At 44.3% G+C, this 72,089-nt stretch overlaps 1 protein-coding gene across 2 annotated transcripts; it reads left to right on the top strand.

The window, feature by feature from the left end:
• Window positions 1–42,613: 42,613 nt before the first annotated feature.
• LOC139829771 (F-box/FBD/LRR-repeat protein At3g26920-like) lies at window positions 42,614–47,319 on the top strand. 2 transcript variants are annotated; one of them, XM_051357981.2, is made up of 6 exons: window positions 42,614–42,932; window positions 43,979–44,179; window positions 44,291–44,397; window positions 45,164–45,985; window positions 46,071–46,223; window positions 46,770–47,319. In XM_051357981.2, the coding sequence occupies exons 2-6, from the start codon at window positions 44,083–44,085 to the stop codon at window positions 47,151–47,153; spliced, it is 1,563 nt and encodes a 520-aa protein (XP_051213941.1). In that variant the 5' UTR covers window positions 42,614–42,932; window positions 43,979–44,082; the 3' UTR covers window positions 47,154–47,319. The 2 variants fall into 2 exon arrangements, with proteins under 2 accessions (XP_051213941.1, XP_071682070.1); XM_071825969.1 differs by having other exon boundaries at window positions 42,616–42,932; window positions 44,326–44,397.
• Window positions 47,320–72,089: the final 24,770 nt, after the last annotated feature.

Below are 72,089 nucleotides of genomic sequence, written 5' to 3'. Positions count from 1 at the left end.
GAGAGCAATTTTCTGGTGTTAGTTCTGATGATGCTGCTGCCCATCTCAATAATTTTGTTGAACTTTGTGAAATGCAAAAGTATAAAGATGTAGATGGTGACATTATAAAATTAAAATTGTTCCCTTTCTCATTAAGAGGAAGAGCTAAAGATTGGTTGCTATCTCTGCCTAAGAATAGTATTGATTCATGGACTAAATGCAAGGATGCTTTTATTGGTAGATATTATCCCCCTGCTAAAATTATATCTTTGAGGAGTAGCATAATGAATTTTAAACAATTGGATACTGAGCATGTTGCACAAGCATGGGAAAGAATGAAATCTTTGGTTAAAAATTGCCCAACCCATGGACTGACTACTTGGATGATCATCCAAACCTTTTATGCAGGACTGAACTTTTCTTCGCGGAACCTATTGGATTCAGCTGCTGGAGGTACCTTTATGTCCATCACTCTTGGTGAAGCAACAAAGCTTCTTGATAATATGATGATTAATTACTCTGAATGGCACACGGAAAGAGCTCCACAAGGTAAGAAGGTAAATTCTGTCGAAGAAACCTCTTCCTTGAGTGATAAGATTGATGCTATTATGTCTATGCTTGTGAATGATAGGACTAATGTTGATCCTAATAATGTTCCGTTAGCTTCATTGGTTGCTCAAGAAGAACATGTTGATGTAAACTACATTAAAAATAATAATTTCAACAACAATGCTTACCGGAACAATTCTAGTAACAACTATAGGCCATATCCTTATAATAATGGCAACGGCTATGATAATTCTTATGGGAATTCTTACAACAATAATAGGAACACACCCCCTGGACTTGAAGCCATGCTTAAAGAATTTATTAGTACACAAACTGCTTTCAACAAATCTGTTGAAGAAAAGCTTGGGAAAATTGATATACTTGCTTCTAAAGTCGATAGTCTTGCTGCTGATGTTGATCTTTTGAAATCGAAAGTTATGCCTAATGAAAATCATAATAATAAAATTGTTACTACAGCAAATGCCATCCAAGTTAGAATTAATGAGAATATAAGATTGATGGCCGAATTGCGTGCTAGGTGGGAAAGAGAAGAAAATAAAAAAGAAGATAATATAGCTAAAGTTTGGACTATTACCACCACTAGCAATGCTAATGCTCCACAAGTTGCTGCACCTCCTACTAATAATAATAAAAAAATTGGTGTTAGCAATGTTTCCACTTCAAATGCAAAGCGCGAAAAACTGCCTGAAACTGCTAAAACTGCTGAAACTGCCTGTGATAAAACTGCTGAAATTTTTTTCAACATTGGGGATGATGATCCCATTGCTTTAGATTATAATGGTTTAGATTTTGATGATTGCCACATCTCTGAAGTTATAAAGTTCTTACAAAAACTTGCTAAAAGTCCTAATGCTAGTGCTATAAATTTGGCTTTCACGAAACATATTACAAATGCTCTCATAAAAGCTAGAGAAGAGAAACTAGAACGCGAAGCTTCTATTCCTAGGAAGCTCGAGGATGGTTGGGAGCCCATCATTAATATGAAGGTCAATGACTTTGATTGTAATGCTTTATGTGATCTTGGTGCAACTATTTCTGTTATGCCTAAGAAAATCTATAATATGCTTGACTTGCCACCATTGAAAAATTGTTATTTGGATGTTAATCTTGCTGATCATTCTACAAAGAAACCTTTGGGGAAAGTTGATAATGTTCACATTACCGTCAACAATAACCTTGTCCCCGTTGATTTTGTTGTCTTGGATATTGAATGCAATGCATCTTGTCCCATTATATTGGGAAGACCTTTTCTTCGAACTGTTGGTGCTATCATTGATATGAAGGAAGGTAATATTAAATATCAGTTTCCTCTCAAGAAAGGTATGGAACACTTCCCTAGAAAGAGAATGAATTTACCTTTTGATTCTATTATTAGAACAAATTATGATGTTGACACTTCGTCTCTTGATAACACTTGATATACACTTTCTGCGCCTAGCTGAAAGGCGTTAAAGAAAAGCGCTTATGGGAGACAACCCATGTTTTTACTACAGTACTTTTATTTTTATTTTGTGTCTTGGAAGTTGTTTACTACTGTAGCAACCTCTCCTTATCTTAGTTTTGTGTTTTGTTGTGCCAAGTAAAGTCGTTGATAGTAAGGTTCATACTAGATTTGGATTACTGCGCAGAAACAGATTTCTTTGCTGTCACGAATCTGGGCCTAATTCTCTGTAGGTAACTCAGAAAATTAAGCCAATTTACATGAGTGATCCTCAGATATGTACGCAACTTTCATTCAATTTGAGAATTTTCATTTGAGCAAGTCTGGTGCCTCAATAAAATTCGTCTTTATGAACTGTTCTGTTTTGACAGATTCTGCCTTTTATTTCGCATTGCCTGTTTTGATATGCTCGATGGATATTTCGATTCCATTGACTTTCAGTAGCTTTGTGCAATGTCCAGAAGTGTTAAGAATGATTATGTCACCTCTGAACATGTATATTTTAATTGTGCACTAACTCTCTAATGAGTTGTTTCGAGTTTGGTGTGGAGGAAGTTTTCAAGGATCAAGAGAGGGAGATGATACAACATGATCAAGGAGAGTGAAAGCTCTAAGCTTGGGGATGCCCCGGTGGTTCACCCCTGCATATATCAAGAAGACTCAAGCGTCTAAGCTTGGGGATGCCCAAGGCATCCCCTTCTTCATCGACAACATTATCAGGTTCCTCCCCTGAAACTATATTTTTATTCCGTCACATCTTATGTGCTTTGCTTGGAGCGTCGGTTTGTTTTCGTTTTTGTTTTGTTTGAATAAAATGGATCCTAGCATTCAACGTGTGGGAGAGAGACACGCTCCGCTGTTGCATATGGACAAATATGTCCTTAGGCTTTACTCATAATATTCATGGCGAAGTTTCTTCTTCGTTAAATTGTTATATGGTTGGAATTGGAAAATGCTACATGTAGTAATTGCTATAATGTCTTGGATAATGTGATACTTGGCAATTGTTGTGCTCATGTTTAAGCTCTTGCATCATATACTTTGCACCCATTAATGAAGAAATACATAGAGCATGCTAAAATTTGGTTTGCATATTTGGTCTCTCTAAGGTCTAGATAATTTCTAGTATTGAGTTTGAACAACAAGGAAGACGGTGTAGAGTCTTATAATGTTTACAATATGTCTTTTATGTGAGTTTTGCTGCACCACTTCATCCTTGTGTTTGTTTCAAATAGCCTTGCTAGCCTAAACCTTGTATCGAGAGGGAATACTTCTCATGCATCCAAAATCCTTGAGCCAACCACTATGCCATTTGTGTCCACCATACCTACCTACTACATGGTATTTCTCCGCCATTCCAAAGTAAATTGCTTGAGTGCTACCTTTAAATTTATATCCTCTACCTTTACAATATATAGCTCATGAGACAAATAGCCTAAAAACTATTGTGGTATTGAATATGTACTTATGCACTTTACCTCTTATTAAGTTGCATCTTGTGCGATAACCATGTTCCTGGGGACGCCATCAACTACTCTTTGTTGAATATCATGTGAGTTGCTATGCATGTTCGTCTTGTCTGAAGTAAGGGAGATTTATCACCTTTAATGGTTAGAGCATGCATGTTGTTAGAGAAGAACATTGGGCCGCTAACTAAAGCCATGAATCATGGTGGAAATTTCAGTTTTCGACATATATCCTCAATCTCATATGAGAAAATTAATTGTTGCTACATGCTTATGCATAAAAGAGGAGTCCATTATCTGTTGTCTATGTTGTCCCGGTATGGATGTCTAAGTTGAGAATAATCAATAGCGAGAAATCCAATGCGAGCTTTCTCCTTAGACCCTTGTACAGGCGGCATAGAGGTACCCCTTTGTGACACTTGGTTAAAACATGTGCATTGCGATAATCCCGGTAATCCAAGCTAATTAGGACAAGGTGCGGGCACTATTAGTATACTATGCATGAGGCTTGCAACTTGTAAGATATAATTTACATAACACATATGCTTTATTACTACCGTTGACAAAATTGTTTCTTGTTTTCAAAATCAAAGCTCTAGCACAAATATAGCAATCGATGCTTTCCTCTTTAAAGGACCTTTCTTTTACTTTTATTGTTGAGTCAGTTCACCTATCTCTCTCCACCTCAAGAAGCAAACACTTGTGTGAACTGTGCATTGATTCCTACATACTTGCATATTGCACTTGTTATATTATTTTACATTGACAATATCATTGAGATATACATGTTATAAGTTGAAAGCAACCGCTGAAACTTAATCTTCCTTTGTGTTGCTTCAATGCCTCTACTATGAATTTATTGCTTTATGAGTTAACTCTTATGCAAGACTTATTGATGCTTGTCTTGAAGTACTATTCATGAAAAGTCTTTGCTTTATGATTCATTTGTTTACTCATGTCATATACATTGTTTTGATCGCTGCATTCATTACATATGCTTACAATAGTATGATCAAGGTTATGATGGCATGTCACTCCAGAAATTATCTTTGTTTATCGTTTACCTGCTCGGGACGAGCAGAAACTAAGCTTGGGGATGCTGATACGTCTCCGACGTATCGATAATTTCTTATGTTCCATGCCACATTATTGATGATATCTACATGTTTTATGCATACTTTATGTCATATTTATGCATTTTCTGGAACTAACCTATTAACAAGATGCCGAAGAGCCGATTCTTTGTTACTGCTGTTTTTGGTTTCAGAAATCCTAGTAAGGAAATATTCTCGGAATTGGACGAAATCAACGCCTAGGGGCCTATTTTCACACGAAGCTTCCAGAAGACCGAAGAGTCAACGAAGTGGGGCCACGAGGCGGCCAGAGGGTAGGGCGGCGCGGCCCAAGCCCTGGCCGCGCCGACCTGTCTCCTGGGCCCCTCGTGACGCCCCCTGACCTGCCCTTCCGCCTACAAATAGCCTTCGTCGCGAAACCCCCAGTACCGAGAGCCACGATACGGAAAACCTTCCAGAGACGCCGCCGCCGCCTATCCCATCTCGGGGGATTCAGGAGATCGCCTCCGGCACCCTGCCGGAGAGGGGAATTGATGACGCGTAAAGCACACGCTCGTTGGGAACCCCAAGTGGAAGGTGTGATGCGTACAGCAGCAAGTTTCCCTCAGTAAGAAACCAAGGTTTATCGAACCAGTAGGAGTCAAGAAGCACGTTGAAGGTTGATGGCGGCGAGATGTAGTGCGGCGCAACACCAGGGATTCCGGCGCCAACGTGGAACCTGCATAACACAACCAAAGTACTTTGCCCCAACGAAACAGTGAGGTTGTCAATCTCACCGGCTTGCTGTAACAAAGGATTAACCGTATTGTGTGGAAGATGATTGTTTGCGTAAAAACAAGAGAACAAGATTGCAGAGATTGTATTTCAGTAAAGAGAATTGGACCGGGGTCCACAGTTCACTAGAGGTGTCTCTCCCATAAGACGAACAGCATGTTGGGTGAACAAATTACAGTTGGGCAATTGACAAATAAAGAGAGCATGACCATGCACATACATATCATGATGAGTATAGTGAGATTTAATTGGGCATTACGACAAAGTACATAGACCGCCATCCAACTGCATCTATGCCTAAAAAGTCCACCTTCAGGTTATCATCCGAACCCCCTCCAGTATTAAGTTGCTAACAACAGACAATTGCATTAAGTATTGCGCGTAATGTAACTAGTGACTACATCCTTGAACATAGCACTAATGTTTTATCCCTAGTGGCAACAGCACATCCAGAACCTTAGAGGTTCTTGTCACCCCTCCAGATTCACGGAGACATGAACCCACTATCGAGCATAAATACTCCCTCTTGGAGTTACTAGCATCAACTTGGCCAGAGCATCTACTAATAACGGAGAGCATGCAAGATCATAAACAACACATAGATATAACTTTGATAATCAACATAACAAGTATTCTCTATTCATCGGATCCCAACAAACGCAACATCTAGAACTACAGATAGATGATCTTGATCATGTTAGGCAGCTCACAAGATCCGACAATGATAGCACCCTGGGGAGAAGACAACCATCTAGCTACGGCTATGGACCCATAGTCCAGGGGTAGACTACTCACACATCACACCGGAGGCGACCATGGCGGCGTAGAGTCCTCCGGAGATGATTCCCCTCTCCGGCAGGGTGCGGAGGCGATCTCCTGGATCCCCGAGATGGGATCGGCGTTGGCGGCGTCTCTCGGAAGGTTTTCCGTATCGTGGCTCTCAGTGCTGGGGTTTCGTCACGGAGGCTTTAAGTAGGCGGAAGGGCAAGTCAAGAGGCAGCACGGGGGCCCACACCATAGGCCGGCGCGGCCGGGGGTGGGGCCGCGCCGCCTAGGGTTTGGCCACCCCGTGGCCCCTCTTCGTTTCATCTTCGGACTTCTGGAAGCTTCGTGGAAAAATAGGCCCACGGGCTTTGATTTCGTCCAATTCCGAGAATATTTCCTTACTAGGATTTCTGAAACCAAAAACAGCAGAAAACAAGAATCGGCACTTCGGCATCTTGTTAATAGGTTAGTTCCGGAAAATGCACGAATATGACATAAAGTGTGCATAAAACATGTAGATAACATCAATAATGTGGCATGGAACATAAGAAATTATCGATACGTTGGAGACGTATCAGCATCCCCAAGCTTAGTTACGCACGTCCCGAGCGGGTAAAACGATAACACAGATAATTTACGGAGTGACATGCCATCAAAATCTTGATCATACTATTTGTAAAGCATATGTAGTGAATGCAGCGATCAAAACAATGTATATGACATGAGTAAACAAGTGAATCATAAAGCAAAGACTTTTCATGAATAGCACTTCAAGACAAGCATCAATAAGTCTTGCATAAGAGTTAACTCATAAAGCAATAATTCAAAGTAAAGGCATTGAAGCAACACAAAAGAAGATTAAGTTTCAGCGGTTGCTTTCAACTTGTAACATGTATATCTCATGGATATTGTCAACATAGAGTAATATAATAAGTGCAATAAGCAAGTATGTAGGAATCAATGCACAGTTCACACAAGTGTTTGCTTCTTGAGGTGGAGAGAAATAGGTGAACTGACTCAACATTGAAAGTAAAAGAATGGTCCTCCATAGAGGAAAAGCATCGATTGCTATATTTGTGCTTGAGCTTTGATTTTGAAAACATGAAACAATTTTGTCAACGGTAGTAATAAAGCATATGCATCATGTAAATTATATCTTATAAGTTGCAAGCCTCATGCATAGTGTACTAATAGTGCCCGCACCTTGTCCTAATTAGCTTGGACTACCGGATCATCACAATGCAACTGTTTTAACCAAGTGTCACAAAGGGGTACCTCTATGCCGCACTTTGTACAAAGGTCTAAGGAGAAAGCTCGCATTGGATTTCTCGCTATTGATTATTCTTCAACTTAGACATCCATACCGGGACAACATAGACAACAGATAATGGACTCCTCTTTTATGCATAAGCATGTAACAACAATTAATAATTTTCTCATTTGAGATTGAGGATATATGTCCAAAACTGAAACTTCCACCATGGATCATGGCTTTAGTTAGCGGCCCAATGTTCTTCTCTAACAATATGCATGCTTAACCATAGGGTGGTAGATCTCTCTTACTTCAGACAAGACGGACATGCATAGCAACTCACATGAAATTCAACAATGAATAGTTGATGGCGTCCCCAGTGAACATGGTTATCGCACAACAAGCAACTTAATAAGAGATAAAGTGCATAATTACATATTCAATACCACAATAGTTTTTAAGCTATTTGTCCCATGAGCTATATATTGCAAAGGTGAATGATGGAATTTTAAAGGTAGCACTCAAGCAATTTACTTTGGAATGGCGGAAAATACCATGTAGTAGGTAGGTATAGTGGACACAAATGGCATAGTGGTTGGCTCAAGTATTTTGGATGCATGAGAAGTATTCCCTCTCGATACAAGGTGTAGGCTAGCAAGGCTTATTTGAAACAAACACAAGGATGAACCGGTGCAGCAAAACTCACATAAAAGACATATTGAAAACATTATAAGACTCTACACCGTCTTCCTTGTTGTTCAAACTCAATACTAGAAATTATCTAGACCTTAGAGAAACCAAATATGCAAACCAAATTTTAGCATGCTCTATGTATTTCTTCATTAATGGGTACAAAGCATATGATGCAAGAGCTTAATCATGAGCACAACAATTGCCAAGTATCACATTACCCAAGACATTTATAGCAATTACTACATGTATCATTTTCCAATTCCAACCATATAACAATTTAACGAAGGAGAAACTTCGCCATGAATACTATGAGTAGAAACCAAGGACATACTTGTCCATATGCTACAGCGGAGCGTGTCTCTCTCCCATAAAGTGAATGCTAGGATCCATTTTATTCAAACAAAACAAAAAACAAAAACAAACCGACGCTCCAAGAAAAAGCACATAAGATGTGATGGAATAAAAATATAGTTTCAGGGGAGGAACCTGATAATGTTGTCGATGAAGAAGGGGATGCCTTGGGCATCCCCAAGCTTAGACGCTTGAGTCTTCTTGATATATGCAGGGGTGAACCACCGGGGCATCCCCAAGCTTAGAGCTTTCACTCTCCTTGATCATGTTGTATCATCTCCCTCTCTTGATCCTTGAAAACTTCCTCCACACCAAACTCAAAACAACTCATTAGAGAGTTAGTGCACAATCAAAATATACATGTTCAGAGGTGACATAATCATTCTTAACACTTCTGTACATTGCACAAAGCTACTGAAAGTCAATGGAATCGAAATATCCATCGAGCATATCAAAACAGGCAATGCGAAATAAAAGGCAGAATCTGTCAAAACAGAACAGTTCGTAAAGACGAATTTTATTGAGGAACCAGACTTGCTCAAATGAAAATGCTCAAATTTAATGAAAGTTGCGTACATATCTGAGGATCATGCACGTAAATTGGCTTAATTTTCTGAGCTACCTACAGGGAGGTGGACCCAGATTCGTGACAGCAAAGAAATCTGGAACTGCGCAGTAATCCAAATCTAGTACTTACTTTTCTATCAACGGCTTAACTTGGCACAACAAAACACAAAACTAAGATAAGGAGAGGTTGCTACAGTAGTAAACAACTTCCAAGACACAAAATAAAAACAAAGTACTGTAGGTAAAAACATGGGTTGTCTCCCATAAGCGCTTTTCTTTAACGCCTTTCAGCTAGGCGCAGAAAGTGTGCATCAAGTATTATCAAAGGATGATGCATTCTCAGCGGGGTGCGGAGTTTTCTCAACCAGGCATAATATATTAGATACATAAGTTTTAGCATCTCCTTTTTCATTAGCCTTAGGCATGCTACTCTCATCAAACAAATTTTCAGGAACAAGCCAAGCATAGTTATTTTCTAATGCATCATTCATAGCTAGGAGTTTACATGGTATTGGTGCTTTGATCTCCCCACCATCATCAATATTATTAGTGTATCTTATTCTATCCATGTCCATCTTTTCAAGGAGGCTAACAAAATTAGTATGAGAACCAAGCATATTAAATTTAGCAAAGACCTTTCTAGCTTCTCTTGCTAGACCACCAAATTCTCTAAGAAGGGTTTCTAAAACAAAATCTTTCTTTTCCCCTTCTTCCATATCACCAAGTGTGAGAAACATGTGTTGGATTATAGGATTAAGATTAACAAATTTAGTTTCCAACAGGCGAACTAAATGCGCAGCAGCAACTTCATAAGTAGGCGCAAGGTCTACCAAGTGTCTATCTTCAAAATTTTCAATGGTACTAACATGATTGAAAAATTCTTCTATATTATTTCTCCCAACTATAGACCCACGTCCTACCGGTATATCTTTTGTGGTAAAATTAAAAAGAAACATGATGAAATAAGTAAAGTAAATGCAAGTAACTAATTTTTTTGTGTTTTTGATATAGCAAACAAGATAGCAAGTAAAGTAAAACTAGCAACTAATTTTTTTGTATTTTGATTTAGTGCAGCAAACAAAGTAGTAAATAAAACTAAGCAAGACAAAAACAAAGTAAAGAGATTGAGAAGTGGAGACTCCCCTTGCAGCGTGTCTTGATCTCCCCGGCAACGGCGCCTGAAATTTAGCTTGATGACGCGTAAAGCACACGCTCGTTGGGAACCCCAAGTGGAAGGTGTGATGCGTACAGCAGCAAGTTTCCCTCAGTAAGAAACCAAGGTTTATCGAACCAGTAGGAGTCAAGAAGCACGTTGAAGGTTGATGGCGGCGAGATGTAGTGCGGCGCAACACCAGGGATTCCGGCGCCAACGTGGAACCTGCATAACACAACCAAAGTACTTTGCCCCAACGAAACAGTGAGGTTGTCAATCTCACCGGCTTGCTGTAACAAAGGATTAACCGTATTGTGTGGAAGATGATTGTTTGCAGAAAACAGTAGAACAGTATTGCAAGATGATTGTATTTCAGTAAAGAGAATTGGACCGGGGTCCACAGTTCACTAGAGGTGTCTCTCCCATAAGACGAACAGCATGTTGGGTGAACAAATTACAGTTGGGCAATTGACAAATAAAGAGAGCATGACCATGCACATACATATCATGATGAGTATAGTGAGATTTAATTGGGCATTACGACAAAGTACATAGACCGCCATCCAACTGCATCTATGCCTAAAAAGTCCACCTTCAGGTTATCATCCGAACCCCCTCCAGTATTAAGTTGCTAACAACAGACAATTGCATTAAGTATTGCGCGTAATGTAACTAGTGACTACATCCTTGAACATAGCACTAATGTTTTATCCCTAGTGGCAACAGCACATCCATAACCTTAGAGGTTCTTGTCACCCCTCCAGATTCACGGAGACATGAACCCACTATCGAGCATAAATACTCCCTCTTGGAGTTACTAGCATCAACTTGGCCAGAGCATCTACTAATAACGGAGAGCATGCAAGATCATAAACAACACATAGATATAACTTTGATAATCAACATAACAAGTATTCTCTATTCATCGGATCCCAACAAACGCAACATATAGAATTACAGATAGATGATCTTGATCATGTTAGGCAGCTCACAAGATCCGACAATGATAGCACAATGGGGAGAAGACAACCATCTAGCTACTGCTATGGACCCATAGTCCAGGGGTAGACTACTCACACATCACACCGGAGGCGACCATGGCGGCGTAGAGTCCTCCGGGAGATGATTCCCCTCTCCCGGCAGGTGCCGGAGAGGCGATCTCCTGGATCCCCCGAGATGGGATCGGCGTTGGCGGCGTCTCTGGAAGGTTTTCCGTATCGTGGCTCTCGGTACTGGGGGTTTCGTCATGGAGGCTTTAAGTAGGCGGAAGGGCAAGTCAAGAGGCGGCACGGGGGGCCCACACCATAGGCCGGCGCGGCCAGGGGTGGGGCCGCGCCGCCCTAGGGTTTGGCCACCCCGTGGCCCCTCTTCGTTTCATCTTCGGACTTCTGGAAGCTTCGTGGAAAAATAGGCCCCTGGGCTTTGATTTCGTCCAATTCCGAGAATATTTCCTTACTAGGATTTCTGAAACCAAAAACAGCAGAAACAAAGAACTGGCACTTCGGCATCTTGTTAATAGGTTAGTTCCAGAAAATGCACGAATATGACATAAAGTGTGCATAAAACATGTAGATAACATCAATAATGTGGCATGGAACATAAGAAATTATCGATACGTTGGAGACGTATCAGGAATCATCTCCCGGAGGACTCTACGCCGCCATGGTCGCCTCCGGGGTGATGTGTGAGTAGTCTACCCCTGGACTATGGGTCCATAGCAGTAGCTAGATGGTTGTCTTCTCCTCATTGTGCTTAATTGTCGGGTCTTGTGAGCTGCCGAACATGATCAAGATCATCTATCTGTAATGCTATATGTTGTGTTTGTTGGGATCCGATGAATAGAGAATACCATGTTATGTTGATTATCAATTTATATCTATGTGTTGTTTATGATCTTGCATGCTCTCCGTTATTAGTAGATGCTCTGGCCAAGTTGATGCTAGTAACTCCAAGAGGGAGTATTTATGCTCGATAGTGGGTTCATGTCTCCGTGAATCTGGGGGAGTGACAAGAACCCCTAAGGTTATGGATGTGTTGTTGCCACTAGGGATAAAACATTGATGCTATGTCCGAGGATGTAGTTATTGATTACATTACGCACAATACTTAATGCAATTGTCTGTTGTTAGCAACTTAATACTGGAAGGGGTTCAGATGATAACCTGAAGGTGGACTTTTTATGCATAGATGCATGCTGGATAGCGGTCTATGTACTTTGTCGTAATGCCCAATTAAATCTCACTATACTCATCATAATATGTATGTGCATGGTCATGCCCTCTCTATTTGTCAATTGCCCAACTGTAATTTGTTCACCCAACATGCTGTTTATCTTATGGGAGAGACACCTCTAGTGAACTGTGGACCCCGGTCCAATTCTCTATACTGAAATACAATCTACTGCAACTGTTCTACTGTTCTCTGCAAACAATCATCATCCACACTATACATCTAATCCTTTGTTACAGCAAGCCGGTGAGATTGACAACCTCGCTGTTTCGTTGGGGCAACGTACTTGGTTTGTGTTGTGCAGGTTCCACGTTGGCGCCGGAATCCCTGGTGTTGCGCCGCACTACATCTCGCCGCCATCAACCTTCAACGTGCTTCTTGGCTCCTACTGGTTCGATAAACCTTAGTTTCATACTGAGGGAAAACTTGCCGCTGTACGCATCACACCTTCCTCTTGGGGTTCCCAACGGACGCGTGCTGTACGCGTATCATCTATATTATATTAAGACACGGCTAAATCGCAGGTTACCAGCTGGGCTACAAAGTCAGGCACCTCCGTCGTCCAGGTGACATGGGTGACCATAGACAACGGCCAGCCCCTAGCGATGCGAGAGTGTAAGCAGGCTTATTACATAAACGTGGACGGTGAACAATCTCTGTCTCAATAAAGCTAAGAGCATCTCCAGCCGCGTCTCCCAAAGCGTCCCCCAAACCGCGCCGGATTGAGCGTTTGGGGGACGTGTTTTGTTTGTGCCGTCTTTGGGGGACGTCTCTCCCCAGCCGCGTCCCCCAAACATTTAAATTACTTTTTTTTAACACAGAATCATTTATCAAATATAGCATATGAATAAAAATGTTTGCGAGGATTGTTTTCAAATTAAATTACAACAAATAATAAAACAAGTAAACAAATATAATAAATAGGGGTAGATGCTACATCAAGGTGCCACGGTATTTCCTTTGATCCTCCACAAATGCTCAACGAGATCAGCTTGAAGTTGCTCATGCACATTGCTGTCACGGATCTCTGCGTGCATGGCGAGAAAATCAGCAAAATCTGCAGGCAACTCATGATCAACCTCCGCAAGAGGGCCTTGACACTCATAGGGACTGATACGTCTCCGACGTATCGATAATTTCTTATATTCTATGCCACATTATTGATGATACCTACATGTTTTATGCATACTTTATGTCATATTTATGCATTTTATGGAACTAACCTATTAACAAGATGCCGAAGAGCCAGTTGCTGTTTTCAGCTGTTTTTGGCTTCAGAAATCCTAGTAAGGAAATATTCTCGGAATTGGACGAAATCAACGCCTAGGGGCCTATTTTCACACGAAGCTTCCAGAAGACCGAAGAGTCAACGAAGTGGGGCCACGAGGCGGCCAGATGGTAGGGCGGCGCGGCCCAGCCCTTGGCCGCGCCGACCTATCATGTGGGCCCCTCGTGACGCCCCCTGACCTGCCCTTCCGCCTACAAATAGCCTTCGTCGCGAAACCCCCAGTACCGAGAGCCACGATACGGAAAACCTTCAAGAGACGCCGCCGCCGCCAATCCCATCTCGGGGGATTCAGGAGATCGCCTCCGGCACCCTGCCGGAGAGGGGATTCATCTCCCGGAGGACTCTACGCCGCCATGGTCGCCTCCGGAGTGATGAGTGAGTAGTCTACCCCTGGACTATGGGTCCATAGCAGTAGCTAGATGGTTGTCTTCTCCTCATTGTGCTTAATTGTCGGGTCTTGTGAGCTGCCGAACATGATCAAGATCATCTATCTGTAATGCTATATGTTGTGTTTGTTGGGATCAGATGAATAGAGAATACTATGTTATATTGATTATCAATTTATATCTATGTGTTGTTTATGATCTTGCATGCTCTCCGTTATTAGTAGAGGCTCTGGCCAAGTTTTTGCTAGTAACTCCAAGAGGGTGTATTTATGCTCGATAGTGGGTTCATGTCTCCGTGAATCTGGGGGAGTGACAGAAACCTCTAAGGTTATGGATGTGTTGTTGCCACTAGGGATAAAACATTGATGCTATGTCCGAGGATGTAGTTATTAGTTACATTACGCGCAATACTTAATGCAATTGTCTGTTGTTAGCAACTTAATACTGGAAGGGGTTCGGATGATAACCTGAAGGTGGACTTTTTAGGCATAGATGCATGCTGGATAGCGGTCTATGTACTTTGTCGTAATGCCCAATTAAATCTCACTATACTCATCATAATATGTATGTGCATGGTCATGCCCTCTTTATTTGTCAATTTCCCAACTGTAATTTGTTCACCCAACATGCTATTTATCTTATGGGAGAGACACCTCTAGTGAACTGTGGACCCCGGTCCATTCTTTTACATCGAATACAATCTACTGCAATACTCGTTCTACTGTTCTCTGCAAACAATCACCATCCACACTATACATCTAATCCTTTGTTACAGCAAGCCGGTGAGATTGACAACCTCACTGTTTCGTTGGGGCAAAGTACTTGGTTTGTGTTGTGCAGGTTCCACGTTGGCGCCGGAATCCCTGGTGTTGCGCCGCACTACATCTCGCCGCCATCAACCTTCAACGTGCTTCTTGGCTCCTACTGGTTCGATAAACCTTGGTTTCATACTGAGGGAAAACTTGCCGCTGTACGCATCACACCTTCCTCTTGGGGTTCCCAACGGACGCGTGCTGTACGCGTATCAAGCTCTTTTTCTGGCGCCGTTGCCGGGGAGATCAAGACACGCTGCAAGGGGAGTCTCCACATCCCAATCTCTTTACTTTGTTTTTGTCTTGCTTTATTTTATTTACTACTTTGTTTGCTGCACTAAATCAAAATACAAAAAAATTAGTTGTTAGTTTTACTTTACTTGCTATCTTGTTTGCTATATCAAAAACACAAAAAAATTAGTTACTTGCATTTACTTTATCTAGTTTGCTTTATTTACTACTGCTAAAATGGGTACTCCTGAAAATACTAAGTTGTGTGACTTCACAACCACAAATAATAATGATTTCTTATGCACACCTATTGCTCCACCTGCTACTACAGCAGAATTCTTTGAAATTAAACCTGCTTTACTGAATCTTGTTATGCAAGAGCAATTTTCTGGTGTTAGTTCTGATGATGCTGCTGCCCATCTCAATAACTTTGTTGAATTGTGTGAAATGCAAAAGTATAAAGATGTAGATGGTGACATTATAAAATTAAAATTGTTCCCTTTCTCATTAAGAGGAAGAGCTAAAGATTAGTTGCTATCTCTGCCTAAGAATAGTATTGATTCATGGACTAAATGCAAGGATGCTTTTATTGGTAGATATTATCCCCCTGCTAAAATTATATCTTTGAGGAGTAGCATAATGAATTTTAAACAATTGGATACTGAGCATGTTGCACAAGCATGGGAAAGAATGAAATCTTTGGTTAAAAATTGCCCAACCCATGGACTGACTACTTGGATGATCATCCAAACCTTTTATGCAGGACTGAATTTTTCTTCGCGGAACCTATTGGATTCAGCTGCTGGAGGTACCTTTATGTCCATCACTGTTGGTGAAGCAACAAAGCTACTTGATAATATGATGATCAATTACTCTGAATGGCACACGGAAAGAGCTCCACAAGGTAAGAAGGTAAATTCTGTCGAAGAAACCTCTTCCTTGAGTGATAAGATTGATGCTATTATGTCTATGCTTGTGAATGATAGGACAAATGTTGATCCTAATAATGTTCCGTTAGCTTCATTGGTTGCTCAAGAAGAACATGTTGATGTAAACTACATTAAAAATAATAATTTCAACAACAATGCTTACCGGAACAATTCTAGTAACAACTATAGGCCATATCCTTATAATAATGGCAACGGCTATGGTAATTCTTATGGGAATTCTTACAACAATAATAGGAACACACCCCCTGGACTTGAAGCCATGCTTAAAGAATTTATTAGTACACAAACTGCTTTTAACAAATCTGTTGAAGAAAAGCTTGGGAAAATTGATATACTTGCTTCTAAAGTCGATAGTCTTGCTGCTGATGTTGATCTTTTGAAATCGAAAGTTATGCCTAATGAAAATCATAATAATAAAATTGTTACTACAGCAAATGCCATCCAAGTTAGAATTAATGAGAATATAAGATTGATGGCCGAATTGCGTGCTAGGTGGGAAAGAGAAGAAAATGAAAAAGAAGATAATATAGCTAAAGTTTGGACTATTACCACCACTTGCAATGCTAATGCTCCACAAGCTGCTGCACCTCCTACTAATAATAATAAAAGAATTGGTGTTAGCAATGTTTCCACTTCAAATGCAAAGCGCGAAAAACTGCCTGAAACTGCTAAAACTGCTGAAACTTCCTGTGATAAAACTGCTGAAATTTTTTCCAACGTTGGGGATGATGATCCCATTGCTTTAGATTACAATGGTTTGAATTTTGATGATTGCCACATCTCTGAAGTTATAAAGTTCTTACAAAAACTTGCTAAGAGTCCTAATGCTAGTGCTATAAACTTGGCTTTCACGAAACATATTACAAATGCTCTCATAAAAGCTAGAGAAGAGAAACTAGAACGCGAAGCTTCTATTCCTAGGAAGCTAGAGGATGGTTGGGAGCCCATCATTAAGATGAAGGTCAATGACTTTGATTGTAATGCTTTATGTGATCTTGGTGCAAGTATTTCTGTTATGCCTAAGAAAATTTATAATATGCTTGACTTGCCACCATTGAAAAATTGTTATTTGGATGTTAATCTTGCTGATCATTCTACAAAGAAACCTTTGGGGAAAGTTGATAATGTTTGTATTACCATTAACAATAACCTTGTCCCCGTTGATTTTGTTGTCTTGGATATTGAATGCAATGCATCTTGTCCCATTATATTGGGAAGACCTTTTCTTCGAACTGTTGGTGCTATCATTGATATGAAGGAAGGTAATATTAAATATCAATTTCCTCTCAAGAAAGGTATGGAACACTTCCCTAGAAAGAGAATGAAGTTACCTTTTGATTCTATCATTAGAACAAATTATGATGTTGACACTTCGTCTCTTGATAACACTTGATATACACTTTCTGCGCCTAGCTGAAAGGCGTTAAAGAAAAGCGCTTATGGGAGACAACCCATGTTTTTACTACAGTACTTTTATTTTATATTTGTGTCTTGAAAGTTGTTTACTACTGTAGCAACCTCTCCTTATCTTAGTTTTGTGCATTGTTGTGCCAAGTAAAGTCTTTGATAGTAAGGTTCATACTAGATTTGGATTACTGCGTAGAAACAGATTTCTTTTCTGTCACGAATCTGGGCAAAATTCTCTGTAGGTAACTCAGAAAATTATGCCAATTTACGTGAGTGATCCTCAGATATGTACGCAACTTTCATTCAATTTGAGCATTTTCATTTGAGCAAGTCTGTTTCCTCAATAAAATTCATCTTTACGAACTGTTCTGTTTTGACAGATTCTGCCTTTTATTTCGCATTGCCTGTTTTGATATGCTCGATGGATATTTCGATTCCATTGACTTTCAGTAGCTTTGTGCAATGTACAGAAGTGTTAAGAATGATTATGTCACCTCTGAACATGTATATTTTGATTGTGCACTAACTCTCTAATGAGTTGTTTTGAGTTTGGTGTGGAGGAAGTTTTCAAGGATCAAGAGAGGGAGATGATACAACATGATCAAGGAGAGTGAAAGCTCTAAGCTTGGGGATGCCCCGGTGGTTCACCCCTGCATATATCAAGAAGACTCAAGCGTCTAAGCTTGGGGATGCCCAAGGCATCCCCTTCTTCATCGACAACATTATCAGGTTCCTCCCCTGAAACTATATTTTTATTCCGTCACATCTTATGTGCTTTGCTTGGACACGATTTCTTCATCCAACGGCGCACTGCTTCACCCGATTCTTATATAAACCTTTCTTCAACCTCCGTTCATCCCCTCGCTTGCGCCGCTCATCTGTTCCTCTTCGCAAAAGCTTCCCCTGCGCCCAACTCTCTCTGATCATCCGCACTCACGAGCATTGCTCTGCCCATTGCCGTTGATGCCACCGCGCACGCGACTCACTCGCCACAGTACTCCGGAATCCAAGATGGCCGCCGAGGATCTTGAGTGGGAGAGATCTAAAATCTCCAACCAGGACATCAACACGCTGAAGAGGCTTGGCCTCATGAAGAAGGAAGACGCCATCCGCTTTCCCAGCGAAGAAAGCTACCCCAAGCCTCCAATGGAGTACCGGGTTAGTTTTGTTGATCACCTTATCCGTGGTCTTTCGACCCCAATTCACGATTTTCTCCGCGGCCTTCTCTTTGTTTATGGGATTCAACTGCACCAGTTGACCCCCAATTCCATCCTTCACATTTCTATTTTCATCACACTTTGCGAATGCTTCCTCGGAATCCCTCCCAATTGGGCTCTGTGGAAACGCATTTTCTGCCTCCGCCGCAATGGCTCCCACAACGTCACTTATAACATAGGTGGCGTTGTTATCTGTGTTCGTACTGATGTCGATTATTTCGACGTCAAATTCCCTGATTCTGTCCAAGGATGGCGCAAAAAGTGGCTCTACATTCACGAAGAAAGCGTCAACTCCGTTGAACACAACATAGTTCCTTTCGACGGAAATGCCAGAATTCAGCGCCGCCGCTCCTGGGATGCCGAAGCTTCTGAGGAAGAGAAAAAGGCGACAGAGGCACTCATGTCTCGTATTCATCAGCTTCAAAACACTCGAGGCAAAGAGCTGTCTGGTGTTCAAATCACTGCCTACTTCCTTAGGATTAGAGTGCAGCCTCTTCAGGCTCGCAAAAATCCCCTTTGGACGTACTCTGGCAAAAACGACGCCAACAGAATCTCCAACGATCTTTCTGTAAAGGACTTGGAGAAATTGGTTCGAAGAGTTTCTCGACTAGCCAAGAAGGATCCTATTCCCTCCTCTTGTCGAGTAGAACCATACAGTGCTTCCAATCCTCTTCCCGAGGTATTTTGTCTTCTCGAGTTTCTGTCTTGCTCCAAACTTTTCCTTGCATCTCATTGTATTGGTATCTCGCTAATTTTCTTTTGTCGCTATTTTCTTGCAGAACCATCCTACTATGGCTTCCCTTCCTCCTCTTCCTGAGGATGGAGAAGTCGAAGAACAGGCCATCATTGCCGAAGATACTCAAGGTTCTTCTATTCCTGAAAGTGAAGTCGCGGGTTCTCACAAATCTGCGGCTTCTCACGAAAAAGAAGTTGAGTCTGAAGCCAGTGAATCGACGCAATCCCTTCCTCCTGCTGTTTCTCCAAGGAACAAAAGGAAAAGGACTGATGCCGAGGATTCCGGCACTTCTAAGGCTGAAGAAGTTGTTCCTTCTCATCCGAAGGCAGCTTACGATCCTTATGTTGAATCCCTCGTCAGCTCGTAAGTCGTCTTTATTTCTCCCCTTTTTTTTTTTTTTTTTTACTCGAAATATTTATCTTGTCTTGCTTTTTATGCTGCCTCATGGCGTAGAACCGCCTGAGTTGCGCCACGTTCCAGGGGTTTGGCTCCTCCACCCCTGTCTTCTTGTCCTTTATCCTGTATGCTCCTCCTCCGATTACTTCCGTGACAATGTAAGGGCCAAGCCATGGTGACTCGAGTTTTTCATGACTTTTTTGCGTGAGCCGAAGAACTAGGTCTCCCACCTGAAAAAGATCTTGGCCGCAAACGTCGACTGTGGTAATTCTTCAAGTCCTGTTGGTATTTGGTTACCCGAGACAATACTTCGTCTCGGGCTTCATCAAGTGCGTCCACGTCGTCTTCTAGCGCTTTTCTCGACACTTCTTCGTCATATTCGACGACACGTGGAGAGTTGTGCTCTATCTCGATTGGTAGTACTGCTTCTGCTCCATGAACTAAGAAAAACGGCGTTTCCTGTGTTGCTGTGTTTGGTGTTGTTCGGATGCTCCACAACACACTTGGTAGTTCTTCTGGCCAGGTATGCCGAGCTTTTTCCAGTGGTCCTAACAAGCGTTTCTTGATGCCATTGCAGATGATGCCATTGGCTTTCTCGACTTGCCCATTGGTTTGAGGATGTGCAACTGACGCAAAGTGCAACTTGATGCCCACCTCTTCGCAATAATCTTTGAATTCGTGGGATGTGAAGTTACTGCCGTTATGCGTGACGATGCTTTGTGGGGCACTCCAAATCTGAAGACGAGGCCTTTTATAAATTTTATCATGCGGATGCTCCGTGCGGTGAATTTATCGGCTTCGCTTCTATCCACTTTGTAAATTTGTCGACGACTACTAGCATATACTCCTTTCCTCCTGGCCAGGATTTGTGTAACTTGCCCACCATATCAAGTCCCCATTGAGCAAAGGGCCATGACAATGGTATTGGTGCTAGCTCTGCTGCTGGAGAGTGAGGTTTTGCGGCAAACCTTTGACACGCGTCGCAAGTTCTTACTATGTCCTTGGCGTCCTCGATTGCTGTCAACCAGTAGAATCCTGCCCGAAAGACCTTGGCTGCAATAGCTCGACTACTCGCGTGGTGGCCACATATTCCTTCGTGTACGTCCTTCAGAATTATTCTTCCTTCTTCGGGTGTGACACACCTTTGCAAGACGCCTGAAATACTTCGCTTATACAATTCTCCTTTGACCACCGTGAAAGCTTTGGAGCGCCGAATTACTCGTCTTGCCTCAACTGGATCATCGGGTATTTCTTTCCTGAGGATGTATGATATGTACGGCTGCATCCACGGTATCTGTATCACCATGACCAGGTCCTGATCTTCTTCTTCTTCCTCTTGCTTTTCCTTGGTAGCCCCCGAGGGTTTCTTCTCCTTCTTTTTTGATTTTGTTGATTTGATGGACCTCTCTGTTATCTCTTCCCAGAATACACACAGCGGGACAGCAAGGCATTGCGACCCGATGTTTGCAAGAACGTCGGCTTCGTCGTTGCTCAATCTGCTAATATGATTTACTTCGCATCCATCGAACAACTTCTCGAGCTCGTTGTACACCTCCTTGTACGCCATCATGCTATCATTGACTGCGTCACATTGGTTCATAACTTGCTGAGCCACCAACTGTGAGTCGCCAAAGATTTTTAGTCGAGTTGCACCGCAGGCTTTCGCCATCTTCATCCCGTGTATGAGAGCCTCATATTCTGCTTCATTGTTAGATGCGTTAGGGAACGTCATCCGAAGGATGTACTTTAACTTGTCGCCTTCAGGTGATATGAGTACTACTCCTGCGCCAGCTCCTTCCAGTCTTTTGGACCCGTCAAAGTTCATGGTCCAGGTTCTCGACAAATCTGGAGGTCCTGTATTTTGCAACTCCATCCACTCTGCAATGAAGTCCGGCAGTATTTGCGACTTGATTGCTTTTCTTTTTTCATACGTGATGTCCCGAGGGGAAAGTTCTATTCCCCAAAGGAGACACGACCCGTAGCTTCTGGGTTGTTCAAGATATTTGACAAGGGAGCTTCATTGACCACTATGATCGGATGTGCCGAAAAATAGTGGCGCAATTTTCGTCTTTGTCGCGAACACTCCATATGCTATCTTTTGGTACTGAGGATACCTTTGTTTTGAGGGCGATAAAACTTCGCTAACGAAGTATACTGGCCTCTGTACGCCGTGGAGTTTTCCTTCTTCTTCCCTTTCAACAACTAGCACCGTGCTCACCACTTGGGGCATGGCTGCGATATACAGCAGGAGAGGTTCCCTTTCTTTTGGCGCCACCAAAATTGGTGGTGTCGAGATTGTGCGCTTCAAATCCTCGAAAGCTACGTCGGCTTCTTCTGTTCCACTGGAATTTATCTCCTTGCTTTATCAAAGCGTAAAATGGTAACGCTTTTTCACCCAGCCTAGCGACGAATCTGCTCAAAGCTGCGACTGCCCGATTAGCGGTTGTATCTCCTTCAACTTTGTTGGCTTCCTCATTGTTATGATAGCTTGTATTTTGTCGGGATTTGCTTCAATCCCTCTTGCTGAGACTAGAAACCCAGAAGTTCTCCGGGACGCCAAAGGAACACTTCGTCGGGTTCAGCTTCAGGCAGAATTTGTCGAGGTTATCAAAAGTTTCTTTGAGATCCTCGATCAGCGTTGCCCCCTTTTTTGATGTTATGACGACATCATCAATGTACACTTGCACGTTCTTCCCGATCTGTGTCGCCAAACACTTCTGCATCATCCTCTGATATGTTGCTCCCGCATTTTTTAAACCAAAGGGCATTGTTCTGTAGCAAAACACGCCGTAAGGTGTAATAAACGCGGTCTTTACTTCATCTTCTTCTTTCAATCTGATCTGGTTATAACCAGAATATGCATCCAGGAAGGAAAGACGTTCACATCCAGCCGTGGAGTCGATAATTTGATCGATCCTCGGGAGGGGAAAGTGATCCTTTGGACAATGTTTATTGAGACACGTAAAGTCGACGCACATGCGAAGGACCTTAGTGTTTTTCTTCGGCACCAAAGACAGGATTTGCTACCCATGTGGCTTACGTGAATATCTCTTTGATAAAACCAGCTTCTTGTAGTCGATTGATTTCTCGACAGCATGGCTTTGCGGTTTGGTTCCGAAAAACGCCGCAAGGTTGTTTGATTGGTCTCGCTAGTGGATCCAAGTTTAGGTGGTGCTCGGCAAGTTCCCTGGGTACTCCTGGCATGTCAGCTGGACACCATGCGAAGATTTTCCAGTGCTCACGGAGGAACTCGACGAGCGCGCTTTCCTATGCGATATCCATGTCGTTTGCGATAGATGTCGTCTTTTTCGGGTCTGTCGGGTGAATCTGCACCTCTTTTGAATTTTTCTCGGATCGAAAGTTGATTCTTTGTTTGGCCTTCCAATGTCTGGTAGTACGTCGTAATCAGTCATGCTTTTTGACGCCAAGTACTCAGCTTGCATCCCGAAAGTTTCGACAGCGGTGAAAATCCTTGTCGCATTTATCGGCTAAGGCAAAGCTTCCTTTGTTGTGATTGGTCCCTTTGGCCCGGGCAACCTCCACAACAGGTATGTATAGTGTGGCACCGCCATAAATCTAGCATATGCTGGTCGTCCCAACAGAGCGTGGTATGCGACGGAAAATCCACGACTTCAAATTCGAGCCTCTCGATTCTATAATTTTCTCGGGTCCCAAACTGAACGTCGAGATTGATCTTTCCCAATGGATAACTTGGTTTCTCCGGTGTGATGCCGTGGAACCTTGTGTCTGTTGGTTTCAAGTTTGCTAAGGATATGTTCATCTTCCTCAATGTATCTGCATACATAAGGTTCAAGCTGCTGCCGCCGTCTATGAACACTCGAGAGACATCAAATCCCGCGATAATCAGCTGGCGAGAATAAGTCTTGATCGCCCTGGTCGAGGAACTTGCTGCGGATGATCTGCTATTGTGAAGCCGATATCTTGTCCTGACCAATTAAGGTACTCAAGCTGTTGGTGGAGGCATTTTCTCTGCCATAAACACTGTCGTGAGATTACTTTCGAGCTCTATTGGACGGCCTTCCCTTCGAATCATCGACACTTTGCTCCATTGGAGTTAGGATCAACATAAGGTGGTGGTGCAGGTCTGCCGCTATTACGAGCTGATGCCGATTGTCGTACGTGATCGCGGGAGGAGGCGGCAAGTGAATCTCGCTTCGGGTTCTCGAGGATTTCTCGTGCTGCCCGCGCGTTAGCGTTTTCTGCATACCGCAACATTGCCTGAAAATTTCGACAGTCTTCTGCAAGTGCCCTGACTGTCTTTTACCGTTCTTTGTCGAGGAAAAAGTGCATCGGCACGGTCCATTCATCATCTCTTCGGGGGACACGAAGGGTCTCGGGAACCTAGGCCCGCTATTTTGCCTGCTGCGTGAATCATCCCTGTTATCACCTCGCTGTTCATTGCTTCTCTGGTAATCATCTCTGTTGCTTCCTCCTGTATTTGTCCGAAAACCTGCCGAAATTTGTCCTGGAGCGTCATAGTTCTGCATCGCCGAGGAAATCTTCGCCTCGGTTGATAGTTTCGACCACGGTCCTCCTCTGGCGACTGTGCCGTTTGTTGTGGACAGCGTCTTCTCCATCTGCCCATTTATTTGCTATCTCCATTAACGCGGATCTTGTCTTTGGATTGGTCCTTCCCAAATCCTCGACAAAATCTCCACGCGACTCCTGCGACAAACGCATCTATCGCTCTCTCGTCGAGATATATTTTTACGCCGAGTTTTTGATGATATTCCACCTTTGGATGTACTTTCTCATTGGCTCATCCGGCTTTTGTCGACATGCTCTCAATTCCTCTAACGACGCGGGTTTTTTGCACGTGGATGCGAAGTTCTTGACGAACACATCCTCGAAACTTTCCCAGTGTCGATGGATCCTGGAGCGAGTTTCTTTATCCAAGATCGTGCGGCTCCACTCAAATGTACCTGGATGCTTTGCATAGCTGTTGCCCTGGTTCCTCTGTCAGCTTCACCGTCTCCAGATAGTCGACTAGCCAATCCTCTGGATCTTGGAGGCCGTCGAACTTCTTGAAATTATCGGGTAGCTTGAATCCTGAGGGGACTCGAGTTTTTCGGACTCTCCTCGTGAAGCATGGCAAGCCGCACATATCTTCGTCGTTAAGCTCCGGAGATTGCCGATGATCCCTTCTGCTTTGTCGTGCTCTGTCGACTCTTGCTTGTGCTGCCGTATCTCTTGCTCCACTTGGTCCTTCGGGGGCTGCCGCCGTTCTTCTTTGCAGGTCGTGGACTATTTTGCCTTCTTTGTTCCTTCGGGAGGCGTTGAAACGAACGCTGTCCCCATAGCTCCAACTCCTGCTATCGCCATATTGTATAGTGTTTCCCTTGGATCACCCGGAGGTGGTATAGACGCGAGGATAAACGCTGGTGTCGCCATATACCCAGCTTCACGGTGTCTTAGGGATAATGTTTCCTCTTGTGTCTATCGACATAAAGGACATGTCGAGGTTTTGAACCAAGTGCAAACAATCTGCATCGGGTATGTGTTGTAACCTTGAACATCCACACTTCCGAGCCTCCCAGTGGCAATCACCCGAAGATCAAGATTGTCGACACAGATCTACCCTTCTCTGCTTTGGATGCGTGCTGCTTCCTTTCTCTGTTCAACTCAGGTGTCTGTTTTCCAATTCCCTCGCAGCTCGTGCGAGCCTATATTGATATGCTTGCAATTCCTCTGGTGTGGCCGTGGTAGCCATTGGTTCTGTGCCGTTCATAGCTCTCGCGGCTCTGTCCCACGCTGCTTGTGAAAGTTGAACTCTATCTCGCGGCTACGGCCCGACGTATTTGTTGCCCGTGCCTTGTCGCAGATTGGAGGGATCGACGTATGGATTTCCCAGACTGTCGAAAGCCTCAGATGTCTCCTCTTGATCTTCAATGGCGTAAATCTGATGATACTTTGTACTCAGATCTACGTTGGGTTTGGTGACATCATCGTTGAGATTGATGAAGACCTTGCCCACTGTGATAGATTTGTCGATGAAGTCGTAACTGTCGACATCGCTTGAGCCATCGCTTATATATGAGTCCGCAGATGACTCAAACGACATGTCGTTGAAGATCTTGGCGAGTTTCTCTCTTGTTCTGGTGCTGACGTAACGTGTCGCCGAGGTTTCTTCTTCTCCTGACTCGATTGATGATGCATAGCTTGAAAAATCGGAATCGACCACCGACGATCCCGACGAAATCGGAATCTCGACACGATACGATCCTTCCTTCTCGACGCGAAAGTGAAACCTTCCGAACGTCATCTCCATGGGCTCCGCCAGATACGCATATGCATCCAAACGGGAGGGTGGGTGAGGAACAAAATCGACAAGACCAGCAGCGATCTGTTTACCTCGATCCATTGTGTTGCTTGCGGTTGACGATGTCGAAGATCTTGAGCGTGCCATCGAGATCAGATCCTTACGCCTCTAGTTCCCACAGACGGCGCCAATTGACAAGGTATCAACTTGTCAATGCCTATGGATTGTAGGCTAGGGTTTAGTTGGAAGTAGAGGGTAAGTAGATCTCGAAGGTTTCAGCCGAAAAGTACTCGACGATTATGAAAACTAGGGTTTGTAGACAATGATCCGATCCTTTTTTCGTCCCTCGACTCCCCCTTTATATAGGAGGTGGAGCCGAGGGATTCGTGCTGTACAAGTTACAGAGTCCGGGACGGTTTCTAACTCATCCCGCCAGATTACAAATAACACTTCCTATTACAACTCTTGACTTTCCTTGATATATCTTGGGCTCCCGAATCTTCTTATTCTTCGGGTAGTGGGCCTTCAGTAAACCCCGGGTACTATCTTCGGCAGGCCCATTTGGGATGCCTATGTCAGTCGGTTTGTTTTTGTTTATGTTTTGTTTGAATAAAATGGATCCTAGCATTCATTGTGTGGGAGAGAGACACGCTCCGCTGTTGCATATGGACAAGTATGTCCTTAGGCTTTACTCATATTATTCATGGCGAAGTTTCTTCTTCGTTAAATTGTTATATGGTTGGAATTGGAAAATGATACATGTAGTAAATTGCTAAAATGTCTTGGATAATGTGATACTTGGCAATTGTTGTGCTCATGTTTAAGCTCTTGCATCATATACTTTGCACCTATTAATGAAGAAATACATAGAGCATGCTAAAATTTGGTTTGCATAATTGGTCTCTCTAAAGTCTAGATAATTTCTAGTATTGAGTTTGAACAACAAGGAAGACGGTGTAGAGTCTTATAATATTTACAATATGTCTTTTATGTGAGTTTTGCTGCACCGCTTCATCCTTGTGTTTGTTTCAAATAACCTTGCTAGCCTAAACCTTGTATCGAGAGGGAATACTTCTCATGCATCCAAAATACTTGAGCCAACCACTATGCCATTTGTGTCCACCATACCTACCTACTACATGGTATTTCTCCGCCATTCCAAAGTAAATTGCTTGAGTGCTACCTTTAAATTTCTAATCCTCTACCTTTACAATATATAGCTCATGGGACAAATAGCCTAAAAACTATTGTGGTATTGAATATGTACTTATGCACTTTATCTCTTATTAAGTTGCTTGTTGTGCGATAACCATGTTCCTGGGGACGCCATCAACTACTCTTTGTTGAATATCATGTGAGTTGCTATGCATGTCCGTCTTGTCTGAAGTAAGGGAGATTTACCACTTAATGGTTAGAGCATGCATATTGTTAGATAAGAACATTGGGCCGCTAACTAAAGCCATGAATCATGGTGGAAGTTTCAGTTTTGGACATATATCCTCAATCTCATATGAGAAAAATTAATTGTTGCTACATGCTTATGCATAAAAGAGGAGTCCATTATCTGTTGTCTATGTTGTCCCGGTATGGATGTCTAAGTTGAGAATAATCAATAGCGAGAAATCCAATGCGAGCTTTCTCCTTAGACCTTTGTACAGGCGGTATGGAGGTACCCCTTTGTGACACTTGGTTAAAACATGTGCATTGCGATAATCCCGGTAATCCAAGCTAATTAGGACAAGGTGCGGGCACTATTAGTATACTATGCATGAGGCTTGCAACTTGTAAGATATAATTTACATGACACATATGCTTTATTAGTACCGTTGACAAAATTGTTTCTTGTTTTCAAAACCAAAGCTCTAGCACAAATATAGCAATCGATGCTTTCCTCTTTGAAGGACCATTCTTTTACTTTTATTGTTGAGTCAGTTCACCTATTTCTCTCCACCTCAAGAAGCAAACACTTGTGTGAACTGTGCATTGATTCCTACATACTTGCATATTGCACTTGTTATATTACTTTACATTGACAATATCCATGAGATATACATGTTATAAGTTGAAAGCAACCGCTGAAACTTCATCTTCCTTTGTGTTGCTTCAATACCTTTACTTTGATTTATTGCTTTATGAGTTAACTCTTACGCAAGACTTATTGATGCTTGTCTTGAAGTACTATTCATGAAAAGTCTTTGCTATATGATTCATTTGTTTACTCATGTCATTTACATTATTTGGATCGCTGCATTCATTACATATGCTTACAATAGTATGATCAAGGTTATGATGGCATGTCACTCCAGAAATTATCTTTGTTATCGTTTACCTGCTCGGGACGAGCAGAAACTAAGCTTGGGGATGCTGATACGTCTCCGACGTATCGATAATTTCTTATGTTCCATGCCACATTATTGATGATATCTACATGTTTTATGCATACTTTATGTCATATTTATGCATTTTCTGGAACTAACCTATTAACAAGATGCCGAAGAGCGATTCTTGTTTCATTGCTTTTTGGTTTCAGAAATCCTAGTAAGGAAATATTCTCGGAATTGGACGAAATCAACGCCCAGGGGCCTATTTTCACACGAAGCTTCCAGAAGACCGAAGAGTCAACGAAGTGGGGCCACGAGGCGGCCAGATGGTAGGGCGGCGCGGCCAGCCCTTGGCCGCGCTGACCTATCATGTGGGCCCCTCGTGTACGACCCCTGACCTGCCCTTCCGCCTACAAATAGCCTTCGTCGCGAAACCCCCAGTACCGAGAGCCACGATACGGAAAACCTTCCAGAGACACCGCCGCCGCCAATCCCATCTCGGGGGATTCAGGAGATCGCCTCCGGCACCCTGCCGGAGAGGGGATTCATCTCCCGGAGGACTCTACGCCGCCATGGTCGCCTCCGGAGTGATGAGTGAGTAGTCTACCCCTGGACTATGGGTCCATAGCAGTAGCTAGATGGTTGTCTTCTCCTCATTGTGCTTAATTATCGGGTCTTGTGAGCTGCCAAACATGATCAAGATCATCTATCTGTAATGCTATATGTTGTGTTTGTTGGGATCCGATGAATAGAGAATACTATGTTATGTTGATTATCAATTTATATCTATGTGTTGTTTATGATCTTGCATGCTCTCCGTTATTAGTAGAGGCTCTGGCCAAGTTTTTGCTAGTAACTCCAAGAGGGGGTATTTATGCTCGATAGTGGGTTCATGTCTCCGTGAATGCAGGGAGTGACAGAAACCTCTAAGGTTATGGATGTGCTGTTGCCACTAGGGATAAAACATTGATGCTATGTCCGAGGATGTAGTTATTAATTACATTACGCGCAATACTTAATGCAATTGTCTGTTGTTAGCAACTTAATACTGGAAGGGGTTCGGATGATAACCTGAATGTGGACTTTTTAGGCATAGATGCATGCTGGATATCGGTCTATGTACTTTGTCGTAATGCCCAATTAAATCTCACTATACTCATCATAATATGTATGTGCATGGTCATGCCCTCTTTATTTGTCAATTGCCCAACTGTAATTTGTTCACCCAACATGCTATTTATCTTATGGGAGAGACACCTCTAGTGAACAGTGGACCCCGGTCCATTCTTTTACATCGAATGCAATCTACTGCAATACTCGTTCTACTGTTCTCTGCAAACAATCACCATCCACACTATACATCTAATCCTTTGTTACAGCAAGCCGGTGAGATTGACAACCTCACTGTTTCGTTGGGGCAAAGTACTTGGTTTGTGTTGTGCAGGTTCCACATTGGCGCCGGAATCCCTGGTGTTGCGCCGCACTACATCTCGCCGCCATCAACCTTCAACGTGCTTCTTGGCTCCTACTGGTTCGATAAACCTTGGTTTCATACTGAGGGAAAACTTGCCGCTGTACGCATCACACCTTCCTCTTGGGGTTCCCAAGGGACGCGTGCTGTACGCGTATCAGGGACCAACATGTGACCTAGCATGATTCTTGCGGTCATCCTCGATGATCATGTTGTGCATGATCACACAAGCCTGTGATACGTCCAAAACGTATCTACTTTCCCGAACACTTTTGCTATTGTTTTGCCTCTAATTTGTGTATTTTGGATACAACTAACACGGACTAACGCTGTTTTCAGCAGAACTGTTCTGGTGTCTCGTTTTTGTGCAGAAATCCAACTTTCGGGAAAATCCTCGGAATTTATGCAGAAGGCCCTATTTTCCCAGAAAACCGACGGAGCTGAAGGACAAGTCGGTGGAGGCCCGAGGGCCCCACACCATAGGGCGGCGCGGCCCGGGGGGGCCCGCGCGGCCCCGTGGTGTGGCCCCTCGGCCGGCCTCCGACGCCCTCCTTCGGACTATTTATCGGCCTCGACCTAAAAACGCACGGGGAGAAGTCGAAGTCGCCGGAAACCCTCCGTAACGCCGCCACATCGCGAAACTCCGTCGCGGGAGCCGAGAAGTCTCCGTTCGGCACTCACGGACGGGGAATTGGAGGAGATCATCGCCGCCATCACCGCCAACGCCTCTACATCAACCAGCCATGTTTCCATCCATGTGTGAGTAATTCCCCCGCTGTAGGCCGAAGGGGATGGTAGGGATTGGATGAGATTGGTCATGTAATAGCATAAGATTGTTAGGGCATAGTGCCTAGTGTCCGTAATTGGTACTTTGATGATATTGTTGCAACTTGTTATGCTTAATGCTTGTCACTAGGGCCCGAGTGCCATGATCTCAGATCTGAACATGTTATTGTTTCATCAAGATAATCATTGTTTATGGTCTTACCTATAAGTTGTATACACATGTCGCTGTCCGGAACCGATGGCCCCGAAGTGATAAATCGGGACAACCGGAGGGAATGGTAGCGACGTGAGGATCACATGTGTTCACGGAGTGTTAATGCTTTGCTCCGGTACTTTATTAAAAGGAGTACCTTAATATCCAGTAGTTTCCCTTGAGGCCCGGCTGCCACCGGCTGGTAGGACAAAAGATGTTGTGCAAGTTTCTCATTGCGAGCACGCACGACTATATATGGAACACATGCCTATTGATTGCTTTGTACTTGGACACCGTTTTATTATTATCTGCAAATGCCCTGCTATGATTGTTACATGAGTTTCTCTCATCCATGCAACGCCCGTTCATCCGTCCCCGTGCCTACGTATTTTAATCCTGCTGTTTACTAAAATCACTACCGCTGTCTCGTTATTCTGCTGCCGTTATTTCACTACTCTTTGCTATAAAACTGCATTACTCGATAAACTCTTGCGAGCAAGTCTGTTTCCATGTGCAGCTGAATTGACAACTCCGCTGTTAAGGCTTCCAAGTGTTCTTTGTCTCCTTGTGTCGAATCAATAAATTGGGTTTTACTTCCCTCGAAGACTGTTGCGATCCCCTATACTTGTGGGTCATCAAGACTATTTTCTGGCGCCGTTGCCGGGGAGCATAGCTTTATTTGGAAGTTCACTTGGATTAATATCGTTCGCTGCAAATTCTCCATCATGGGTAAACCTCGCGATACTAAGATCGCCATATTACCATCCACTACAAGAAAAGGTACAATCCTGAGTACCTCCGCTACACTTGATTCACCATCTGTGATTGATAAACTTGTTTCACCGCCGCATGCTTCACATGCGGGTACTTCTGCTGAATCTGAAAACTCTCATAATATTGATAATGTTTCTGCTGTGCTTGATGATAGTGGTTCTTTGGGATCCTTTCTAGATGCTACAATTGCTAGGTCTAGACAAATTGAAAATACTGAAACTCCTAATGCTACTACACCTGTTAATTCACCTGAACTTGATTATTTTAGTGATGATCCTGATGAAGATTATGTGGAGCTTAATGATGATTTTATTGAAAAATGCAATGCTACTACTGATGCAAGAAAAATTAAAAAGTTGCTTGCGAACATGCCGTTAGATATAAACTGTCTCGATCCTAAGTTTGCCACATCTCCTATAAACATTAAGGATAAAGATTATGATTTTTCTCTTGATCTATCTCATATAGCTATTGTTGAGAAAACACCCTTTTGTGGTACTGAAAAAGAAAGTGCTGTTGAACACATGACTGAGTTATCTACTCTAAGTAGCTTGTTTTCTGATGATGTCAAGATGCGTACTTACTTTGTTGCTAAAATCTTTCCATTCTCATTAAAGGATGACGCTAAAACTTGGTATAATAATTTGCCACCTAATTCTATTAAAAGTCCGAAAGAATTGCTTGATGTTTTCTTTCGTAAATACTTTCCTGCTAGTGCTCAACATATTGCTTTGCAGAGAATTTATAATTTTGACTAGGGAGATGAAGAGAAATTGCCTGAGGCTTGGGCGAGATTTTGCTCTCTTATTAGAGCTCGGCCTGATCATGATTTGGAAAAGCATGATTTACTTGATATATTTTATAGCGGACTAACCATTGAGTCTAGGGCATACCTGGATAGTTGTGCTGGTTGTGTTTTCAGGAAAAGAACTCCAAACGACGCTGAAGAATTATTGGCTAAAATAAGCCGGAATCATGATGATTGGACTACGCCTGAACCAACTCCAACGCCAATATTGAAGAAGAGGGGTTTAATTAAATTGAATGATGAAGATATGAGGGAAGCCAAGAAGTCTCTCAAAGAGAAAGGTATTAAATCTGAAGATGTGAAGAATCTACCTCCTATAGAAGATGTATGTGAGATAATTCCCCCTTCATCCATGATTGAGGTAAACTCCCTTCAACGATTTACTAGGGAAGATATTCCGTATTCGAAACCTCCTGCACAATGCTTAGATGAGTTTGATAATTATATTGTTAAGCAAGAAAATTTTAATATGAGAGTAGAGAATCATTTAATGGAAAATTCTCGAGCTATTAGTGAATTGCATGATATTGTAGAGAGAACCTCCAATGATGTTAAGATGCTTGTTAAACATTTTCATATGATTCAAACGCAAATTGATCAACTCACTAAAGTGCAAAATGACTTGTTAGGGAATAATTCTAAAGAGAAACATGCTTATGAAGTAACAACTAGAGGTGGTGTCTCTACCCAGGATCCTCTATATCCTAAAGGGCATCCCAAAAGAATTGAACAAGATTCTCAACACATTGAACCTAGTGCTCCTTCTAAGAAGAAAAAGAAGAAGAAACATAAAAATGTTGTAGAATCCTCTGAACCTGCTAATGATCCTAATAGTATTTCTATTTCTGATGCTGAAACTGAAAGTGGTAATGAACATGATAAAGATAATGATAAGAATGATGCTCCTGATAAAGAAGAGGTAGAAGAAGAACCTGAAAAGCATGCTAAAAATAAAAAGTACACTAAAGAAGACTTTATTGCTGAGAAACATGGTAATGAAAGGGAACCTTGGGTGCAAAAGCAAATGCCTTTTCCTGCTAAGAAACTAAAATCAAAGGAAGAAGAACACTATAATAAATTTTGCGATTGGATGAAACCTTTATTCTTGCAAATTCCTTTGACTGATGCTATTAAATTGCCTCCATATTCAAAGTATATGAAAGATATTGTTACTAACAAAAGGAAAATCCCCAATGAGGAAATTTCCACTATGCTTGCTAATTACTCTTTCAATGGCAAAGTTCCAAAGAAGTTGGGCGACCCAGGTATACCTACTATTCCTTGTTCTATTAAGAATAATTATGTTAAAACTGCTCTATGTGATTTGGGAGCCGGTGTTAGTGTCATGCCTTTTTCTCTTTATAAGAGACTTTACTTAGATAAGTTGATACCTACTGATATATCTTTGCAAATGGCTGATAAATCTACTGCTATTCCTGTTGGTATATGTGAGGATGTTCCTGTTCAAGTTACTACTAACTGCTTGATATTAACTGATTTTGTTGTGTTGGAAATGCCTGAAGATGATAATATGTCTATTATTCTTGGGAGACCTTTTCTTAACACCGCAGGGGCTGTTATTGATTGCAATAAAGGAAAGGTTACTTTCAATGTTGATGATAGGGAGCATACCGTTTATTTTCCCAAGAGGATTGAGAAAGCGTGTGGAGTTAATACTATTTCTAATGTGAGAACTATCAAAGTGGGAACTATTGATTGTCCTATATATGAGCTTAAAGAAGAATATCAAACTCTCGTGATTGGATCCATATCAATACAATTCAAGGTAACATGATTGATTTGAGGTTTATTTCTTCTTATGCTATGTAAAATTTATTTGGTGACAAGACTTGATCAACCTTGTTAACGAATACTTTTTATATGCATAGAGGGGGTAAACAACATCTCTTTCTTCCTCCACTTGCTCTAGTTGCTGTAGCACTTTTAATTTGCAAAGTTCCTTAGTTAATTGGAGATTTCAAAATTTTTCCTGGCCAGTAATATTAAATTAAATGCCCAGAAATGTGCATTTTTCAAAGTTTTCAAAAATTCACAAAAATTATACCGTTGGTTCTATTTTTCGATGAGGCACCTGGGAGCACCAGAGGATGACCTGTGGGGCACCAGAGGGTGCCACACCACAGGCCGGCGCGGCCAAGGTGGTGGCCGCGCCACCATGTGGTGTGGGCCCCTCCTTGCCCCACTTTGCCATCTCTTTCTCCCAACACCTTCTCTCTCCCGAAAAAACTCGTACCAAGTTTCTCTCACTCACGTTTTTGCTCCAGAGCTCCAGATTTCTCGATCTCTTTGCTCAGCCCAGATTTCTTGCTGAAATTTGGCACATTTGCTCCTTGGTATGTGACTCCTCCACCCATCCAAGTAGAATTTTGTTTGGTTGAGTATATCTTGAATATTTTGCTGCTGTAGGTAACATGTTTAGTGAGCTTGCATGCTTGTTCTAAGTGGTAGAAACTAGTTTTGATGCATGATTAGTACTCTAGCAAGTTCCTATGGTAGTTTCCCTCAATTATATGTCACCAAATCAAATTTTTATATCATTTGTTGAAAATTTCAGAGAAGGGATGAAGAAGTTCAACTTTGGAGAGTTGTTCAAGAAAGGAACAACCAGCACCGGGAGGCCTTCTAGGGCCGCCACCCGGATTAGGCGATCGTACAACGAGGATATCATCGCGCCTAGCTTCGCGCCCGAAGAAGACAACGGGGCTCCTAATGCTTCGTCTTTTCCATGCTATGATTTTCTGAGGAATGCAGGGATATTGGAGGATTTCTCCACCCTTGTCAACAGGGTAGGCTTAACCACCTATGTGGGTGATGAAAGGGAGCAATACTACATGCTCACCAAAATCTTCGTCGAGAGCTTCAAGTTCCACAACAAGCAATATGAGCCGACAGTTGCATTCAAGATCTATGGTAATCCTGTTACTATGGGATTGGAAGATTTTTGTCGTGCATTGGATATTGCCCCTGTAGGTACAGCAAGTAGGATTGATGACAACCCCCGGGACTTGTTGGAGCTCTATCGAGGGATTACCGATGATGATTGTCGCACCATTCAGCGTGGCAAGATAAGGAACATTCAACTCCCCGCCATTAAGTATTTTGCATATTACATTGCTACTAGCATTCTTGGTAGGGAGAACACTAGCAATATTTCTAGTTACCATCTTGCTTTCTTGAATATTGCACTTACTGGTCGGACATCTTATCACCTTGGTTCTCTTATTGCTCGCCGCCTGTCTAATAGAGGGCCTATTTTTGGAGGAACTATTGCACTGCGTGTTTTAACTTATTTAAGGCTTCCTATTGATCCTAATGATGTGCCATTGGCCCCTAGGAGACTCGATATTGCTGCTATGAAGAGTCATCATTTTGTTACCACTGATTCTACTTTAGATAATATGGTCTATAGAATGTTGTTTTCTGACGGGGATGAGAAGGAAATCCCTCTTCCCCAACCAGGTTTGTTCAGTATTGACAGGCAATCATGGTCGTGCACCAAGGAGGAGGTGGATGAACATATGAAGATACAAGACTTCCACCAGCAGCATGACTCCGAGGACGCCGAGGCCTCCCACGACTACACCGTCACGTATCCCGGTGCTTCTTCTAGCACATACCCTGAATACGATCCATCTTCGTCATACTACGGAGATATTACCTAATGGGATCGATGGGATTGAGCTCCACTTAGGCCAAAAGCCTAAGCTTGGGGGGAGGTATACCGGCATCACTCATTCTTTGCATATTATGATTGCTGGATACTTGCACATACTTGTTTTGTTCGTTTGAGTGGTTTTCTAATGAGAGGAAGATGATATTTGGGGAAGTGCTGTCTGAAAACAGATTCTGGACTGTTACTAGAAAAATTCGTGCGCACAGCCAGAGCGTTATTTTGAGCTGCCAATTTTTGTGCAGGTTCCCCAGGTTGTTATCTAACTTTCATTAGTTGAACACTTTTCGAGCTGAGCAACGTAAGATTTTTGTAAAAATCGATTTCTGTACTGCTGTCAGGTTTTGGCAGATTTCTGCCATTTCGCTTTTCTGTGTTTCTTTTAGTTTGCTATTTCTTGTTTTTGCTTTGTTTCTTTCCCAAAACATAAAAAGACCAAAAATATTTCTGTTGTTTCTCTTCACCATTTGTTTGCTTTGGTTTCTTGCATTTGTTCCGCTTTATTTGCTATTGCTAGTTTGCTATAAGAAAACCCAAAAAGATTTTGCTTTGTTTGCTTGTTTCCTTTTGTTCTTGTTTCTAATTTGAAAACACCAAAAATATTTTCTGTTCTTCTTTGGTTTGTAAAGTTCTTTATGAGTTCAATGGTCTTCGGTGGCTGGAGCGTGGTTTTCATTTCATATTATCCAAGTTACACAAGTGAAAAGGCAATAATGACGATCTACGACAATCTGATTGTGGTGAGAGGCTGGTATGAACTCTATTTGCTTTCATTTTTGTGCATATACTCATCCATGTGAGCATGCTTAGTTGGTTCATGTGAGGTATATGTTATTTGAGAAAGTCTAGTAGTTTATGATTTCTCATGCTTAGCTCCAATCTATTAATATGAGTAGCATGTCATGGATGTTTGCTTGCATTGTTTTATTCATAAGTAAGTATGGCATTGTGGTATCCTCCTCTGAATAATTCATTTATATCGACTTGGCACATGCTCACGCATGCATATGACTGAACAAAAAGTCAATTAAGCCTCGATGATCTATATTGCTTCAGAGTTCTTGTATCACTTTTATGCCTCCGTTAATTTATTTTGCCGCAAGCATGATTATGACGATTCTTTGCTCTCTTGATTTGTCGCTCCCTAGTCTATTGCTAGCCTTCACTTGTACTGAGCGGGAACGCTACTCGTGCTTCCAAACACCTGAAAACCAAGTTATTCCAAAGTGTCCACCATAAATACCTATGCATGGCATTTCAAACCATTCCAAGTAAATTCTCATGCGCTACCTTTAAAATCTTCAAAATGCTTCTCAATTTGTGTTTATGTTTCATAGCTCATGAGGAAGTATGTGGTGTTTAGCTTTCAACCTTGTCATTTACTTTTGACGGACTCTCATATGGACTAGTGGCACATCCGCTTATCCAATAATTTTGCAAAAAGAGCTGGCAATGGGATTCCCAGTCCCGAATTAATTAACTTAAATAGACACTCCTCCATGGTTTGTGATTGTTGGACGGCACCCGAAGGATTCGGTCAGCCATGGCTTGTGTAAGCAAAGGTTGGGGGGAGTGTCATCATCATAATAAAAATAAAATAAAAAGGCACTCCTTCATGGTATGAGATTGTTGGCAGGCACCCGAGGATTCGGTTAGCCATGGTTTGTGAAAGAAAGGTTGGAAGGAGTGCCACATAAATATGCAATAATTCATGGGAGCCGCTCTTGAAAGTCCGGTTGGCGAGGTAGTTAGTGTACCCATTACCATTCGTTGACAACAACAAACACCTCTCAAAATGATTTTACTCCTGATTTCAAAAATGAAAAGCTATAGCGCATGTTAATTCCTGCTTCCCTCTACGAAGGGTCAATCTTTTACTTTTATGTTGTGTCTCCATTATTTCTTTGAGCACTATCTTGAGAGCACAACTGTCATTCTTAGTATAATATGCTTGTCTCAAAATATGATTGATTGTGGTATAACTTTGATGCTTTTATCTTTGACAATCACTACTTCTAGTTTTTCTATGAACTCCAGAGGTGCCCGGGCATTTATGTTTTGCCGATCAAATACAGGCACGCGAGATACCACTTTATCATACTCTCTTATGAACATTGCAATCCTGCTAATATACATGATTCATGATGCTTATTATTAATTGTTGGTACCTCTCCATGATTGATATAGCTGTTAGATGATCTTATTTGCATGTATCTCATTATGAACTGCTTAAGTATTAGCCATAGCATGAGAATATATACATCATATGAGCAAATGTGTTCGTGAAAGTTCTTTTATCGCTCAGTTGTTAACTGAATTGCTTGAGGACAAGCAATAAGCTAAGCTTGGGGGGAGTTGATACGTCCAAAACGTATCTACTTTCCCGAACACTTTTGCTATTGTTTTGCCTCTAATTTGTGTATTTTGGATACAACTAACACGGACTAACGCTGTTTTCAGCAGAACTGTTCTGGTGTCTCGTTTTTGTGCAGAAATCCAACTTTCGGGAAAATCCTCGGAATTTATGCAGAAGGCCCTATTTTCCCAGAAAACTGACGGAGGCAGAAGGACAAGTCAGGTGGAGGCCCGAGGGCCCCACACCATAGGGCGGCGCGGCCCAGGGGGGGCCCACGCGGCCCTGTGGTGTGGCCCCCTCGGCCGGCCTCCGACGCCCTCCTTCGGACTATTTATCGGCCTCGACCTAAAAACGCACGGGGAGAAGTCGAAGTCGCCAGAAACCCTCCAGAACGTCGCCACATCGCGAAACTCCGTCGCGGGAGCCAGAAGTCTCCGTTCTGGCACTCCGCCGGGACGGGAAATTGGAGGAGATCATCGCCGCCATCACCGCCAACACCTCTACATCAACCAGCCATGTTTCCCCCATCCATGTGTGAGTAATTCCCCCGCTGTAGGCCGAAGGGGATGGTAGGGATTGGATGAGATTGGTCATGTAATAGCATAAGATTGTTAGGGCATAGTGCCTAGTGTCCGTAATTGGTACTTTGATGATATTGTTGCAACTTGTTATGCTTAATGCTTGTCACTAGGGCCCGAGTGCCATGATCTCAGATCTGAACATGTTATTGTTTCATCAAGATAATCATTGTTTATGGTCTTACCTATAAGTTGTATACACATGTCGCTGTCCGGAACCGATGGCCCCGAAGTGACAGAAATCGGGACAACCGGAGGGAATGGTAGCGACGTGAGGATCACATGTGTTCACGGAGTGTTAATGCTTTGCTCCGGTACTTTATTAAAAGGAGCACCTTAATATCCAGTAGTTTCCCTTGAGGCCCGGCTGCCACCGGCTGGTAGGACAAAAGATGTTGTGCAAGTTTCTCATTGCGAGCACGCACGACTATATATGGAACACATGCCTATTGATTGCTTTGTACTTGGACACCGTTTTATTATTATCTGCAAATGCCCTGCTATGATTGTTACATGAGTTTCTCTCATCCATGCAACGCCCGTTCATCCGTCCCCGTGCCTACAGTATTTTAATCCTGCTGTTTACTAAAATCACTACTGCTGTCTCTGTTATTCTGCTGTTATTTCACTATCGCTATCGCTATAAAACTGTTACTACTGATAAACTCTTGCGAGCAAGTCTGTTTCCAGGTGCAGCTGAATTGACAACTCCGCTGTTAAGGCTTCCAAGTGTTCTTTGTCTCCCCTTGTGTCGAATCAATAAATTGGGTTTTACTTCCCTCGAAGACTGTTGCGATCCTCTATACTTGTGGGTCATCAGCCTGCATCACCTCCCACATTTGGTCGTGAGACCAGCTTAAAGCAGGGTACCGGACAATGGCAAATTGTGCTTGAAGCACACCAAATGCCCGCTCGACATCCTTCCTGCAAGCCTCCTGTCGCGTAGCAAAGTGAGAATTCTTCAGACCTTCTGTGCGCGGAGGTGGGGTGGATTTGACGGCGCGTTCTGGGACGCGGCGGTGGCGGCACGACCGGCAGGAGCCCCAGCCGCGACAACGGTTCCGACTCTCAGCAGAGATCAGACGCCCAACCGGCCGGGAAATCCAGCGGCGGCGGTGGGGTGGGAGGCGCGGGAACGAAGGAGCGACGAGAAAAGAGGCGCGGACCAACGGTTTATGCAAATAGTCGCCGACATGTGGGAGCCCGTCTCGCTTTTCGTTGTGTCCGGCGTCCCTGGTACGTCCCCTGTGGGACGGGGACGGGCTCGGGGCGCCGGACACCGTATCAGACCGCGCCGAACAAAAATGGGCTTTGGGGGACGCGGCTGGAACGCTTTTTTTGTCCGGCGCGCCCCAAAACCCTTTGGGGACGCTTTGAGAGACGCGGCTGGAGATGCTCTAATGTTCAAAAGAAATCTTATTTGCCTGAACTTAATACACAACGGTGCGAAGTCCATTTCACCACTTGCCAAAGCTTGTTTCAGAGTCATGCAGTCAGTTGAAAATATCAACCGGCCAATACCGAGTTGATCAACGAGTAGGAGGATAGCCTGATGCAGAGCTTCAGTTTCAGCCTGTAGTGCCGAGGGCCGAGGCACACACATTCAGTGATCCAGCTGCTGCACGTACAGCGTCGCCAGCAGAGTCACACCAAAGGCTCCATCTAGTTTCTGGAGGGGGATTCCATTTCAGTTCAGCAGCTACTAACCCCTAAGAGCATCTCCAGCAGTCTTCCCGGGAAGCCCCTATGATCCTTTTTTTTATCTAGATAAACAAAACTGATCCAGCCGCGCCCCCGTAACCTCGTTTTCGTCCGGATTTGGTTTTTCATCCATCCGGCGAGCCCAGGTTATCTCCGCCCCCTTGGAGAGCGCTCGGAGACTCCGAACGAAACGAAAGCGCGGGAAACGTCGAGAAAACTTCCCGCACGGATGGTGGCCCCGACTTGTCGGCGACAGAGGCCAATCCTCTTCCGCGCGCTTCGCTGGTCAGACTTCGCCGGGCGCGTAGCTTCCACGCGGCGTCGCCTGGGATTCACGCGCGGCTCCCTATATTTATCGCGGAACCTACCGCGTCTCGCCGCATTCACCACCACTGTCTCCCTCCTCTCCCAGCGAAACGACATGTCTTCTCTCCCCAATCCACCTCCACCACCACCAGCGAGCAATGGCGGGCCACGGCGCGGCGAACACCGGCTACGGCCGCCGTTCCCTACACCAGTGGGAGGCGGGACTCCTGCACATGGCGAGCTACCCGGCGCCGCCGGACTTCTGCGTGCCCGGAGGATGGCGCCTGAGCGCGGGGGAGTTCCGATCCCACCGCTTCCGGTGGGAGGCGACGAGCTCGACGCCGCTATCGATGCTGTGCGGGTCACCCTCACTGACGAGGAGCGGTACCGCGCCGACAACTATGACGCCTGTAACGAGTTCTTCCGTCTCCGGCACGAACGGGAACTCGCAGCGTACGACGGTCCTCCCCCTCCTCCAGCGCGTAACAACGCTGCAGGCCGCCGACACTGGTGGGGTGCACCGGGCTGCACGCTCTCCCGTGTGCTCGCGCACATCGAGGCCGGCAACTCCCCCCCCCCAGGGGATGCCGCCGGTGGCACCGAACGCCGGGAACTCGAGCGATGACGGCATGTAGCTTTTAGTTTATGTTTCCATCTGGCCGAATTCGTACACGAATTCGGCCTATATATGTACGAACTCGCCTACGTATGTTAATATCTTTAAATTTCGCTTATGTTTGAACGAATTTCGCCTTATTTTGTCCGAATTCGTCGTTATTTATCAAAAACTTCATCCATCTTAGGCTCGCCGTTGGGAAAATGGGCTCTCCAGGCCAAAAATTACATCCACCCGGCGCTAAATAGTGCCGGATTTTGGCCTGGGGAGCTCCAACGGCCGGGATGTTCTTAGGCTTCTCTGCCAAGAAATCCGACCAGTCCCGCAAATGCCGTTATACCACAAACTGGATTTCTTCAGCAGAGCTCCTTCGTTCAGCATGTCTCTCATTGTTTCTGTCTTTGTGTTATTCGCAGAGGTGTGCTGCGGTGTCCTCCCTTTCAGCTCCGCGGTTTTGAAAAGTTGGAGGTGCTCTAATTTTATACAAATACGTAGAGTCTATTTCACGAAATAGTTTATTTACATCCCACTAATACCGATAAGTGACCACATACGAGAACGTTTTATTTCTCTCCTCCATCCTCTACTGGACATATTTCCCAATACTCAGACTTTTACCCCGATTTAACTTCACCATAGTGCGATTCACGCATTCCGTCACTGAATCGAGCCCGCCAGCAAATCGACATACCTTCCACTGAAGTTGAACTTGTTCGGTTCGTTCTCGCCGCTGCGCAAATCAAGTTGTAACTCGCTGCCGCTGCTAGAAGCGATATTTTTTAAAAGACAAAAACCCAAAAAAGCAAAAGTAAAATAAGAAAACGAGAAGGGTGAAAAAAAGAAAAATAAACGTGCACATGATTGAATCTCGTTTTTGAAGCCCACATTATCTCCGATGCGGAGTCTAATTGAATTTGGAATTTTTGCTAAAAAGAGGAGGAACTTGAATTTGAATAGAATACGAGAATTTCCCTGCGTCTTCCTTCCCTTTTCCGGAGCGAGACGGAAAAGACCCAAATCCCGTCGTTTCTTTTCTCCCCGCACCGGCGCACCACCACCTGACTGACCCCAAGAGCGCCGCCGCCGTAGCCTCTCTTCTTCAGCGAGGTTCGTTCAACGGCGGGTTACTGTCTCCGCTCCCTGCTTCCATTGAGCACCCGGTGCAGGCTACGTCCTCAATCCCCGGGCAGGCCACGTCTCGTCAGCGGCGACTGCCGACCCCGGCGCGCCTCTGCTCCTCCACCGTCCATCTAGTCAGCGGCGACCGGCGGCTTGACGCCCCACCGCCGCTGCCCTTCCTCATCACCTCCACGTGGTACGCATAAAAATCCCCATTTTCTGGGTGATCCTGATCTGTTCCCTTTTGGGGCTTTAACTTCAAATTTCCGAGTTAAATTTTGATAATACACACGATTTATGGATGCTATTGCACTAACTTATACTGGTTATCTAGTTTAATTGGGGTCGATTTCGCTATCGCTAGTCAAAAGTTCAGTGTCATGTGAGCTGAAACCTACGTTTCCTGGAGTTCAGTGCTCAGTTTCTTTATCACGGCCGAACGTTTGTATTCTGTCAGATGAAAGCTGAAATCATGTCAGTGCAAAGCTTTGAATTCAACTATTTGAATGTGTTTGGTGTTGAAATATGTTCTTCACTGAATTGAAAGTTGTCACGTGAAGTGTTATTTTTTTTCGTTCATCATCTTAGACGTGGCGCCATCTATAGCCAGCACTGGTGCCAGATCTCAAGATACATGAGGGGATGGACTGAGGAATGGAGCCATCACACCTTCTCTTTTTTTTCAGCATGAACCGTTGAGTTTCAGCGCTTCTGACAACCGCAAATGATGTCGGATATCGCTCATTTGAGATTGTTCAGAAATTAGGCTGCCTGTTTCGTAATCTATCGATTCCTCTATTCCATGACAAGTCCGCGCCCTGTTTGTGTTGGAAGTAGAAGAATTATTCTTGAGAGAAGTCCATATTGCACCCTTGAACTTGTCCTAGAGTTCAGATTACAACCCTGAACTCTTATTTGATTCAACTTTCAACCTTGAATTATGAAAACCGTCCAAAATTACCCCTCACTCCATTTGGACCGGTTCCAAGCCAGTTTCTTTTTTGCCAGGTCAGCGTCTTTTCCGTATCTTGGTCAAAATACCATGTACATGTATTTGCCCTCTTACATGCATGAGCTATGGAGCTGGGGCTCTAGATCTGGATACGTTCTAGTAAATATTTTTTTGTGCTGCTGCATACTAAGATGGACCTGTATATAGTATGTTGCGTTACAGTGTGCTATTTCTTCTTCTGCAATTAAACAAACTACATCTGAATGCTCTTTGTTCTTGTGCTATGGCAGTGGTCCCTTTGGTAATAAAGTGAACAGCGTCAGACAACGCTAAGACCCGCTGTCAATCTCATCATCTCCTAGAGTTTGCTACAGTTGCCTTCTCCAACTCATCGATGGCTTCCTCCTCATCCCCACGTCCACTCGAGCCTGTTGCTGACCTCCCATCGTCCTTCAGTCCTGCATCTCATCATCCTCTGAAGTTTATAACTGGTAAGGCCTCAAGCAGCTTATACTTGTGTAGAGTCTGTAAATGTGTTGTAATTGCATTGATCCTTGCTCATTCTCTTGTGCTATATTGTGACCTTGTTGGGTGGGCTACAGATGTTGGATTAACTGTCTCTCATGCTGAAAGCAAGGTTTCACCTTGCCAACAGGCTGATGGTTCTCCAAGTGCTGATGTATTGGAGCCAGAGGTTACCCTTCCAGAGGTATGATGTAACTGCAACTAAAATACTCCCCCCGGACCAAATTAATGCTCTATGTCCAGTACAAGTGTACTCCTGAGCTGCGTCAGTTAATTAGGGCCAGAGGGAGTACTACTTTCCTTTTTTTCAGAAATAGATGAGACTTCCTAGAAAAGCAAAAAGTCAACTATTTTGTGTAAAACTTATAGTTTTTCATGTGAAATAGAATCATTATATTCGTCATGGCAAACATTGTAATGATGACATAATATATGCTTGCTATAACATACTTATGTGAAAAGTCAGTCAAAGCTGCACGTTGTAGGCTGTTCCCAAGACCAAAACAATGTGTATTTACAAACATAGGCAGTAATGCATTCTCTTATATTTTCTAATTTTTGGCATAAAGTAATTCAATGTTCAAATCATGTTCGCTTGATAACAGTAACTGAATTACTCCCTTTGATCCATATTACTTGTCGCTGATTTGCATGTATCTAGACACATTTTAGTGTGTTCACTCGTTTAGGCGACAAGTAATATGGGATGGAGGGAGTAAATCATTCAGTAATTTGTCGTAGAGCCCGAGGGCAAAACACCCCTATTCAAATTTTATTCAACATGAAACATAAAGTCCATTTGTAGCGCATGCCAGTTCTGAACTAGTAAAATGTACAATCCATTGGTACGCGCTCCATGGGGCGTACAATTGATCTCAATTAGTAATGTAGAGCAACAAGTCATCATGGCCAACTCTTCAATACTTAATTCTTGTAGCATGTTTCTGCAGGATATCCTTTGGAAGATACATGCACTTATGCCAATGCAAGATGCTGCTCGTGCTGCCTGCTTGTCTCATAGTTTTCTTCACTCTTGGAGATGCTATCCCAAGCTCATATTTGATATGAGAGCACTTCGCAAACAAACAAAAGATTTTATCAACAGAGTTGACCACATCATGCAAAATCACTCTGGTGTTGGGGTGGAGATATTTAAATTGCAAACTCGCAATGATTTCAGTGTGCATCCAAGTTATCTTGATCGCTGGCTAGAAGTTGCACTTACGCCTGGGATCAAAGAATTTGTGCTAGGGCTCCCCATAGAAAACGAAATGAAGTACAACTTTCCTGGTTCACTTTTATCTCGCGAGCGGGCACACTCAATTCAGTATTTTCACCTCAGTAGCTGCATGTTTCATTCTGTAGGCAAAGTTGGTTGCTTGAGTAGTTTGAAGACTGTTCGTCTGCATGATGTTGGTATTACTGAGGAGGAGTTGTGTCTTCTTCTGTCCAATTCCTTCACGTTAGAGCATCTGGACCTCGAGTCCTGCTATGATATACGTTGCTTAAAGCTATCACATCTTTTGTCGAAGCTTAATAGACTGGACGTGCGAGGTTGCAAAATGTTGCAGATGATAGAATGCAGTGCTCCGAAAGTCTCCATCCTTAATTATGAGGGCCCCACAATACCTATCTCTCTTGGAGATTCATTGCAAGTGAAGAAAATGCAGATGACAAGTACTGATGTGCCTAACCTGCTCCATTATGCTAGTACCAAGCTTTTATCCATTGCGCCAAATGTCGAAACTCTTTTTCTGTACTCACTTTATGAGGTTAGTGTTATCTTTCTTGTACCAGTTCAGTCATTTGTTGACCTAAGCTATAAATAAGTTCTAATCTTTGGGCATTTTTTTTCAGAAAGTCAATACACCAATGGTTTTGGGTAAATTCCTTCACCTCGAGTATTTGGAGATTAAGCTTTTCATACCAAGTCGTTCTCCAGATTACGACTTCTGTTCTTTGGTTTCTTTTCTTGATGCTTGTCCCAACTTGAAGATGTTCGTTTTGCGTGTAAGTCATTCTTCATTTCCCTTTTTTTCTGCGAAAAATAATTAATAGATTATACCGCTTTATTATAACTAGACAGATTAGTTGGCCATCTTGATTTCTATTTGGTGAATTATCATGTACCTTTTCATGAAAAGCTATTTTTTTGTTACATCACTTTTATGCACTTGATACAACGAATTAGTGCATTAACTGTGATACCTTACATATTACCTTGGTAAACCCATTCTTGCTAAGAATCACTTGTTGTTGGTGCTACTTTTCTGTATTGGATGCCCTTCATCCGAACTCTTACGGTAAATTAATTTACTACTATGTACTTAAAAATTTACTAATAAATAGTGTTCAAAAAATCGGCCGATTTAGTGATTAACTGGCCGATTAATCACTACTCGGTGGGTGACTGATAAGCTGATTAACTGATATATCTTGCCTATTAATCGCTAATTGCCAGCTGACCGGGCAGTAACAACAATTTCCTCAGCATTGAAAAATATTATGTGAGAAGTTTTGCTTAAGAAACTGACATTAGGAAGGCCACCCATTCAGGTGGAGGTGCCTACCATCGAACCTGGTTTGATTCCCGGAGTCCAAATTGGCGAAGACTTATTATTTGCAAGTTGCGTTCGGAAACACCGCCATCGCAAACTTAAAAGTGTGATCATCAATGGCTTTCGCTCTTGGAAGACCATGATTGAGCTAACGAGATGTATTCTTGATTATGCGGCGTCACTAAAGCATCTTATCCTGGACACCACTAATGGGTATCATAGGAGGAGGTCTGCCAAGTGTTTCCCTTTGGGTAAGGATACACTTATTGAAGCCCGAAAGGCTCTAGAAGCTATCATGACATACATTGAGGGGAAAGTACCTTCAAAGGTTAATTTTAAGGTTCTTGAGCCCTGCAAGTGCAATAAGTGTCAAGAAGTTTGAGTTACGTTATGCCTAGGTCTTTAATTATCTACATTGTTGCCATAGTTTAGAGTTCCTCAAAATTTTGCAATCTATTCTATGACATATATTTGAAAATGCTTTAAAGTTGTACTCATGTTATTATGTTCCTACTAGGAAACATGCCCGCGTGTTCAGCTAATATTAATAGGAGTAAATTATTCTCGTATCAATCTTGTTGCTCCGTGATAAAAATTTCTTGCCTCTATATTAAGCATACAAAAAGAAATAAATTAATGCATTTACATTAATGGCAATACCATCATGACAAATTTAAGTGCAAGATGATGCATAGTGCTCAGGGATTGCACTCGGAAATATTGGTCAATAAAATATAATTTTGCACACCTAAGTAATATTTTTTTAGACTATTCACAAAGCAAAACATGTATAGAAATTTAGAACCATTAGACAATGCATTTGTACTACTACACATTGCATCCATGAACCGAGTTTGATTTCAATCAAATAATATTACGCTAAGAATATCTATCTTTGTCCCGATTTCAGGGGTAAGAACTTAATTAGCTGACACCAAGGCATCCAACCTTCTACCAATAGAACGAAAATTAATTTTTGCAATCAAAGAAGGGAAAAAAACTATCTCACACACGAATCCAGCACCTCAAACCTCTCAGCCTTTACATTCATCACAATCAGATAGTAATACCCATTGAACTGTTTAATATCTGGTGTTAGGTCTTGGAGCACTGGAAATGATATCTACAAGACCATAACAAACAAAAGGAACATGTATTGCAGTGTTAGTACAAAAAAGTAGTGATGGTAGTTTGTGAGTGATAGTACATGTAACATGAAACAAACAAAAAGTTACCTGTTCTTTATGGTCTAGGCGACACTCAGGATCAAATTTAAATTGCTTCTTCACGAATCGGTCATGAATACAGTTAGCGTTCCTAAGCTTGTCCTACGTGCAGAAAAAGAGCAAGTGTAAGCATTCAGAAAACAAAGATGGCACGTACATGAACAGAAAAGTAAAAAAAAGAAGAAACAGTACAAAAAAGTGGTATGTGACTAACCGCGAGCCTTAGGGGCATCACATGCTTCTTTTGCTCCGCCAACTCAGCTGACAGTACATGTAGTGCTATTTTTTTTAGATAGAAGGCACATAAGTGCCCGACTTTAAATTAATAAAGCCCAACGAGTTCACAACCATACGAGTACAATGCTGCGGCATACAGCTTAGCCAAAGTACGGAAACGGTGGGGTCGGCCTCCCCTAACAGACCGAAACACCAAAAGCTAAGGCACCGGCGCAAGTAACTTGGAGTGGATCCTCTTCAGTCCGCTTGCGGCCCGCCGAAGATGAGGGAGGTCTTTAGCTCTCGCCAGCGGCATCCAGTGCTGTAGAAAAAGCATAGTTTTAAACACAATATCAGCGGGGTGAGATAAAACCTTAGATTCAATGGTAAGCTTATTTCTACAAGTCCACAGCGTCCAAGATTGGGCCACAAACAAGACCCATGCCAACCGCCTAAAACTACCCGAGAAGTTAGAGACGATAGTGTAATGTCCCAGGTTTAGAGACGATCGAGGGGTAGATTTTAGAAAGGGATGTGCATTGCATGGTAAATTCTGAGGAAATTTCGCGCTTTTAAACAAAAACTGCATCGAAGGGGAACAAGTTTCTCTCTCGACACCTTACAGGGTTAGGGTTTCGAGAGTGCGACAAACTTGCATCTCACTTAACTAGTTTAGGGTTTTGAGAAGAGAGGGGAGAGTTTGCATCAAACTTAAGTTGCATGATTCTAAATTAAGTGACATGGTTGAATTCAAACCATAGTTGAATTTGAATTTCAAATTCAAATATTAAATAAATACCCTAAATATTTGAATTGTGAGGAAATTCATTAAGTAAATAATACATAACACACATTATGAATAATTTAAACATTAAGACAAGCTCATTAGAAAAAACCTTGAGCTTTATTAATTATCACACAAGATACATTGTCTTTACAACATTCATAATGGAAATAAATGAATTTTACAACACATTACAAGAATTGGAGAAATTGAAAAATAAAAGAAAATAAAAAGAAAAGTACAAGGATGGATCCTATCCTAAATACTACAAGATCATCTTCACTTGATCTTGGATTTGATGACCTCCATATCCATTTTGATCAATTGTTGATCCCTGCACATAATCACAACAAAAAGAAGTTATGCCAAGTGGCATATCCACTTGGCAGGTTAGAAGAACAATGAAAAAGAGGGGATATGGATCAACTCTGTCGAAGCTGATCATCTCCCAGCCGAGCACATGCCAGATACCAAGTATCTGGTATACACGCACACACAAGCAGCTCACACAGCCTGTGTGCATGCTCAACACCAAGCCACTGAGTGTGCATGTAGCACAACACACACACACATCAGTAGTGAGTCACAAAGTGTGCCAGACCAAGCTGTCGACCAGGGAGAGCAAGGGAGCACCAAATATAAGCTTTTCAGAAGCAAACCCTAAGCCATATCCATCGACAGGCTTCACTGGGTAAGTCACCAAGAACACAAGAACACAAGAACACAAGAACAGCCACTGTTGTTCAATCTGCCTGACTCACCACAGCACTGAATCAAGCACCACAAGATTGCAAGGAGGAGCAGGGCAAGCACAAGCTCAACACTGAAGAAATCCTCTACACCAACAAACAATCTAGGAGCTGGAGTGAGGTATAAACCAAATCAACCTGAGCAAAACCCAAGTTTTGCTCATAAATAAGCATACAATGCATCACAGGAGCACAGAGGGGTAGAATACCTTGTTTGTGTCATCATCTGGCTACAAAGCCATTTGGTGCAAGCAAATATGGGTAAAGACTCTAGGAAATCATCCTATGGGAACATCAGTCATGTAAATCAGTGCATAACTGAAGAAATCCAGCAAAAGATGAAGTCATAGACTAGCCTAACCCACACACCTAGCACCTACAGCTAATTAACCATCAGACTTAGACAGAATACTGTCTGTTTGATTTCAACATCAAGAGTTACTGGTAATCCAATAAATGGATCACCCAGAAAACATTTGGTAAGCAACAGCAAGCCAACAAAAAGGGGAGCTACCCTAGGGCAGCACATGACTACTGCCAGGGTCACCTCAAACCCTAGATCAACCACATCAACAAGCCAAATACAAATATCATCACCCTGATTGGGTTCAAAGAAGGGCTAGGGTTCCCAACCACTGTGGGCATCCATATAGCCTAATCCAACCAATTGTGATGATCATCACTGTACAGTTCACATCAATTATCCATTCCATCAATTAAAGCAACATAGATAATTGAGATTAACAAATAAATCATAACACAGACACATGCTAATGATCCAGTGGATCACTGCAAGTGTCAGCTGATGTTTGAGCAAGCACTTGCACTGATCTGTGCCACACACATACATAGAGTCAAGTAACAGCAAGGCACAGGCAACAATTAAACCATACACTGACCAACAGTTAATGATCACATGAACACCAGAGCCTGCCATAGCATTCTAGGGCATGCTAGAGCATCATTAAGCAACAGAGCAAGGACCAGATATCTAATTGGCCGCAGATAATCAACACATGAACCAGACAATAAGATCAGCCACAGGACATGCACAAATATATCACAGATAATTAAATCAGTCATATATAGGAGCAAACCATCCAAGGATGGTGATATTTTGTAACAGACATGCTCAAGGGAGCATGTCTATAAATTATAGCACACAGAAGAGCACCCTGGGGCACTGGCTCTTGTAAATTTACAAGAATTGCACACTGCAAACAAGCCAGAATACCATAAATGAATGCACTTGAGTAATTGGTAAAGATAGCATCAAGAACAGAGACACTGGCACTTGCATACTACAAGGATCATGCATAAAGATCAAGCCAGGGTCAAGATTATGCACACACAGGATATCCTTGTGGCAGTAGTTATCACAGGAGCAAGCCAGTAGGCCATGAGCATCACTGGATGCTCATGAGCAATCACAGGAGGGCCACAGTAGGAGTATAGCATACAACAGTAGTGCATAGAGCAAAGTTAGAAGAGCAGCATCAGCTAGCAATCCATGGCGAAAGAAAGGCACAAGAAGATACGCACATCAACAAAGAACACAAGAAAGACTAGTAGTAGCGCAAAGAGTAACAAAGAAGGCATGGCCTCTCCATAAGGAGGAGCAGCCGCAATTCTAGCTAGAAGAAGGAGGAGGAACAGAAGAAAGAGAGAGAGAGAAGAGCACTTACAGGTGAGCAGACAAAGGACACGGCCATGGCGACCACGGCGGCACACGCCGGGCGCACGGCAGCGCCAGGCCAGGCCAAGCCAAGGCCGGACCAGCGCCGCAACACCCAAAGACCACCGCGGCGGGACCACGGAGGGCACCGCAACGCCAGGGACGCCGGCGAGCGGCGAATCGCCGCGAACCCGCGCAACCCTAGTCGCAGTAGGGTTGGGGGCGAACAGCGAGGGCCTTCAATCGCAAATCGACGCGGGCCATCTGATGCGCCGTCGAAAGGCGAGTCAGATGCGACCGATCTCACCGCCGGAGCTGGCCGGAGACGGCCGGATTAATTCGGCGACGGCGGCGGCGACCACGGATCACCAGAGCGACGGGAGAGGATTAGGGTTTGGTCGCGCGAGAGAGGAAGAGAGGGAAATGAGCTGGTCGAGCCGGACCGGGCCGGTCGGTTCGATCTAACCGCTGGGCCACCCTGACAGGTGGGCCCAGGGGCAAATTTGGTATTTCACAAATGCCAATTAAACCAGAAACTTTGAAATTTCATAGAAAATTATTTATAGCTCTAAAAAAATAAGTAAAAATATGAAAATTAATCAGCATAAAATTCTCTATCTAAATAAAATATCAAAGAGAATTTTTGAAGGCAAATAAGAATAAGACTTCATTTGATGATTTAAATAATCATTTAAATCACACATATAATTTTCAGTAATAAAAATAAGTCCATTAATACATTTGGACTTTAAAAACACCTTGACAACATTTCAAGGTTGTATTTTACTTTAAATCAAGTATCCCCAAATTATTCATAGTATTAACCTCTTACATGAAATAATAACGACATCGGAAGGGGGGAACAAACCCTAAAAATGGAATCATGCATAATTGCTTCTTTAACCATTGCCCTTATCGGACAATGATGCTATTTTTCAGAGACAGAGGACAAGGGTCAGTCCACACCTTCCAACTGCAAAACTTTGCAGTGTTCAGGCAAGTTCATCACTTGCTCATGTCATTTGAGTATTTTTATCAAATTACTTGCAAAGTATTATGGTTATCACTATTGCACAAAAATCAAAACCACTACTTTCATAACTATGAATATGACTATGTGGTGGGCAATGGAACCATGGATTGTGTTGATATGGTGGAGGTTCCATTGCAATGGTTTATATCCATCTAGGATTAAACAACAAATGTCGCCAGTGATTCTTGTGCCGTAATAACCGTGTTAACCATAAGATCTGGAGTGGGACGGAATAGTCAATTGTATTTCCAGATCTTGTACATAAACGGATGCGCTACCGTAGCGCTTGTATCTTGCGGAGCAACTTGTGGGTGGGGAACCCATTCTAAGTCCCCACGGTTATGCTGTGCATACCGTAGCGGTTGCGGCTTGCGGAACAACTTGTGGGTGGGGAACCCATTCTAAGTCCCCACGGTAATGTGGTCTATGATGGGTTGCAGCTACCGGCGAAAGAGTTTGGTTCGATCCCAGACTGTTGTCGTGGTCGGGGTCCGTCCTTAAATGGTGTAAGTGGACCGACGAGGACCCAGGGTCGGGGTTTGCAACAAAGGGTGGGTGTGCGAGGTAGCGGAGGAATATGATTGGCTATGACCTTATACCGGGCCTCACACCGAAGGAAGTGTGGACGGGAAAGCTGCCCGGTTGGCACCAAGGTTAAGATCTCTTATGGGTAAAGCAACACACCTCTGCAGAGTGTAAAGAATCGTGACTGTCACTCCCTGTTCCGGGATGAGGAACTGCGAACGCGGCCGGAAAGGAGCTCCATGAAGTTCTAGTAAACCGGTGAAGGCTGACGGACATAGCTCTTTGAAATAAAAGCAATCTCTTGAAGAAATGTTTATCAAAATTTGCATTGGTATTAGACTTTCTGGTCTAATATCGTAGCTAGTGCATTAAACACCTCTTATCTATAATGAACTTGTTGAGTACGCTCGTACTCATACCACTCTTAAATCCCATGCTTAGATTGTCTGAATCATCTGGAGGAGGACTACCACAACAATGAAGGAGCCGAGATCATCGGCTACGAGGAACCAGACCTCTCAGGAGGTGTTGAAGGCGTAGACTATCTCATAGTCTACGGATCCGGGGAGGCTTCCGGAGGAGATCAAGCCTAGAGATATCCAATAGTAGTAGTAACCGAGCAGCCCGAACTCTTAGTATTTAGCTGCTCGAGGAAATAAATGTATGACTTAATGAGACTTTTATATTGTAAACTAAGTTGGGTTCGCCTCGAACCCAGGAGTATTCCTCTTAGGACCCAAGAGGAGCTCCAAGACGACATGTGTTTGATAATTGTAATAATAAGTGAATGAGTTATGGACCTGCTATGTTCTGTTGTACTACTCTGAGGGATGTAATATTTGCGGAATGGTACTTCGTGAATGTTATATCAACGACTGGCATACTACAACATGCAGTGGTATGCAGGGTCACCACAGTTGGTATCAGAGCAAAAGCTTTGACCTTAGGTTGGAACCTAGTAAATGGGACCAAACGTTAGGAGTCAAATAGGACTAGTAAAGAATTCTCTAAAAATATGGTGTATATTCAATTGAGAATACAACAATCATATCTTTTAGTGCGATAATTCTTTATTATCTCTATTATGATACATTATTACTAATCTTATAATCTTTCTATTTCTACAGCCAACATGGCAAGTTCACGACCCGGACGAAACGTGAAAGTGGTGGATTCCACATTGAGTGAATACCAAGGAGGACTTGCGGATATTCTACGAGCCATGTTACTTGAATTTGGGTGTGATCCCCAGATTCAAGTAAAGAAATACATGTACTATGATGGTACTGTATTGGCCAAGTGTAGGGTAGGACTGCGACTTCCCGAATCTCTGGGAATGAGCGTAGTCATGCCAGCAGGGGAAGCTAGGACAATCAACACAGCCTACCATATAGCTGTTATGAGAGCCATAACCGACATACGGGAACATAAGACGAAAGAGCTTATGGATTCCGAGTTCTCCCATATTCCTCATAATCAGGAGGAAGAAGATCCCATGCTCAACCACTACAAATATGCCAAACGCAAACCGATAGCAGCTGCAAAATATATGGATAATAGCCGCAACTTTATATCATTACTCTTTCAGTTGAACCATCATCTGATAGGAGCAATTGATACAATGCTGGAGGAATTTACTGAACCCAAGGAGGAGAGTAGGGGGAAAGAACCTATGGAGAATGTGGTGCACACACCAGTTTACTCAGCTGGTGACTACATTAGTATTGATCCACTTGAGCGTGAATCTACACCTGTTACACCTGGGAACTATCTGGGTAGTTCCTATGGGGGATACGAGGGCGGAGAGGAATCCGGAAACAATCAGCGTTCCGAGACTCCTATCGAGAATTCCACGGGTTGGCGTTGGGGATCTGATCTTTGGAACTCATAGTACTTCGAGTATTATGATGGGGAGATGAATGATGACGCCACAACCCCAACCGCAGCTATCCTAGTAATGAAGGAATGGATGGAGGGTATCCGGCACGAGGTTGAGTCGGGTACGAGTGTTGGAAACACCTATGGTGGAGCTACGGGGAGTACACCCGATGGGTGGACTATGATGCACTCAACGATCGGTTTGTGAACACCGATTTCTCCCTAGGATCATCATCTCGATTCGGATTACCAGCCAACTGGGAGACCTTATGTTCCAGGGTCTATCGGGAGGACGACACGTTCGAATCGGATGGCAGCCTGCGATCTACCGGGAGTGAATATCGACTAGAGTCCACCAAGGGAGGCGAGGCTATAATACACAAGTACCACGTGTATTATAGTATGTAATATTTGTATAAATTTGTACATATACTTTAATAAGTGAGTTTGCATACTCACATCAACTTGAGTATTGTAATAAGACCACTTAAGTATGTATATACAGGATATATGTTTTGTATGATTTGGATTTGCTTCTTGATTTCCATTGCGTGACTAGTTCTCAGGCACAAAGTTGAGCTCGTAAAACTTGCGCATGGAGTAATTATGAGTATCATCTTGTGTTGCAGAACTAGGGGTTATGTCGGGAACGCTAGGAGACGAGACCGAAGCGCAGCGCATGGAGCGCGAAGCAAAACAAAAGGAAGAGGCCGAGGGTGCAGCCGGAGATCGATTTCCACCACCACCACCACCCATGACGCAGCAAAATTTTATCCCGTACATGCAATGGTAGAGGAGAGACAACGTGTAACACCGGGAGCAGCAGAACAAATTCTTCCAAGATTTGCTGCAACGAGGTGGAGAGACCTGAGAACCCGGGAGTCACATTAGCAGACTTCCAAAACACCAAGCCTATATCTTTCGCATACGCGCCCGAGCCAATGGACGCGGAAGATTGGCTTATGGATACCGAGCGAAAGCTCAATCGTTGGATGTAACGACCAAGAGAAGGTTCGCTATGCTACCCATCTCTTTGTGTGGACCTGCCGCATCATGGTGGGACAATATTGTAGCCGTTTATCCGGCTGGAAAGGTATTCACCTGGGAGGAATTTGCAAGGAAGTTCAGGGAATCCAATGTCCCTGAAAGTATCGTGGAATTGAAGCGTCGAGACTTTGAAAGTCTCGAGCAGAAGGACAAGGCCATCCTGACTTATGTCGTGAATTCTCTAAACTGTCCCGTATGCGGTTGAAGAAGTCAACACCGAGGACAAGAAGAAGAAGAGGTTTCGAGGGGTTAAGTCCCCGAGTTCAAGGTATAGCTCCGTATGATGAGAGCAACGGAGTTTCAAGAGTTGGTGGATGCTGCCATCACTCTGGAAGATGATTTCAAACAACTGCAGGAGGAAAAGAGGAAGAAGGCCAAGTTTGAGCCTAAAAGATTTTCCAATAACAAGCCCAACACCAGCTTGAATTTCAAGCCAAGATACAACAACAACAACAACAGCAACTATTATGGTAGCAGGAAGAACCAAGCGTTTCAAACTGCTAACCAAATAGTTTGTCGCATCTAACGGGTTTAAAGGACATACTTCAAAGGATTGTCGTAAACCCAGAATCATTTGCTTCGGGTGTCGTCAGGAGGGGCACATGATGAAAGACTGCCCTAATAAGAAGAATGGAGGAGGTCAGTCTGGAGGAGGTGGAAGCCGAGGAGGAAACACCGGAGGGAACTGGAAGAATAAAAAGCCCTTCGGCAAGCTGAACTGCATCTGGAGGAGGAGGTGGTCAACTCCGATCAGGCGGTGATAGGTACGCTCCAGATACTCACTCATCCTGGCAAAGTACTTTTTGATACTGGTGCAACTACATCATTCATTTCTCAACAATTCATCACCAAACATGGGATTAGTTGCACTAAGTTAGATACACCTATAACCATACTTTCCGCGGGGGGAACGATAGTAGTAACCCATACCAAACAAAAACAAGTCATCATGATCAATAAGTGCGCGTTTGACGCGGACCTGTTCATTTTACCGATGAAGGACATTGATGTCATTCTTGGTATGAACTGGTTAGAAGCTAATGGAGCATTGATCGACTGTGTAAACAAGACAGTATCTTTGAAAAGCCCCGATGGAAGTAGAATGATCTACCAAGGCGACAAACACACACAAATTGAAGTTGAGCTACAATGAACAAAGATGAAGGAGGTGAAGTTAGAAGATATACCTGTAGTAAATGAATTCCAGGATGTGTTTCCTGCGGAATTACCTGGTATGCCACCAGATAGGGAGATAGAATTCACTATCGACCTAATTCCAGGAACAGCTCCGATTGCTAAAGCACCATATAAGATGGGGCCCAAGGAGTTGAAAGAACTTAAGGAGCAACTGGATAACTTAGAACAAAAGGGGTTCATTCAAGAGAGTGTTTCACCATGGGGATCACCTGTGATCTTCGTGGATAAAAGAGATGGAGGAAGAAGGATGTGCGGAGATTACAGGAATCTGAATAATGTCACAATCAAGAACAAGTACCCACTTCCAAGAATACAAGATCTATTTGATCAAGTGAGAGGCGCGGGAGTCTTTTCCAAGATTGATCTAAGATCCGGTTATCACCAGATAAAGATCAAGAAGGAAGACGTTCCGAAAACTGCCTTTGTCTCAAGGTATGGACATCATGAATACCTTGTAGTACCTTTTGGATTGACCAATGCCCCAGCAATATTCATGAATCCCATGAATAAAATCTTCATGCCATATCTAGACAAGTTTGTCATCGTATTTATCGATGATATCTTGATATATTCCAAGAACAAGGCCGAACACGCTGAACATTTGAGGTTAGTGTTGCAAACACTAAGGGAACATCAACTCTATGCCAAACTTAGTAAGTGTGAATTTTGGCTAGATCAGGTAGAATTCCTTGGTCATGTTATTAATAAAGATGGAATAGCTGTTAACCCGAGTAAGGTAGCAGCGGTTCTAGAATGGGAAGCACCCAAGACTGTCAAGGAAATCCGAGGATTCCTAGGAATGGCAGGATATTATCGGAGATTCATTGAAGGATTCTCTAAGATAGCAGGACCAATGACAAAGTTGTTAAGGAAGAACACACCATTCGTGTGGTCAGAGGAGTGTGAGAAGAGTTTTCAAACTCTAAAAGAAAAACTCACCACGGCACCGGTGTTAGCGGTTCCGGAAGTTGGCAAGGATTACACCGTGTACTGTGACGCATCCAAACATGGACTGGGTTGCGTACTCATGCAAGATCGGAAAGTGATATCTTATGGATCGAGGCAACTCAGACCTCATGAAGTGAATTATCCAACACATGACTTGGAATTAGCAGCAGTTGTATTTGCACTCAAAACTTGGAGACATTTTCTCTATGGAGCCAAGTGTGAGCTCTATACAGATCACAAGAGTCTCAAATATTTCTTCACTCAGAAGGAACTCAACATGAGGCAGAAAAGATGGCTAGAATTGATCAAGGATTATGATCTAACAATCAATTACACTCCAGGGAAGGCCAATGTTGTAGCAGATGCCCTGAGTAGGAAGAGCACCGGAGGAGTGGAACAAGAAATATCACCGGAGTTGAGGAAGGAAATAAGTCAAGCCCAAATACAACTTTGGGAGAAGGAAGCTCATGAAGGACTATCAGCTTTACAAGTAGCAGATGAGCTAAATGTCAACCTGAAGAATGAGATAATGATGGGTCAACTGGACGATCCATTCATCGTTGAGGAGATGAGAAGAATAGATGAAGGAAGACCATCAGAATTTCACCGCGGAGAATCTGGATCATTATGGTTCCAGAAGAGAATTTGCGTTCCGGATATTGCTGAAATTAAGGAAGTAATACTCCGGGAAGCTCATCAAACACCATATTCCATACATCCGGGAAGTACAAAGATGTACATGGACCTAAAGGAACTATTCTGGTGGAATAACATGAAGAGGGAGATAGCACAATATGTGGCGGAATGCCATACCTGCTAGAGAGTGAAGGCTGAACACCAGAGTCCGGCAGGGAAGTTACAACCTTTACCTATTCCAGAGTGGAAATGGGAGGAGATAGGGATGGATTTCATCACCGGACTACCCATGACTAATAAAAAGAAGGACATGATATGGGTAATCGTGGACCGGTTGACGAAAAGTGCACACTTCTTAGCGGTAAATCAGCAGGATAAAGGAGAGAAACTCATCGATCTTTACATCAAAGAGGTCGTGAGTAAGCATGGAGTGCCTAAGAAGATCGTGTCGGATCGAGGATCCGTGTTCACATCAGCATTCTGGAAGCAACTACACGAAGCTTTAGGATCCAAGTTGGACTATAGTACCGCTTATCATCCCCAGACAGGTGGACAAACCGAGAGAACCAATCAGATCCTAGAGGATATGCTTAGGGCTTGTGCCCTAGACTTCGGAGGATCATGGGAGGAGCACTTACCACTAGCAGAGTTTTCATACAATAATAGCTATCAAAGCAGCATCAAGATGGCACCATTTGAAGCTCTGTATGGAAGGAAGTGTAGATCACCGATATGTTGGTATGAAGCCGGAGCAAGCAAAGAGTTCAATCCTGATTATGTTAAGGAAAAACAACAAATCATTGACATTATCAGAGATAGGCTCAAGATAGCCCAAAGTAGGCAAAAGAGTTATGCCGATCAGAAGAGGAGAACCTAGGAGCCAAGAGTTGGAGACATGGTTTATCTTAAGGTAAGCCCGATGAAAGGACTCCAGAGGTTTGGAGTAAAAGGAAAGCTCAGTCCTAGATATATAGGACCTTTCAAGATACTGAGTCAGAACCGAGGTTTAGCCTTTGAATTGGATCTACCGGGAAGGCTAGCTCAAGTTCACAATGTATTCCATGTGTCACAACTCCGGAAATGCTTAAAGACCCCAGATGAACCAGTATCACATGAAGAGCTCGAGTTACAACCAGACTTGACTTACATCGAGAAGCCAGCCAAGATTCTCGAGGAGAGCTGGAAACAACTTAGAAATAAAGCTATCAAATATTGCAAGATACAATGGAAGCATCACCCCGAGAGGGAAGCCACCTGGGAAAAAGAGGAAGACCTGACGAAAACATACCCCGAACTCTTCAGGTATTACAACCACAACTTCGGGACGAAGTTTTCTTTAAGGGGGAAAGGCTGTAATGTCCCAGATTTAGAGACGATCGAGGGGTAGATTTTAGAAAGGGATGTGCATTGCATGGTAAATTCTGGGGAAATTTCGCGCTTTTAAACAAAAACTGCATCGAAGGGGAACAAGTTTCTCTCTCGACACCTTACAGGGTTAGGGTTTCGAGAGTGCGACAAACTTGCATCTCACTTAACTAGTTTAGGGTTTTGAGAAGAGAGGGGAGAGTTTGCATCAAACTTAAGTTGCATGATTCTAAATTAAGTGACATGGTTGAATTCAAACCATAGTTGAATTTGAATTTCAAATTCAAATATTAAATAAATACCCTAAATATTTGAATTGTGAGGAAATTAATTAAGTAAATAATACATAACACACATTATGAATAATTTAAACATTAAGACAAGCTCATTAGAAAAAACCTTGAGCTTTATTAATTATCACACAAGATACATTGTCTTTACAACATTCATAATGGAAATAAATGAATTTTACAACACATTACAAGAATTGGAGAAATTGAAAAATAAAAGAAAATAAAAAGAAAAGTACAAGGATGGATCCTATCCTAAATACTACAAGATCATCTTCACTTGATCTTGGATTTGATGACCTCCATATCCATTTTGATCAATTGTTGATCCCTGCACATAAACACAACAAAAAGAAGTTATGCCAAGTGGCATATCCACTTGGCAGGTTAGAAGAACAATGAAAAAGAGGGGATATGGATCAACTCTGTCGAAGCTGATCATCTCCCAGCCGAGCACATGCCAGATACCAAGTATCTGGTATACACGCACACACAAGCAGCTCACACAGCCTGTGTGCATGCTCAACACCAAGCCACTGAGTGTGCATGTAGCACAACACACACACACATCAGCAGTGAGTCACAAAGTGTGCCAGACCAAGCTGTCGACCAGGGAGAGCAAGGGAGCACCAAATATAAGCTTTTCAGAAGCAAACCCTAAGCCATATCCATCGACAGGCTTCACTGGGTAAGTCACCAAGAACACAAGAACACAAGAACACAAGAACACAAGAACAGCCACTGTTGTTCAATCTGCCTGACTCACCACAGCACTGAATCAAGCACCACAAGATTGCAAGGAGGAGCAGGGCAAGCACAAGCTCAACACTGAAGAAATCCTCTACACCAACAAACAATCTAGGAGCTGGAGTGAGGTATAAACCAAATCAACCTGAGCAAAACCCAAGTTTTGCTCATAAATAAGCATTCAATGCATCACAGGAGCACAGAGCGGTAGAATACCCTGTTTGTGTCATCATCTGGCTACAAAGCCATTTGGTGCAAGCAAATATGGGTAAAGACTCTAGGAAATCATCCTATGGGAACATCAGTCATGTAAATCAGTGCATAACTGAAGAAATCCAGCAAAAGATGAAGTCATAGACTAGCCTAACCCACACACCTAGCACCTACAGCTAATTAACCATCAGACTTAGACAGAATACTGTCTGTTTGATTTCAACATCAAGAGTCACTGGTAATCCAATAAATGGATCACCCAGAAAACATTTGGTAAGCAACAGCAAGCCAACAAAAAGGGGAGCTACCCTAGGGCAGCACATGACTACTGCCAGGGTCACCTCAAACCCTAGATCAACCACATCAACAAGCCAAATACAAATATCATCACCCTGATTGGGTTCAAAGAAGGGCTAGGGTTCCCAACCACTGTGGGCATCCATATAGCCTAATCCAACCAATTGTGATGATCATCACTGTACAGTTCACATCAATTATCCATTCCATCAATTAAAGCAACATAGATAATTGAGATTAACAAATAAATCATAACACAGACACATGCTAATGATCCAGTGGATCACTGCAAGTGTCAGCTGATGTTTGAGCAAGCACTTGCACTGATCTGTGCCACACACATACATAGAGTCAAGTAACAGCAAGGCACAGGCAACAATTAAACCATACACTGACCAACAGTTAATGATCACATGAACACCAGAGCCTGCCATAGCATTCTAGGGCATGCTAGAGCATCATTAAGCAACAGAGCAAGGACCAGATATCTAATTGGCCGCAGATAATCAACACATGAACCAGACAATAAGATCAGCCACAGGACATGCACAAATATATCACAGATAATTAAATCAGTCATATACAGGAGCAAACCATCCAAGGATGGTGATATTTTGTAACAGACATGCTCAAGGGAGCATGTCTATAAATTATAGCACACAGAAGAGCACCCTGGGGCACTGGCTCTTGTAAATTTACAAGAATTGCACACTGCAAACAAGCCAGAATACCATAAATGAATGCACTTGAGTAATTGGTAAAGATAGCATCAAGAACAGAGACACTGGCACTTGCATACTACAAGGATCATGCATAAAGATCAAGCCAGGGTCAAGATTATGCACACACAGGATATCCTTGTGGCAGTAGTTATCACAGGAGCAAGCCAGTAGGCCATGAGCATCACTGGATGCTCATGAGCAATCACAGGAGGGCCACAGTAGGAGTATAGCATACAACAGTAGTGCATAGAGCAAAGTTAGAAGAGCAGCAGCAGCTAGCAATCCATGGCAAGAAGAAAGGCACAAAGAAGATACGCACAAAGAACAAGAACACAAAGAAAGAATAGCTAGTAGCGCGAGAGTACAAGAAGGCATGGCCTCTCCATAAGGAGGAGCAGCCGCAATTCTAGCTAGAAGAAGGAGGAGGAACAGAAGAAAGAGAGAGAGAGAGAAGAGCACTTACATGTGAGCAGACAAAGGACACGGCCATGGCGACCACGGCGGCACACGCCGGGCGCACGGCAGCGCCAGGCCAGGCCAAGCCAAGGCCGGACCAGCGCCGCAACACCCAGCACCACCGCGGCGGGACCACGGAGGGCACCGCAACGCCAGGGACGCCGGCGAGCGGCGAATCGCCGCGAACCCGCGCAACCCTAGTCGCAGTAGGGTTGGGGGCGAACAGCGAGGGCCTTCAATCGCAAATCGACGTGGGCCATCTGATGCGCCGTCGAAAGGCGAGTCAGATGCGACCGATCTCACCGCCGGAGCTGGCCGGAGACGGCCGGATTAATTCGGCGACGGCGGCGGCGACCACGGATCGCCAGAGCGACGGGAGAGGATTAGGGTTTGGTCGCGCGAGAGAGGAAGAGAGGGAAATGAGCTGGTCGAGCCGGACCGGGCTGGTCGGTTCGATCTAACCGCTGGGCCACCCTGACAGGTGGGCCCAGGGGCAAATTTGGTATTTCACAAATGCCAATTAAACCAGAAACTTTGAAATTTCATAGAAAATTATTTATAGCTCTAAAAAAATAAGTAAAAATATGAAAATTAATCAGCATAAAATTCTCTATCTAAATAAAATATCAAAGAGAATTTTTGAAGGCAAATAAGAATAAGACTTCATTTGATGATTTAAATAATCATTTAAATCACACATATAATTTTCAATAATAAAAATAAGTCCATTAATACATTTGGACTTTAAAAACACCTTGACAACATTTCAAGGTTGTATTTTACTTTAAATCAAGTATCCCCAAATTATTCATAGTATTAACCTCTTACATGAAATAATAACGACATCGGAAGGGGGGAACAAACCCTAAAAATGGAATCATGCATAATTGCTTCTTTAACCATTGCCCTTATCGGACAATGATGCTATTTTTCAGAGACAGAGGACAAGGGTCAGTCCACACCTTCCAACTGCAAAACTTTGCAGTGTTCAGGCAAGTTCATCACTTGCTCATGTCATTTGAGTATTTTTATCAAATTACTTGCAAAGTATTATGGTTATCACTATTGCACAAAAATCAAAACCACTACTTTCATAACTATGAATATGACTATGTGGTGGGCAATGGAACCATGGATTGTGTTGATATGGTGGAGGTTCCATTGCAAGGGTTTATATCCATCTAGGATTAAACAACAAATGTCGCCAGTGATTCTTGTGCCGTAATAACCGTGTTAACCATAAGATCTGGAGTGGGACGGAATAGTCAATTGTATTTCCACCTCTTGTACATCAACGGATGCGCTTACCGTAGCAGTTGTATCTTGCGGAGCAACTTGTGGGTGGGGAACCCATTCTAAGTCCCCACGGTTATGCTGTGCATACCGTAGCGGTTGCGGCTTGCGGAACAACTTGTGGGTGGGGAACCCATTCTAAGTCCCCACGGTAATGTGGTCTATGATGGGTTGCAGCTACCGGCGAAGGAGTTTGGTTCGATCCTGCATCGTTGTCGTGGTCGGGGTCCGTCCTTAAATGGTGTAAGTGGACCGACGAGGACCCAGGGTCGGGGTTTGCAACAAAGGGTGGGTGTGCGAGGTAGCGGAGGAATATGATTGGCTATGACCTTATACCGGGCCTCACACCGAAGGAAGTGTGGACGGGAAAGCTGCCCGGTTGGCACCAAGGTTAAGATCTCTTATGGGTAAAGCAACACACCTCTGCAGAGTGTAAAGAATCGTGACTGTCACTCCCTCGTTCCGGGATGAGGAACTGCGAACGCGGCCGGAAAGGAGCTCCATGAAGTTCTAGTAAACCGGTGAAGGCTGACGGACATAGCTCTTTGAAATAAAAGCAATCTCTTGAAGAAATGTTTATCAAAATTTGCATTGGTATTAGACTTTCTGGTCTAATATCGTAGCTAGTGCATTAAACACCTCTTATCTATAATGAACTTGTTGAGTACGCTCGTACTCATACCACTCTTAAATCCCATGCTTAGATTGTCTGAATCATCTGGAGGAGGACTACCACAACAATGAAGGAGCCGAGATCATCGGCTACGAGGAACCAGACCTCTCAGGAGGTGTTGAAGGCGTAGACTATCTCATAGTCTACGGATCCGGGGAGGCTTCCGGAGGAGATCAAGCCTAGAGATATCCAATAGTAGTAGTAACCGAGCAGCCCGAACTCTTAGTATTTAGCTGCTTGAGGAAATAAATGTATGACTTAATGAGACTTTTATATTGTAAACTAAGTTGGGTTCGCCTCGAACCCAGGAGTATTCCTCTTAGGACCCAAGAGGAGCTCCAAGACGACATGTATTTGATAATTGTAATAATAAGTGAATGAGTTATGGACCTGCTATGTTCTGTTGTACTACTCTGAGGGATGTAATATTTGCGGAATGGTACTTCGTGAATGTTATATCAACGACTGGCATACTACAACATGCAGTGGTATGCAGGGTCACCACAGATAGCAAAGAATTGAGCGAAGGAGGCTGGACTCCAGTTGCACCCAAGCAACTCTCTCAACACACTCCAGGCTAGGAGAGCCGGAGAACAGGAAAAGAAAATATGATCGGCGCCCTCTTCGCTCCCGCAAAGAGCACAACGGCCAGTACCAGGGCCATGGATGTGAGCCAAGTTCGCGCTGGAGGGCAGTCTGTCCAAAATGAGTTGCCAAGAGAAAATGCGGATTTTGAGCGGGATCTTGGCAGCCCACACGTCCTTAAAGTGCGCCACCGTCGCCCCTTGCGACAGCTTCGCATACATCGAGCTGACAGAGTAAGACCCAGACTGCTCTAGGTTCCAGACAACCTCGTCAGGACCACTAGCAAGGGTGGTGTTATCAATCAACTCTCTGAGCTCCTGCCAACTATTAACGTTCTCCTGATCAAGGTGGCGCCGAAACGAAATAGTGCGAAGACCCCCGCAGACCTGAGCAACCGAGGCGGCTTGATCACGACATATGCTGAAGAGCCTCGGGAACCGTTCTCTGAGGGGCACCAGACCCGCCCAACGATCCGACCAAAAGCTAGTACGATGTCCGCTCTTGACGACATGAGAAGCACCCAGCTTGAAGAAATGCTTGATTTTATGGAGGCTGCGCCAAAACTGCGATCCCGAAGTGGCTGGACCAGAAAAGATATCCTCCGCAGACGGGTACTTGGCTTTTATGATCTTAGCCCAGATAGCGACTGATGGTTGGTACAACTTCCACACCCATTTTAACATTAGGGCCACATTCATAAGCCTGGAGTTTATAATGCCCAGCCCCCCACATGCTTTGGGGCGGCAGACCGCGGGCCAATTGACCAAGTGATATCTGCGCTTAGGACCGGCACCCTCCCAATAGAATCTAGCCCGGTGCGAGTCAAATTTGGAGTGAATGCCGTCCTGAAGGAGGAACAATCCCATGGCAAAGGTAGGAAGGTTGGCGAGGCACGAATTCGACAGGATCAATCTACCTCCAGAGGACATGAACTTGCCCCACCAAGGCTCCACCTTGGCAGCAAGCTTTCTGACGAGAAACAACCATTGCTCCATGGTGAGCTTCCTATCTGAGATTGGGAGCCCAAGGTAAATGAAGGGAAATGTCCCTAGCTTGCAATTCAGGAAGTCCGCCACAACTTGCTGTCTCGCAGAATCTCTACCCATCACGATAACTTCGGACTTGTGGTAATTGATCTTAAGCCCAGACATATCTTCGAAACACATCAGCAGGAACTTGAGATTAGCAATCTGGGTGTCGTCGTCGTTGATCAGGATGATAGTATCGTCGGCGTACTGCAGGTGGGAGAGCCCTCCAGGTATCAGATGCGGAATCACGCCCTGGATGTGACCCGCTTCACAGGCTCTGGTCAGAATGGCCGAGAGGGCCTCCGCCATGAAGTTGAAAAGCAGGGGGGAGAGCGGGTCTCCCTGCCGCACTCCTCTACGGTTCCGGAAGAAGGGGCCAACCTCACCATTAATAGAGATCGCGGTCTGTCCGCCTCTGACAAGCTGATTGATGCGATGCACCACCCCTGAGTCAAACCCTTTACATCTAAGCACCTCGGAGAGGAACTCCCAGTTCACTCTATCATAAGCCTTCTCGAAATCAATCTTCAGCAGAATACCAGCCGCTTTCTGTTTCCGCATCTCGTGCACCGTTTCATGCAAGGCAAGAACTCCATCCAGGATGAATCTTCCTTTGATAAAGGCAGTTTGATTAGGGCTTATGACTCTGTTGGCAATAGGGTCTAGTTTAAAGGCCACTGCTTTGGAAACAACTTTAAAAATGACATTGATAAGGGCTATGGGCGAAACTGGGAGATGTGATCAGCACCCGGAACCTTCGGAATCAGAGAGAGCACCCCAAAGTTAAGCCTAGCGATATCGATTCTTCCCAGTAAGAAGTCGTTCACAATATGCAACACCCCGTGTTTGACCAACTGCCAAAATTTCTTGAAGAAAAGGGTTGGAAAGCCGTCCGGGCCCGGCGCAGTATCCGATTTCATCTCGCACACGATCTGCTCCAGCTCGTCCTTTGAGTAAGTCCTCAAGAGTTCTTCATTCTCTGCTCTGGACACTCTGGCCTCCGAACCCCAAGTTCTGGCGGCCAGGGAGCAACCTCTGGATTCAGAGGATCCCATCAAACCCCGATAGAAGTCATAAATATGTTCCTGGATAAGATGTTTGTCTGTGATAGGCCCCTCGGGAGCGATGAGGCGAGAAATACAGCATTTTCTGCGCCTCCCATTGGCGACCGCATGAAAGTAGGCCGTATTCGCATCTCCTTGGAGCAACCATCTAACTCTTCCCCTTTGGCGCCAATACTCCTCCTCTTCTCTGAAAATCTCAAGAAGTTGCTCTCCCAGATGGTAACGGAAGGCCCATTCCTCCTCCTCTAAGCCAAAGGAGTCAGCTTTCTCGTCCAACCCCTTGATCTGGGTCAACAACGCTTGCTTGTGCTGCTTGGCCTCTCTGCTGTTATTGGAACTCCATCCTTTCAGCTTTTGCCGGAGTCCCGAGCTCATAAACTTCCACCAGTCGAGGATATCCCTTCCTCCGACCGAACAAGAAAGACTCTCCCAGAAGGAGGACAAGGTCCCCCGAAAATCCTCTCTTTCCAACCAGCCCATTTCAAAGAAGAACCTGTTGCTCCTGCAGACGACCTCCCGTCCGCTGTCGAAAAGAAGAGGGGTGTGATCAGAGCCCAAACTTGTTTCCGCCACCAGGGAACACAGAGGGAAAAGTAGGTCCAAGGCTGGAGCAATAAAGACTCTATCAAGCACACAACGGAACGGATTCAACTGCTTATTGGTCCAAGTGTACCTCGCCCCTGATCTCGGTACTTACCGCAGGCCCTGGTGGAGACTACTCGGAGTTTACTCCCGTAGAGACTTGCCCCTGTGGCGAATAGACCCGTGTGGTCTCCTCTTCCTTGACCCTCCTTCCAGATCCCATCGCCGGCCTCTCTCCCCACCGGCGCCGGCGGCCATGGTGGTCGGCGTCGTGTGGGAGGGGGGCCCGGTTTTCTGTAGTAGTAGGTTTGCTTGTCTTCTTCTTCTCCTTGGCGAATAAATCGGCGTCTGGATCCGGATCCACCTCTCAGTTTTCTCTATCCTCTCCCCTTCAAGGCCATGGAGGTAACGAGGTTGAGGGATGGAGCAGGATTGTAGGTGAATCTTATGCCAGAACCAGCATGCCTGGTCCATGGCGACCTGCTTCTTCGGAGGCGGTTGCTCCCACGATTCTCCTCCTTTTCTGTTCCTTCAATAAAGATGGAGCTCCTGATTTTGGTGGTCCTGTTCTTCCTAGTCGCCGAGGTGGCGGAAGGAGAGCGGAGGCACAAAGATTGGGTGAAGTTCCTGGTAGTTTCGGCGGCCAAGGTCAAGTTTCCAGATCTCCTATTCTTGTTCGTCATGGAGACGAGGAAGAAGGGTGTTCCAGTGGCTGTGACTTTTGGTGGCCGGAGCTGCAGATGGGGAGCAGAAGTGCTTCTCTTGGGAGTCTCCTCACGGCGACGAATCTGTCGTCATTCTTCAAGGTCGAAAGGCGGCCACTCCCACCTCCGACGTTGGTGACGGTTGCTTCTCCCGGCCGGCGTCAGATGGTCATCTTCAACCTCCAGGCTACTATGCCATATCGGAGGCCCTTTGGCTACAACACAGTGTGCTCCCACCTCCCCGTCCCAAGTGGTTCTGTCCCCGGCGACGTCGAGGTTGACTGTGTTGAGCTGCTGAATCGCGGTGGAGAAGGAGCGGGACCTGATTGCTTTCCTTGTTTTTCTTCTGAGGTCCTTTGTGCAAAATGTAAGGGGTTGTTTGTAGTTTCCTTTTCACTTGAGTCCCTATCTGTAAAATGTACTTCCACCGATGATAATCAATGAAGCTCTCGGTCCTTCGGGACCGTTCCCCTGTTCAAAAAAAAAAAAGATCTCGGTACTTCCCGAAGGCCCCAACGAGCGATGGCGTCATTAAAAGCGTCCAATATGGCCCAGGTAATCCTGTTATTATTCTTATCCTCTGCATCCCTTAGCAGGTTGAAGTCCCCTCCCATGAGGACCGGCACCTCCACCTGAGCAATCTTCTGGGAAATCTCAGAGAGGAAGTCATTGGAGCGTGCATGATCGGCTGGGCCGTAGATCCCCATGATCATCAGCTTAGATCTGTCAGCCTTGCAAAGGATAGTAGCGCTGAGGAAGTAATTGCCCATATCCACCGCTCCAACATCAAACACACTGTCCCTGAAACCAAGCAGAATACCTCCCGAGTGACCGTTGGCAGGAAGCCAACACCAGAAAAATTTCTCACCCACCTCCAAACTCCTGAGCTCTTGGTCCGTGAAGTCGTTCTTGATAGTTTCTTGCAGGCACACCACATCGATCCTGTGCAACCTTAAGTAGTCCTTGAGCATGGTTCGCCGCCCCTTGCGGCCGAACCCACGAATATTCCAAAAGAGGGCTCTCATTGGGAAACCCTTCCTCGCGCCCGTGCTTGGCGGGTTACCATTGACGTGCCCACTGGCACCCTAGTTTTCAGAGTCTTCCTTTTCTTGATCGGCCGCTTGCCAGCCCCTTTCCCCTCACCAGATCCAGCTGGTGTGGGGGAAGCCCGTCCCTCGGGCACTTCCGAAGCCTTCTCTGACTCGGTCTGCAACTGCGCCTTGGCAGCGGCTTGTTCCGCAGCTAATTTGTCACGCGCTAAAGCCAACTCTGCCTGTGCCAACTCCTTCGCACGCAAGAGAGAGAGAAAAGGAGCAGGATTGCCCACCGCAGAAGGGAAAGAGATACAACTATCTTGTGCAACAGCGAGCAAATGCGAATCGGAAACATTTTGTAAGATAGCAAAGTTATGAACGGTTTTCTGGTGATTACCTGGCTCCTTCTCTTCAGCCCGCTTCATTGCCCTCTGGAGCACCGGCTCTGCCGAAGCGCTTCCCTTCCGCTGACTCCTACGCACCATCGTCTTCATGGCCGGCCTGCTCCGCGGCGCCCGGGCGACTGGCGCCGCCAAGACGTCGACCGCCGCACCCACCAGAATCGTCTCCCCCTCAGCCTCCCCTCCAGACTTGCCACTGTCGTCCTCAAACACCAGTTGAGTTGCCACTCCTGTCCCCGCAGGAGCACGTGTCTTGGACGGCCTATCCATGTTAGACTTGCTGCGTCGCTCCTTCTCCCGCATTCTGTCTGGGTCTGATTCCCAGGTGGGGCTGATGCCCGCCTCAGCACGCTCTGTCGCAGAGAGATGCAAAGCCTTCCCCGGGGTCATACGTTTAACTGAAGCAGCCACCTCCGGGGACGCAGACTCTGAGAGCAGGGAAGAGGAGAACGGAGGCTGCTCCCCCTCCGAGTCTTCAAGAATTCCCGACACCACAGGCGATGGCACCGAAGGAGTGTTCAGCTTCGCAAGGAGCGGGAAAATGTCAGCACCGCCAAGCAGGTTGGAACCGTACTGATTCAGAGCAGATTGGGGAAACTTGGAACCCGAAGCGCCTTGGTCCTTACTCATGCCCGCGGTGGACCCATCCACTGTGATCATCGGAACTGATCTGTGTTTGCCCTGCATCGACGTGCCCGACTTCGTCAACGAGGTGTCCATCTCCAGGTCCTTGTCCTTACGCATGTGCCTACCCCTTCTACCATCCCATCCATCACTCTCCTTGTCTTCTTCATCGTCGTCTTTGTCGTCCCGCGGATCTTGTGGGGCCTAGGACTGAGTTGATGGGATGTCTCCGGCCTCCCTTTCCGGAATCACTTTGACCTTAAAGCCTTGAGAGTTCACAAACAGCATGATGAAAGGCGGGAGAGTTGTCGAGTCCCTGCATCCCACCAGCAGACGAATCGGCGCCGTCGGAGAGTCCATGCCAGTATCTTCCACCGCGATTGGCCTGCCCAGCTCGCGAGTAGCCAAGAGTATCCTCACCGCCGATCTGTAAGGTTGTGGCACGCCGAGGAGCTTCACCCAAACCTCCGACAGATGTTCACAGGCCGCCGGGTCTCCACTAGACACTGTGACCGTAGCGTGGAGCTTGGAGGACGGGAGGTTAAGGCCGCCACCCCTTATGGCCAGCCTCAAGCTCTCCTTAGAAGGAAAAACCACCGCGAATTCTCCCGCACTGAGCCTCTGTACCTTCCAAGCCCAGTCATCCTCTACCAGGTCTTTGAGCTCCTCTTCCAGCCTATCAACCGCAAGGTCGCCTTTGTTGATCGAGACCAGAGCCGCATTGGGCACCGGAGGCAGCAACTCCTCTTCTGGCACTTCTAGGCAGGTGAAGCCGCGGCCATCGACACCAAAGCCCGCCCTAAAGGGTTCCGCCGCTCTGGATAGGATGGCACACATCACTGACACATGCCCCACCTTACTGCACTTGACGCAAAACGGCTCATCTTTGCAATCCGCTTGAATGTGCCCGGGCTTGCCGCAGTTGTAGCATATGATATGCGTCACCTCACTGCCTTGCGAGCCACCAGCCTCCGAACTTCCGCCCAGCCCCCGCTCCCCACGAGCGTGGCCGGCAACATTTGGCCCCTGCCTGCCATCCTCGCGCCCCCGCGGATTCGGGCGAGGGGGACGCCGGTAAGCCCTGTCTTGACGGTCCCTGGCCCTGGCCTCATCCTCCCGCCGCTGGTGCTGCTCACGCTCCCTCTGTTGGCGTTGCTGTTCATCTTGCTCCCTATCCAAGCGCTGCCTCCGATCTTGCTCCCTGCGCCAGTCTGAGCTGCTACCTCCCACCTCCGCATATGGCCGCTTCGCACGACGGTCCCGATCCATCCAGGCAGAGGAGTGGGGAGGGAAGGAAGGGGATCTAGGGTTTCGACGTAGGCAGTG

The sequence above is a fragment of the Lolium perenne genome, chromosome 2 (assembly GCF_019359855.2).
Source record: "Lolium perenne isolate Kyuss_39 chromosome 2, Kyuss_2.0, whole genome shotgun sequence".
In the NCBI taxonomy this organism is placed as follows: domain Eukaryota; kingdom Viridiplantae; phylum Streptophyta; class Magnoliopsida; order Poales; family Poaceae; genus Lolium; species Lolium perenne.
The sequence above is the reverse complement of the archived record's forward strand: the minus strand, read 5'-3'. Positions and strand labels throughout refer to the sequence as shown.

Coding starts and splice junctions, on each gene's coding strand:
- LOC139829771 (XM_051357981.2), top strand. CDS start 44,083: ATGGCTTCCTCCTCATCCCCACGTCCACTCGAGCCTGTTGCTGACCTC. Junction 44,398..45,163: donor CAGAGGTTACCCTTCCAGAG/GTATGATGTAAC, acceptor ATGTTTCTGCAG/GATATCCTTTGGAAGATACA. Junction 45,986..46,070: donor TTCTGTACTCACTTTATGAG/GTTAGTGTTATC, acceptor ATTTTTTTTCAG/AAAGTCAATACACCAATGGT.